The following is a 72,089-nucleotide window of genomic DNA, read 5'->3' as shown; positions in this document are numbered from 1 at the left end:
CTATTTTGAAATCCCTGCAGATATTATTATGATAACCTCAGTTTTAATGTGGGTTTATCCAAAAGCAGAAATCTCCTGTGGGCATTAAGTCATCAGATATTATCTGGATCTTCTGAGACCCATAAGGACAATCCTTCCCCTTTGCCAGGCGACTGGGTTCTTGCCTGGTTCCTCCTGTATCTGATTGAGGACAAAAAAAAACGGGGGACAAACTGTCCAAACAGGAAATCACACGGGCAAGAGGGCACCTCACAAGCAGAAAGGTCAGGGGTGTGAGGCTGGGAGGCCTCCAAGAACACAGAAGATGGAAATAAATATTATGAGATGTGATAAGGGAAGAGAATGTGCAATTCCTACAGAGATCAACAGCATCTGGTCTGCACGAGACACCTGTCCTTTCCCAAGTGTATCCCGGGGTCACCTAGAAATCACAGTGCAAAGCTCACATTTCTATTTTGCATGTTTGATGGTCGGATACATGTAAGAGATTTCTGGGTATCCGATAGGTTGGCTTTTTGTTATCCAGCTCAGTGGAAAATGCAAATCTTAGCTGGTACCATAGAAAGGACTCTTATTTATGTGCATCCCGAGTACGAACAGAGCTTGGTTTAGTCACCAGAACAATTCCAAAATGTAAAAACAATTCCTGAGTTATATCCTGTATTATACTCCAGAGCTGCACTCACTATTCTGCTGGTGCATTCACTGTGTACATTACATTACTTATCCTGAGTTACATCCTGTATTATACTCCAGAGCTGCACTTACTATTCTGCTGGTGCAGTCACTGTGTACATACATTACTCGTATTAGGCTGTGTGCACACGTTGCGTTTTTTACCGCGGAAACGCTGCGTTTAGAACCGCAGCGTTTCAGTGGCAAATTGCATGCGTTCAGCTTTCCCAGCAAAGTATATGAGAAAGCCGAAAAATCAGTGCACATGCTGCGTTTCTAAACGCAGCGTTTTGGATGCCAAAAATCGGTGCGGAAAGAAAAGCAGCATGTCACTTCTTTTGTGCGGTGTGGCTGCGTTCTCTCCCCCATTGAATCAATGATGTGGGGTCAGAACGCAGCTACACCGCAGTGAGCTGCTTTTTTGTTGCGGTCCGCGGCCTTTGTCGGCACGCCAGAACGCAGGCATTTACCTGGAAGTGAGGTCAAGAGGTTTCCTGTTGACCTCACTTCCTGGCAAAGTTCAGGAAAGCCCCCGGTGTCACCAAAGTGCCCGCCCCGACCCCTGACCCCCCCCCCCTCCCGAAAATCCAACATGGCCGCGCGCACAGTAGCGCACCGGCCGCCCTGCTCCTATGATTTCTGTCGCATGTGCAATAACACATGCGACAGAAAAATGCCCCCCAGGCCCTGCCCGGTCACCCCCTATTCCCCCGGTATTCCCCCTCCCCTGTCCGGTCGCAGCGCTGATCCCCCGCGGCCCCCTCCTCCTTCACAGCAGACGCCGGTCAGTGCGGTCACATGAGCAGAGCAGCTGACAGCCAGCACTGTGTTCAGTGTGAGCTGTGCTGGCTGCTCGGCAGTCTGCAGCTGTGACCCGGGGAGAGTGGGTGCAGATTTTTGGCACCCACTCTCCTCAAATGGAGGGTCTGCCCTCCTAGAAAATGGGGGATACGTTCCCTGAACGTGCCCCCATATTCTAGAAGGTCCAGAGGCGACGTGGGACGTCCATATGGATTTCTGCGGACCCATTTTTTTCAATTTTTTTTTGATTAAATTGGAGAACAAGGGATGCTTTGGGGAGTGTTTTTTCTAATAAAAATTTTTTTGTCATTTTTTTTTGCTTTTGTCTACTGTCAATTAGTTATGTCGGGTATCTAATAGACGCCGTGACATCACTAATTGCTGGGCTTGATGCCAGGTGACATTACACATCTGGTATCAACCCCATTTATTACCCCGTTTGCCAACGCACCAGGGCGCGGGATGAGTTGGGGCGAAGCGCCAGGATTGGCGCATCTAATGGATGCGCCACTTCTGGGGCGGCTGCGGCCTGCTATTTTTAGGCTGGGAAGAGTCCAATAACCATGGCTCTTCCCACCCTGAGAATACCAGACCCCAGCTGTCAGCTTCACCTTGGCTGGTGATCTAATTTGGGGGGACCCCACGTTATTTTTTTTTTAATTCTTTATTTATAAATAAAAAAAAAAAAGCCTGGGGAGCCCTCCAAATTGATCACCAGCCAAGATGAAGCTGCCAGCTGTGGTTTGCAGGCTACAGCTGTCTGCTTTACCCTGACTGGCTATCAAAAATAGGGGGAACCCCACGCCATTTTTTTCATTTTTTTTTTTTTCTTATTGGTTAAATACTAAGCTAGGCACCCTTTAGTGCCACATGAAAGGTACTAAAGGTGCCAGCTTAGAATATGCAGGCGGGGGTGGGACGTTATATATATTTGACATCCATTCATCCATTGACGCTTTTTAGGTTGTGTGCCCACAATCAGGGTTTGCAGCGTTTTGGGCGCTGAGTGTTTTCCCTGCGTCCATAACGCTGCGTTGTGCAGTAGAAGCACAGTGGAAGATTTTTGGAGATCCCATGCCCACTGTGCTTCTTTTCTCCGCAGCATAAACTGACCGGTGGCGCAGCTTCCCGAGCCTCAGCATGTCAATTTATGCTGCGGAGACGAGAGTGTTCTCTGCAGGTAGAATAGAGCTAAAGTCCACAGCAGCCTGAACCCAAATCGTGGGCATGGGCAGCTGCGTTCTCCCGTGGACAACACTCACATCTCTGCAGGAAGGCTGACACTGGGTACTAGACGCCGTGTCGCTGGATCATGGCCACATAGCCTTAGGCCCCTTTCACACGTCAGTGATTCTGGGACGTTTGTGCTTTTTTTTAAACGTACCAGAATCACTGACATACGCAGACCCATTATAATGAATGGGTCTGCTCACACGTCAGTGATTTTTCACTGCACGTGTCTCCGTGTTGCGTACCCGCGTGTGCGTGATTGCCGCACGGAGACATGTCCATTTTTTTCTGGCATCACTGATGTTCCACGGACCACGAAGTGGTGTGGTCCGTGAAACACGTGCCAGAAAAAAACGTGCTTTTAAAATAAAAATCATTTTAACTCACCCGGCGTCCAGCGATGTCCTCTGCAGCCCGTTCTCCCTGCTGCTTCTGAGCCGACTCATTATTGTCGCGCATATTCATGATGTGCGACACAGCCGACCCGGAAGCAGCTGCTGCGGGGGTCAGCGCCGGCCGGATGCTGCACTGCGGGAGCGATCAGCACCATGGAGAGTGGGAGCGCGCACAGGTGAGTTAATCTCTAAGTGCAATCACGGGCCACGGAGAACGGAGCCCGGATTGCACTTAGACAACCCATGTGTGCCGTGATCCACGGCACACGGAGGGACATGTGCGTGTTTTACACGCCAGTGAAAAACGTCAGTGTTTTTCACTGATGTGTGAAACAGGCCTAAAAGTGAGAATATTGTTGCTACAGCAACATTTTGGGTGAAGTAGCTGTGGATTCAAAATGCTTAATATACTCCTGAATAAAATCCTTGAGGGGTGCAGATTCCAAAATGGGGTCACTTGTGGGGGTTTTCTGACGTATAGGTACCCAAGGGGCCCTGCTAATGTGACATGGTGCGCGAAGTTTATTTCAACTTTTCCAAAATTGAAATGGTGCTCCTTCCATTCCAAGCCCTCCCATTTATCCAAACAGAATGTGGAGAAGGAAATGACATCAGAGGTTTTTTTTTCCAAAGGTCTGTGTTCAACCAACTTTATTAACACTGACAAGTCTTAAAAAACGCACCTAAAAAAACGCATGAAAAACGCATGAAAACCGCATGAAAACCGCATGAAAAACACATGCGTTTTCGATGCCTTTTTCTCAAAAAGCATTGTTTACAATTCTCCCCTCTACCAGAGGGTGCGTTTTTTTCCGCGCTGAAAAAAAAGCAACGTGTGCACATAGCCTTATACTCTAGAGCTGCACTCTCTATTCTGCTGGAGCAGTCACTGTTTACATACATTATATTACTTATCCTGTACTGATAGTTAGTCCCATCCTGTATTACACTCCAGAGCTGCACTTACTATTCTGCTGGTGCAGTCACACTGTACATACATTACATTACTGATTCTGTACTGAGCCTGAGTTACATCCTGTATTATACTCCAGAGCTGCACTCACTATTCTGGTGGTGGAGTCACTGTGCACATACATTACATTACTTATCCTATACTGAGCCTCAGTTATATCTCATATTATACTCCAGAGCTGTACTCGCTGTTCTGCTGGTGGAGTCACTGTGTACATACATTACATTACTGACCCTGTACTGATCCTGAGTTACATCCTGTATTATACTCCAGAGCTGCACTCATTATTCTGCTGGTGGAGTGACTGAGTACATACATTACATTAATTATCTTATAATAATAATAATAATAATAATAATTGTATACATTTATATAGTGCTATTAATTCCACAGCGCTTTACATACATTGGCAGCACGGTCCCCATTGGGGATCACAATCTAGAGTCCCTATCTGTATGTCTTTGGAGTGTGGGAGGAAACCGGAGTGCCCGGAGGAAACCCACGCAAACACGGGGAGAACATACAAACTTCTTGCAGATGGTGGGATTTGAACCCAGGACCCCAGCGCTGCAAGACTGCAGTGCTAACCACTGAGCCACCACAAGACTGCAGTGCTAACCACTGAGCCACCGTGCTGATCCTTAGTTGCATTCTGTGTTATACTCCAGAGCTGCATTCACAATCCTGCTGAATGTTTTTGGAAAGTGTTGGGCATGCTTGAAGACAAATTATATTTAATACATTAATTTACTCAGCAATGTCATGTCATATAAATTTGTTTTCTAGCAATCATTACTGGAATAGGAAAGTATGGGGGTGCGGAAATCTTCTGAATTCTTACGAAACAACATATAATGATGTGTGGAAATGAATCTTGACTTTCTGCCATTGAAACAATCCTAACAAAAGCAAGGCACACCCAACAAGATAAACATGTCCAGATACAGCTGAAAAGTCACCGGTTCAAATCCAAGAGTTTCCTAGAAACTCCTGAACACCGAGTCTGAAAACAGACACAATTTGTGGGACCTCCGGACTCTGACAGATTTCCTGTTTTGAAAAATCAACTTATTCCAGGTTCCTGATGTAATATTTATATGAAAAGTTATGTGGAATTCAGGATTCCTCATGATCCACCCAAAAATATACCGCACAGCCGACTGACTCCCCTCCTAGGACTCGTAAATAGCGACTCTACTGATTGCCGCGGTTGTACCAGGCACAGATATGGGTAATGACATGGAACTATCAATGATTAGAGAGTTGTGTCTTAGCACCGGTTTTGTGTTTGCGGCTAGTTCATTTGCTTTTGACAAAATTAACTGATGAGTTATTTATTAATCTCCACAAACTGATGTTTCTGTCTACACATACAGTGATAGATATCACCAACTGCATGATGGGCCAGATCTGCAATTAAAGTGGAAAAACAGATACAACTCAAATAAATAAAAAATCTAGAAAAAAAGTAAGAATTATAATGATCAGGGATGAAATCATTACCTCATTAGCTTATATCAAATTCATATACACAAAGGGTAAAAGTTAAAAACTTGGACAAAGTCGTGGGCCAACCTAGGAGCGGGCCCCACATATCCCTTCATACAGAATAACGGGCCCCACATATCCCCCCATACAGAATAATGGGCAAAACATACTCCTCCAGACAGAATAAGGGGCCCCACATACTCCTCCATACAAAATAATGGGCCCCAGATAGTCCTCCATGTAGAATAATGGCCCCCCATAGGCATTAATACAGAATAATGGGCCCCACATAGTCCTCCATAAAGAATACTGGGCCCCACATAGCCCTCCATACAGAATAATGTGCCCCACATAGCCCTCCATACAGAATAATGGGAGCCACATAGTCCTCCATACAGAATGAGCCCCACATAGTCCTCCATACAGAATAATGGGCCCCACATAGCCCTCCATACAGAATAATGGGCCCCACATAGCCCTCCATACAGAATAATGGGCCCCACATAGCCCTCCATACAGAATAATGGGCCCCACATAGCCCTCCATACAGAATAATGGGCCCCACATAGCCCTCCATACAGAATAATGGGCCCCACATAGCCCTCCATACAGAATAATGGGCCCCACATAGCCCTCCATACAGAATAATGGGCCCCACATAGCCCTCCATACAGAATAATGGGCCCCACATAGCCCTCCATACAGAATAATGGGCCCCACATAGCCCTCCATACAGAATAATGGGCCCCACATAGCCCTCCATACAGAATAATGTGCCCCACATAGCCCTCCATACAGAATAATGTGCCCCACATAGCCCTCCATACAGAATAATGGGCCCCACATAGCCCTCCATACAGAATAATGTGCCCCACATAGCCCTCTATACAGAATAATGGGCGCTTGGCATAGCGGGCCAAATAAAATCAGCCCATGGGCCAGATGTGACATATGTGGCTTACATGCTCCTGACTATACAACCCCTGGGAACTCCTAGTAAGGCCCGATTCACACGTCAGTGAAAAACACAGACGTTTTTCACTGACGTGTAAAACACGCACATGTCCCTGCGTGTGCCGTGAATCTCGGCACACGTGGGTTGTCTAAGTGCAATCCAGGCTCCGTTCTCCGTGGCCCGTGATTGCACTTAGAGATTCACTCACCTGCGCCCGCTCCCGCTGTCCATGGTGCTGATCGCTCCCGCGACGCAGCATCCGGCCGGCGGTGACCCCCGCAGCAGCTGCTTCCGGGTCGGCTGTGTCGCACATAATGAATATGCGCGACAGTAATGAGCCGGCTCAGAAGCAGCAGGCTGCACGGGCTGCAGAGGACATCGCTGGACGCCGGGTGAGTAAAAATGTTTTTTATTTTAAAAGCACGTTTTTTTCTGGCACGTGTTTCACGGACCACACCACTGCGTGGTCCGTGGAACATCAGTGATGCCAGAAAAAAATGGACATGTCTCCGTGCAGCAATCACGCACACGCGGGTACGCTGCACGGAGACACGTGCAGTGAAAAATCACTGACGTGTGAGCAGACCCATTCATTATAATGGGTCTGCGTATGTCAGTGATTCTGGTACGTTTAAAAAAAAAGCACAAACGTCCCAGAATCACTGACGTGTGAAAGGGGCCTAAAGGGGAATACTAAGCAATTTCCCAGTTTCCTAAATCAGGCCTGACACACAATCTAAATAGTCTTTAATTTAAATGTCCGTCTTTGTGTAATTGAAGAATTTGCTGAGATCCTGTTACATTTCTACTCCGAACATGAAAACAGGCGGGGGAGAGGATTTCCAGGAAAAATATCAATAATGCATTGTCCATTCATATCTCCGAGTAGAACAGATGCAGCCGGCTGGCAGCGGGGAGCACTGGGCAATACTCGATGACGCGCTGAGCCGTTATAATCCTGAACCTCTCATTATATATGGACCCTTTTTACTGGATAAGATATAATTAGGCTGAATTCCTAATATTCTAAATAATAATCGTCTTGTCGCATTCTCGCCAAGTTTTCTTGGGTGGGTCTGTCATTCTATGAGTCATGGAGCCATTCACAACAATGAATGGGTTAAGATGTGCCCCCCCCCCCCCCCCCCCCCCCCCCATCCCGAGCAGAATGCTATACATTGAAGCCTAGATTATAATCTCTGGAGGTGTTAATCACTCATAGAAAGACATTAACCAGTAGGCTTTCTAGAAAATATACAAGTATTACAGAGAATGAGATGAGGTCAAACGTGTGGGAGGAGACAATTAATTCCTGCAACATCATAAACTTAAAGAACACCAATCACCAGGATTTTCCTATAGAACCTAAAATCAATGATATACTGGCGCTATCAGGCTGATTCTATACTTAGTTGTCAGCTAGGATGTTTAGAAGGCTAATGGATGTTTAGAAATCCCTTGAAATCCCATTTGCAAGTATGATAGCACAGCTGAAAACAGTTCTGCTGATTAGAGAAGCTATGAAACTGACCAACTGAAACAAAAGCAAGTAAAGATTGTAAAATGAGCAGCTTTTTGAATGACAGCAGCTGCCGATCAGCTGATAGCTGGGGTGGGTATTCATAGTGATTCCTGCCCCCCTGCCTGTTCATCCTCCCCCTGTTATTTATGCTAATTCTATTATAGAATCGTTTTACTAAGTGACTAGAAGGACCTGTGCTGATGTCATACCCATGTGACGAGAAGGGGTGGGGCCTGAGCCAACAGAAAAATAATGTTGCTTCCTGGTATCGGCTATGTTGGCTGAGGCCCCACCCCTTCTGGGCACATGGGTATGACATCAGCACAGGTCCTTCTAGTCAGATAGTAAAACAATTCTATAATAGAATTAGCATAAATGACAGGGGGAGGACGGACAGGCAGGGGAGCGGGAATCACTATGAATATCCACCCCAGCTATAAGCTGATCGGCAGCTGCTGCAACTCAAAAAGCTGCTCATTTTACAAACTTTACTTGCCTGTGTTTCAAAACCTATAAATCCTAGCTTACAACTAAAGGTATGTATAGAATCAGCATGATAGTGCCAGTATAGCACTGGCTTTCGGTTATATAGGAAAATCCTTGTGATTGGTGAGCTTTAGTCTGTCCCGATCTCATCTGGTTTTAGTGCAAGATTATGTAAATTTTAAAGAACGTGTGTGATAGTTTCTCTTTGTTTCTTCTTTTACAAAAATGTTCTCATTTCTGGTAACTGTATCACACAGCCATAGACATAAATGGTACATTTCTGATTGGCCACTAGGGGGAGATTTGTATGGCATAGTACTGGAGCTCCCTCTAGTGGAGGCTACAATCAGCCAGAATTTTATCAGTTATGTTTATGCAGGGGATTTGGAGTTCTGTAGGAGAATAATAGGACAGGTGTATTAGGAAATGAATCAATGCAGAATATTGATTTTTAGAGGTTGACACAAGATAGTTGCAGTCGTTACCGATATTAAAGGGGTTTTCCTTAATCAAACCCTTATGATATATCCACAGGACACTGCTGGGACCCACATCTCTATTAAGAATGGGATCCTGCTACATGTTGTCTGGAATTGAGTGGCTACTGGGGATGGGGGGGACATGAGACTGTGAAATATTTAGTCTTCACAAGCATTCCCTTGGCTTTTTCTTCTGCCGAGGTATTATAAGACATGGGGGATGTTACATTAAAAAAATAATTCTGAAGCGCCACAGTTCATGTTGAGCATTATTTTAGAACGTGAAAATCCCCTTCTTCTTAACAACATTCTGAAGATATCAATAGGGAAGGATTTCCCAGCTGTTAGGGGCAGCCGGAGTGACTCCACAAGCTACCTGCTATATATGTGCTGTTTCACCCCACGTCAAAACTATGATGTAGGGTTGTTTATACTATACACTGTGTATATAGGAAGATGGAAAATGTAGAGACCTCAGAATGACATCACTACGGGTCAGCTCAAGGAGCACCATGATGAAAATAGCCTTGTATGATATTCACCGCTCGCAAAGTGTGAAATCCAAATATCTCCAATCCCTATTGGGCATTATGCCTGGACGGGAGTGAAGGAAGGTGAGTAATATAGGTCACGAGCCCAGAGTAGTTGTCAGAGTGTTTTCCAGCTCATGAATCTGATTATTAGAGCTTTTAAAAGTCCATATGCACTATCATCAGCTAGGCCCTAAAAGAGTATGTTCACATGATGCATTTTTCCCCATGTTTTCCACGGCATCCACTCCAAAATATAATATCAATCTGCCCTGTTTATTGTGATTTTGTTGTGGATTTTTTTTTAATGTAGGGTTGCTTAAGGTTTGTTTTAAAGTCCACAATGCCCTTGTGATTTTTAATGCGTTTTTTTCCAGCCATCAATAGAACCCAATGAAAAAGGAAATGCCTTAAACCAGGGGTCGGGAACCTGTTTGGCTGAGAGAGGCATGAACAACACATATTTTAAAATCTAATTCCGTGAGAGCCATAGTCACCAGGGGGGAGCAGCGGTGGTGGAGCGGCTCAGAAGGTCCCAGGAAGCAGGGTAGGCGATGCTGCGGGCACGGAGGAGGGGGTGTTCCGGTTCAGGAGGGTCAACGATGCTGTGGGCATGGAGGAAGGGGTGTTGCGGCTCAAGAGGGTCAATGTGCGGAGGGTCGGCGATACTGCTGCGGGCTCGTGGGGTGTCACGGCGGCGAGCGCCATTGATCTGCCGGCGTTCTGCTTTGAATCTCCCACAGTTGACAAGATTGACTTCAACAAAATGGCCGCATCACATGTGCAGATCGACGTGATGGACTTCAAGAAAGTGGCCGTGGAGTCGTATCTACGCACGCGGCCATTTTCTTGAAGTTGGTTCTCACAAACTGCAGGAGATTCAAAGCAGAAAACAGATTAATGGCGCCCGCTGCCGCGACACCCCACAAGTCCACAGTATCGCCAACCCTGCACCACCACTGCTCTTCCAGTAAGCCATATGCGGTTTGTAAGACGCATCCCAATTTTTCCCCCAGTTTTGGGGGGAAAAAATGCATCTCACAAACCGGAACATTTGTCTGCGAGCCAGATGTGGCCATCAAAAGAGCCACATCTGACTCGGAAGCCATAGGTTCCTGACCCCTGCCTGAGGCCCGTTTCACACGTCAGTGAAAAACACTGATGTTTTTCACTGGCGTGTAAAACACGCACATGTCCCTGCGTGTGCCGTGAATCACGGCACACGTGGGTTGTCTAAGTGCAATCCGGGCTCCGTTCTCCGTGGCCCGTGATTGCACTTAGTAATCAACTCACCTGTGCGTGCTCCCGCTCTCCATGGTGCTGATCGCTCCCGCGGTGCAGCATCCGGCCGGCGCTGACCCCCGCAGCAGCTGCTTCCGGGTCGGCTGTGTCGCGCATCATGAATATGCGCGACAGTAATGAGCCGGCTCAGAAGCAGCAAGCTGCACGGGCTGCAGAGGACATCGCTGGACGCTGGGTGAGTTAAAATGTTTTTTATTTTAAAAGGACGTTTTTTTCTGGCACGTGTTTCACGGACCACACCACTGCGTGGTCCGTGGGACATCAGTGATGCCAGAAAAAAATGGACATGTCTCCGTGCGGCAATCACGCACACGCGGGTACGCCGCACGGAGACACGTGCAGTGAAAAATCACTGACGTGTGAGCAGACCCATTCATTAGAATGGGTCTGCGTATGTCAGTGATTCTGGTACGTTTAAAAAAAAGCACAAACGTCCCAGAATCACTGACGTGTAAAAGGGGCCTTAAACTGTACGGAAATCTCATCAACGTTGCTTGAGTGGCTAAAAGTATTGGATTTTATACACACACACAAAAATACTACAACACAAGGTCTACTCGCCCCCGTCGCACATGCGATATCTTGTGATAGCTGCTGTAGCGAACATTATTGCTACAGCAGCTTCACAAGCACGTACCTGCCCTGCGACGTCGCTCTGGCCGGCGACCCACCTCCTTCCTAAGGGAGCGGGTCGCGCGGCGTCACACGGCAGGCGGCTAATAGAAGCGGAGGGGCGGAGATGAGCGGGACGTAAACATCCCGCCCACCTCCTTCCTTCTGCATTGCCGGTGGAGGCAGGTAAGGAGATGTTCCTCGTTCCTGCGGTGTCACACACAGCGATGTGTGCTGCCGCAGGAACGAGGAACAACATCGTATCTCCTATTGGTGCGACATTATGAAAATGACCGATGCTACACAGATCACCGATTTACGACGCTTTTGCGATCGTTTATCGGTGCATCTAGGCTTTACACATTGCAACGTCGTTACCGGCGCCGGATGTACGTCACTTTCGATTTGACCCCAACGATATCGCAGTAGCGATGTCGCAGCGTGCAAAGTACCCCTAAGGGTCTGATATATTGAGAAAATTCCATAACAATATGCAGACACTGTACCAAATCTTGATGATTGTGCTGTGAAAATGCAGCATGGGTGAGTATGGGCTGCATCAGTAAAGGTGGTGTCACACATAGCGACGACGACAACGACGTCGCTGCTAAGTCACAATTTTCTGTGACGTAGCAGCGACGTCCAGTCGCTGTCGCTGTGTGTGACATCCAGCCCCTGCTGTGAGGTCGCCGGTTGTTGCTGAATGTCCTGCTTCATTTTTTGGACGTTGCTCTTCCGCTGTGAAGCACACATCGCTGTGTGTGGGTAAGGAATTGGCTAAAAGATAGGAAACAAAGAGTAGTCATAAATGGTACATTCTCTAAATGGGCTATAGTCAGCAGTGGGGTGCCGCAGGGATCTGTGCTAGGACCAATTCTTTTTAATCTCTTTATTAATGACCTTGTGGATGGGATTGATAGTAAAGTGTCAGTCTTTGCTGATGACACCAAACTATGTAGGATATTAAAAACTGACCTTGATAGTATAATATTACAAAAAGATCTGGATAAGATGTCAGAATGGGCAGATACTTGGCAAACGAGATTTAATGTTGATAAATGTAAAGTAATGCACCTGGGACGGAGTAATCCTATAACTGCATATACATTAAATGGAAGTAAACTCGGGACTACAGAACAGGAGAAGGACTTGGGTATTCTCATTACAAATAAGCTGAGCAGCAGCGCTCAATGTCAAGCAGCAGCTGCAAAAGCAAACAAGATTCTAGGGTGTATAAAAAGAGAGATTAGATCCCGTGATCCCAACGTATTGTTGCCCCTCTATAAATCACTTGTAAGGCCACATCTGGAATATGGGATCCAGTTTTGGACTCCACATTTTAAAAAGGACATTCAGAAGTTAGAGTCAGTACATAGGTGGGTAACTAGACTACTACAAGGAATGGAAGGCCTCGCATATGATGACAGGTTGAAAAAGTTAGATATGTTTAGCTTAGAAAAAAGACGTCTCAGAGGAGATCTCATTTATATGTATAAATATGTGTGTGGTCAATATAAAGGACTGGCACATGACTTATTTCTTCCGAAGACAATACTAAGGACCAGGGGGCACTCACTGCGAGTGGAAGAAAAGCGATTCCGGCAGCTAAATAGGAAAGGGTTCTTTACAGTTAGAGCAGTCAGACTGTGGAATACCGACCACAAGAGGTAGTAATGGCAGATACTATGACAGCTTTCAAAAAAGGGCTGGATGATTCCCTCAGTACACACAACATTGTTGGTTATAAATGACTTAGTGACCAAATGTAGAACTGGTGGAGGAAGGGTGAACTAGATGGACCTAGGTCTTTTTTCAACCTTAGTAACTATGTAACAACGACGTCGCTGCTAAGTCACAATTTTCTGTGACGTAGCAGTGACGTCCAGTCGCTGTCGCTGTGTGTGACATCCAGCCCCTGCTGTGAGGTCGCCGGTTGTTGCTGAATGTCCTGCTTCATTTTTTGGACGTTGCTCTTCCGCTGTGAAGCACACATCGCTGTGTGTGACAGCGAGAGAGCGACGAACTGAAGCGAGCAGGGAGCAGGAGCCGGCGTCTGGCAGCCTGCGGTAAGCTGTAACCACGGTAAACATCGGGTAACCAAAAAGCCCTTTCCTTGGTTACCCGATATTTACCTTAGTTACTAGCGTCTGCCGCTCTGACGCTGCCAGTGCCGGCTCCCTGCTCCCTGCATATGTAGCTGGAGTACACATCGGGTAATTAACCCGATGTGTACTTTGGCTAGGAGTGCAGGGAACAGGGAGCCAGCACTGGCAGCGTCAGAGCGGCGGACACTAGTAACTAAGGTAAATATCGGGTAACCAAGAGAAGTACTTTCCTTGGTTACCCGATATTTACCTTAGTTACGCTTCCACTCGTCGCTGCTGGCTGGGGGCTGGTAACTGGTCGCTGGTGAGATCTGCCTGTTTGACAGCTCACCAGCGACCATGTAACGACGCAGCAGCGATCCTGATAAGGTCAGATCGCTGGTCGTGATCGCTGCTGCGTCGCTATATGTGACACCACCTTAAGGCTTTGTTCAAATGTCCTATAGTCATTCGTTATCATGGATCCATTAGCAATCCATGTGAAAAAAGTTGTGCAAACACAACTTATTTGTCAGTTGTTAAAGAACAAATGTCGGCAGGATCCATTTTAACCTGTGGAGTCTATAGACAACGGATCTAGTAACGGATTGTTATTTATCGTCCATTTGTAACGGATCTTTTAAGAAAACAATGGATCCGTTACAAATGCAAGTACAATGGATGAATAAATAACAATCCGATAACAGATCCGTTGTCCATAGACTCTCATGTGAAAAAAGGGGATCCAGCAGAAATCTGTTTCCCAATGGATCCGTTCTAACAGATGACTACAGGACAAGTGAACTTAACCTTATAGGGCATGGTGGATTTAAAATCTACAACCCTGATCAGATCTTGCTGCAGATTTTCTTTTTGCAGGGTATGGGTGAGGTTTTGTAAAATCTCATCCACAATACTAATATGGAAAATCCTGATAGAGGAGCCAGTGCAGATCCAATCCATGTGGACGTTGCCAAAAAGTCTGCTATGTCGGGCATCCTAGGCGTTGTACCCTTCAGGAGCTCTTAGGATCCTAATGTTAAAAATTAGGGATGATTGAATACTTCGATTATTCGGCTTCGCGAATATTTTTCGAATACCTCACCACTATTCGATGCGCAATGTAGAGGCTACTTTACATGCTGCGATATCGGTCCCGATATCGCTAGCGTGGGTACCCGCCCCCATCTGTTGTGCGACACGGGCAAATCGCTGCCCGTGCCGCACAACATCGCGCAGACCCGTCACACATACTTACCTGCCCGGCGACGTCGCTGTGACCGGCGAACTGCCTCCTTTCTAAGGGGGCGGTCCGTGCGGCGTCACAGCGACGTCACTGAGCGGCCGCCCAATAGAAGCGGAGGGGCGGAGGTGAGTGACATCCCGCCCACCTCCTTCCTTCCTCATAGCGGCCGGGAGGCAGGTAAGGAGAGGTTCCTCGTTACTGCAGCGTCACACATAGCGATGTGTGCTGCCGCAGGAGCGACGAACTACATCGTTACTGCTGCAGTAACGATAATCGAGAATGGACCCCCATGTCACTGATGAGCGATTTTGCACGTTTTTGCAACGATGCAAAATCGCTCATCGGTGTCACACGCAGCAACATCGCTAATGCGGCCGGATGTGCGTCACAAATTCCGTGACCCCAACGACTCCGCATTAGCGATGTCGCAGCGTGTAAAGCCCCCTTAAGTCTATGGGAAACCGAATAGTTCCGAATACTTGTTATTCGTGTTTCCCATAGACTTACATTGTGCATCGAATATTCGCGAATAGTCGAATAGCGGCGAGGTATTCGGATATTATTAGCGAAGCTGGATAATCGAAGTATTCGATCATTCCTATTAAAAATCTTTATAAAGACCATTACCTACTGCAAAATACATCCTTTATAATGCTGGTCATCATCTTGACAAATGGAAAAGGGGTCTGTGGCAAATGATTGATCAGTTTTGTTGGTTGTCGCCGCTCCAGACAGGTGCAATCCAGGGTTCTAAATTCCAGTTCAGTTACCAGAGGGGAACACAATGCCCCCATGACACACGTTCATTAAAACTGGACACAATCCCAGTTCCTGGTAGAATCACATAAAGAAAAACAGTCGTTACTACACAATCCTTTATTATTCTAGGAGCCAAAGTCAATAGTTGTTGCTATGGAGCATTAATAAGACACTTGCCACGAGTTTTCCTCACGTGGCTCGGGGTGGGTGGCAGGCTTTAATTTACAACAACAATTGGGAGGATTCTCGATTGACGTTGGAAAATCATGCCCGATGCTGAAGGCAGAATATTCCCATGCTCTTGTGGAGGTGAAGTGCCCACGTGTGAATGGCAGCAATGAAAATCTTTATACAACTGAGGATGAGTCAAAATAACACATGCCAGGCAGTAATTGGCATCTAATCACGGCACATGCAGAGGTGAATGGCTGCATGATGTATGAGCAAAATAAAGTGTCCATTCCTCCCACATTAAGCCGCCCTCTTACAGTTATCAGGTTAATTGTTATCCCCCGAATTACTTTATCAAACTATTAACACAACACATTGTGTCACCCGGATCCACTGCAGCCCGATGACTTGTCCGTGCCGTCACTGATTAGTCACTTTGTCCTCATACATCTGCAAAGAAAATGTAAGAGACATTGTAAAATCTGAACGTGTCATCCCAGCTTCCCAGATAATTATTGAATGTGCTTTCTCTTGCTGGGAATTATATATATCATTTTTTTAGGGTTGTGGTCAAATACAGAGGTTGGTGAGCAGCTGTAAGTAAATATTAAAGAAAGGAGAATTATACCAGAACTGATTAAAAGTCTCTCTCTCATTTAATCCACTTCTAGTTTTTGAGTTTTTGCTTCAAAATTATATAAAACTGCATCAAAGTACCGTAGTCTGTGTAAGAGCTCTCCTAAAATCGTGAAGCCGAATTGCATCCTGTATTATACTTCAGAGCTGCACTCACTATTCTGCTGGTGCAGTCACTGTGTACATACATTACATTACTTATCCTGTACTGATCCTGAGTTACCTCCTGTATTATACCCCAGAGCTGCACTCACTGTTCTTCTGGTGCAGTCACTGTGTACATACATTACACTACTGATCCTGTACTGATTCTGAGTTACCTCCTGTATTATACCCCAGAGCTGCACTCACTGTTCTTCTGGTGGAGTCACTGTGTATATACATTACATTACTTATCCTGTACTGATTCTGAGTTACCTCCTGTATTATACCCCAGAGCTGCACTCACTATTCTGCTGGTGCAGTAAATGTGTACATATATTACATTTATTATCTTGTACTGATTCTGAGTTACCTCCGGTATTATACTTCAGAGCTGCACTTACTATTCTGCTGGTGCAGTCACTGTGTACATACATTACATTACTTATCCTGTACTGATTCTGAGTTACCTCCTATATTATACCCCAGAGCTGCACTCACTATTCTGCTGGTGCAGTAAATGTGTACATATATTACATTTATTATCCTGTACTGATTCTGATTTACCTCCGGTATTATACTTCAGAGCTGCACTCACTATTCTGCTGGTGCAGTCACTGTGTACATACATTACTTATCCAGTACTGATCCTGACTTACATCCTGTATTATTCTCCAGAGCTGCACTCACTATTCTGCTGGTGGAGTCACTATGTACATATATTACATTTCTTATCCTGTATTGATGCTGAGTTACATCCTGTATTATACTCCAGCGCTGCAATCATTCTGCTGGTGCAGTCACTGTGTACATACATTACATTACTTACCATCTGGTGATCCTCAGTTACAGTCTGTATTATACCCCAGAGCTGCACTCACTATTCTGCTGGTGGAGTGACTGTGTACATACATTACATTAATTATATTACTGATCCTGAGTTACATCCTATATTATACTCCAGAGTTGCACTCACTATTCTGCTGGTGCAGTCACTGTGTACATTTATTAAATTACAGATCCCGAGTTACCTCTTGTATTATACCTCAGAGCAGAACTCACTATTCTGCTGGTAAAGTCTCTGTGAACATTTTAGTACTGACAAACAGGGCTGCTCATTAAGGAGATAGGAGTCTTGTAAATCTGGTGGAAGTTGTAACAGTAACTAGATGATGCCTAATATTACAAGATTCCCTTCAGTCTCTGGTCTTGCGGTCCTCTTCTGGTGGGGTGAGTTACATCACGTAGCTGAAGAATAACCTGGGTATTAGCTGAAGAGCCAACCTGACCTTCTTCCATTGTGAACTCGGTGCTTGGATAATCTTCCTCGTTGACTCCATCAGACTCACCGAGATTAGAGTTGACGTTAAAGTCTTCTCACCTGTCTGAAAATAGCGCGGTCTTTAACTTTCCATTGGAGATTTGCCCCGTGTCATATGAGTTCATTCACCTTCCTGGGCACATATCTCTATGATAGGATTTCATTAAATAGAAAAACACTTTTGATTCTACTGCTATTTCTGGACGAGAGATGATGGTCTGAAAGTGAATAATCCGGCTTGTAACCAATGCGATATGCAGCACTAATTAATACATAATCTATATTGCTATATCATTACAAATATTGTGCAACATCTTCTAGCACAAAATCTTTACCTTTCCTGATTGTTGACCAATCATTCGATCTACTATGATATCAACGCATAAATAAATATGAAAGCAATGAAGGCACTCACCGGTCTTTGCTGTGCAGTGGAATACATTTAATCACGGATGGAAGTTACATGCTGTGGCAAGCGGGGAGGGGGTAGAATGGGACAACATGTCAGACGACGGCCGTTTCGCACTCTTTCGGGTCTAACCCGTCGAAGCACTGTGAAAGAGTGCGAAACGGTCGTCGTCTGACGTGCTGTCCCGTTCTACACCCTCCCCGCTTGCCACAGCATGTAACTTCCATCCGTGATTAAATGTATTCCACTGCACAGCAAAGACCGGTGAGTGCCTCCATTGCTTTCATATTTATTTCTCGAATTACTCTGGACTTTTGAATGAGCACCACGTAGCTGTTGCAGGGATTTTTTTCTGTCATGCCTTTCTGTCAATTGCAGCAAAGAACGCTATTATAACGCTGTTTGTGAACATTGGCTATTGCCAAAAATATTCCACGGGCTGAGCAGTGCCCTGTTTTTTCCTTCTCAACTCTTTGGCTATGATATCAACGCATATTTAGTTATCTTAAAGGGGACCTATGACAAAGTCAAAAGTGTCCAGTTTTTGCTGTTATTTTATTCTTGTTGCTTTTGTTTCTTTTAGTATTCAATTTTTTATTTTTTTTTTATATTCCACCATACAGATCCAGAGATACATATCACAAAAGTGAGTACACCCTTCACATTTTTGTAAAAAATGTATTATGTGTTTTCATGGGACAACACTGAAGATCTGACCCTGTGATACAATGTACAGTGTCAGTGTGCAGCTTGTATAACAGTGTAAATTTGGTGTCCTCTAAATAACTCAACACACAGCCATTAGTGTCTAAACCACTGGATTGCCAACACCCTGACACTGAGCTGCAGCACGGTGGCCAAGACCATACAGCAGTTTAGCAAGACAGGTTCCAGTCAGAACAGGTCTTATCATGGTTGACCAAAGAAGATGAGTACTCGTGATCAGCATCATATTCAGAGGTCGTCTTTTCAAAATAGACGTATGAGTGCTGCCAATATTACTTCAGAGGTTACAGGGGTGGGGTCCGAATCATGAAAAATACTATGGAGACACAACACCAGCTTAGGGAGATATAATATCCATTCTTCCTGTCAATGCTCAGATCTTACGCCACACACTGCATCACATTGGTCTGCAAGGCTGTCTTCCCAGAAGGAAGATGATGCACAAGAAATCTGCAAACAGGTTGCTTAACACAAGCAGACTAAGGACATGGATTATTGGGAACATGTCCCGTGGTCTGATGAGACCAAGACAAACTTATTTGGTTCAGATTATGTCAAGCGTGTGTGGAGGCAATCAGGTGAATAGTACAAAGACAAGTGTGTCCTGCCTACAATCAGGCATGGTGGTGGAAGTGGCATGGTTTGCGGCCAGCTGTGGTGAGCTACAGTTCACTGAGGGAACCAGGAATGCGAACATGTACTGTGACATACTGAAGAAGAACATGATCCTCTCCCTTTAGAAATCGGGCACCAGGGCAGAATTCCAACATAACAACCCCAAACACACCTTCAGGATGACTACTCCCTTGTTAAAGAAACTGCGTTTAAAGGTGCTGGACTGGTCAAGCATCTCCAGACCTAAATCCTATTGCGCATATGTGGGACCTGCTCAAAAAGTGGAGAAGCGCAAGGTCTCTAACATCCAGCAGCTCTGTGATGTTGTCATGGAGGATAACAGAGGATCCTGTGAAGCTCTAGTGAACTCCATAGCCAAGAGAGTTAAGGCAGCGCTTGAAAATAATGGTGGCCACAGAAAATATTGACACTTTGGGCACAATTTGGCCATTTTCACTTAGGGGTGTGCTCAATTTTTAACCAGCGGTTTAAACATTAATGGCCGTGTGTACAGTTATTTAAAGAGCACCAAATTGACACTGTTGTACAAGCTGCACACTGACTACATTTTACTGTATCAAAGTGTCATATCATCAGTGTTGTCCCATGAAAAGATATAAAATATGTATAAACATGTGAGGGGTATGTTCACTTTTGTGATATACTGTATGGGTCTTTTTATAGTTCTAATTTTTATGGCCTGTACATGGGAGAGTGGCTCACAGGATCCTCGGGGGCGTGTCTTTAGTCTGCTCTGCCTTATTACTATTTGAGTCACGCCTCCTTTGTACAAGTCATAGCACTAAATAAAAAAGGTCCATATCCCTGGAACCGTATGGCGGATGGTTAAAAAAAAACAAAAAAAAACCAATAACAAAAAACTGAATATTTGGGATCAGTAGGAATAAAGTGAGACCAAATACTGGACTCTTCTAACCTAGAGACAAGTTCTCTTTAAGACATTATGTATTGGCTGATTTTAGGGGCCCTCAGTTTGTTTTCTACACTTTTTATGTGCATACAGGTCCTTTTGATGTAAGCTTGGGGGATGGGATATCAATGAAATCAAGGTAACCTGTGGAATCTTTAGTTTAAAGGCGTTGTTTTATAAAATATTAAATCCTCGAAAATTACACATTTTGTACTCAGGTATCTGTAAGCGCATGGTAGAATAATGTGGTTATTTTTGTCTACACACGTCAATATACAAAATATTTCAGTCTGTATATAGGTATAAGCCTTAGGCCTCATTCAGACAAATGTATTAAATGTATGTCCATTTGAAACAAATTGCAGCTCATGCACTATTGTCTTTTGTATTTCAAATGAGATTTGCCTATTGAAGTCTATGGGTGTGTAAAAAAAAACAAAACACCCCCAGATCTGATACAGATCATCTCTATAAAATTCAATGGTTTTGAATACATTGCAGTTATCAAAGGAAATTGGATTCTAGGTTATAAATTTTATGTATAAAAACGGATGCCATATGGATGTAAAAAAAGGACAAATGGATGAAACATGGATGGAATATGGATGAATGTCATTCTTTTTTTTCTGGCGGCAAATGTGACAATTTTTCATTCACTCGTCTGATCCCGGCCTTGGGGTAAGAATACCAAGAGTAAGAATCTAAAAGGACAAATGTAAATTCCGTTATACATCCAGAGGCCAGAACTGCAAAGACGAAAAATGTAATTGTAAAAGTGTACGGTTCACTTTCTATTGATCGCTCGTTTGGTCGCTGATTGGATGCAGGGCTCGCGTGATGTCAGAACCCCACGTGAGCTCTGGCACCGCTGGAAGTGCGCCGTTACGAAAGGAGAGTATAGGCTTTATTATTTTACTTGGTGGAAACATTTGGAATCAGAAGGGGTTGTCCTAGTAGTGGATAACTCCTTTAAACCAGAGTTATATCACACAAAATAGTTATAGTAAACCTGTCGGGTGCAATATGCACCCAGAATCACAAGCAGTTTTGGATGCATATTGCTAATCTCTGCCTAAGGCCTCGGTTCTACTTGCGTTTTGCACAAACGAGTGCAATCCAATAAAATTTGGGGCAGTGTCCATCTGTGATTGATTTCTCATTCCATAGCGGCATGTGAAATAAATCGCAGCATGGTAGCGAGTCTCAGCTCACTCACCCCCATACAAGTCTATGGGAGCATGTGAAACATCGCACTGCACTCGCATGTAATTCGAGTGCACTGTGATATACGACTACAAATACAAAGAGACAGGCAGCGGAAGATGGGGAGAAAGTGTTCCATCTCTCTCCGCAGCTGTGATCCAATCACAACTGTGATGGCATCACAGTCGCATGACCTTCGACTGACACTCACAGCAGAGGGTCATTAGCATATCGGTTCCGATGCTCTCACATCAGAAGCTATACGCAAGTGGAACCCTAACTGTCCCTGTATCTAGTAGCATACATAAAGAGATCTTTAGAAAATGTATTTCTAAAGATCCTTTATGATATGCTAATGAGCGAGGGGACTAGTCACAAGGGCGTTAGTTGCCTTGGCTAGTCAGCCCTCTTAGCAAGTAAGCACACCCTTGTGGGCGTGCTAATATGCTAATGAATGCGCAGTGTCAGAGGCATGGTCAGGCTCACCTTTGCCGCCACTGCTAGTTTTCAGCAATCAGAACATCCCCGGACTTCCGGTCATGCTCACTACACCAGTTTGAATCTGAGACGCGTACACCCGGCTTCATAGTGCGCATGACTCGAAGTCCGAGACTTCTGATCATGCGCACTGAGCCAAAATCCAGTGTGCCGCCCCGCGGCCCCGTTACCTTCAGGTCGTCTCGGGGTCTTCAGGGACGGCACGTCCTGGGTCCTTCTTGTCACAGGTAGGTTGCCTTCTATAGGATTCGTGACGCCACTCTCAGTATTGCGGTCAGGGCGACCGCCACTGCAGATTAGGGGACGCCTGGGGCCGATGGTGGGACAGTTAGATGTGGTGGCCTCCCGAGAGTGAGGCTATCCCCAGGGCCCAGTGAAGGTGTGTAATACCACAGGTCGCAGAAGAACTCACACGCACAACCAGAATGTCTTTCAGGGTTTTTACTCACTTCAGATGGCAGGGTGAGTAACCCGGACGATGCTGTGATACGCCAAGTGGAAACCAGGCTCCTTCACGCTGACTTGTGAAGGTGGCTACTGACTCACCTTCCTAGCCCTTGTGTTTTTGTGGTGACCCAGACTTGTAGTCCTACGGGTGACTGTTCTCCTCCGTCAGTAACCACTGCACCTGCGGTGTCTGACTAGTGACAGCCTCCAGGTCTCCTCCTTGCGACTGCTCTGCCTGAGCTTCACTTCAGACTGGCTCACTACTTCCTCCCCTCTGTCCCTGCCTACGCAGCCTAGCAACCAGGCTTTCTACCACACCCCTTGAGTGGAGATGGAGGCCACACCCCCTCCTGGATTCCCCTGGGGTCCTTCCAAAGGTCAATGTGGGAGACCTGGTTACTATGTGCCTGTGTAACCACACCCCGGTCAGCCTTCTGGATTACCTGTGTTGTACTGCCCCCAGCATGGGTGCAGTACTCACTGGTGCCTGACCAGGTCAGGGGTGCCACATTCCCCCTTAGTTATCAACAGCACGTCCTCGGGCTGCAAGACAAACATTTTAAAATGCATAAAACAGTAAAACATTTAAAAGCGTCATAAAACACTGTAAAACCACACCAGATACCATACATCACCACCCTCCACCCACAAGTCCATTACCCACCCAAAACCCTCTCAGGAGGCAGGTCACCGGTCCTTTTAGCAACCAGGTCTCTGCCAACAGCTTCCCCAGACCTTTCCGTCGAGCCGCACCTTCGGCCACTTCTGGCAGGATGTAGAGGCGGCTTTTTTGGTCTGGTGGTTAACAGGGTATACCCTGCCTTGTGGAGCCGCGCCTTCGGCCTCTTCTGGCAGGAATATAGAGGCGGCATCCACAGTTGATACAGACAGGGTACCCTCTTTGTGGTGGAGAGCCAGGCCCCATAAACATGCGTGGTCACAGGCAAGTCAGGCCCATAAACAGGCAGGCTCTGGTGGAGGTACCATTCAAGGTAACTACATACACTGCGAGAGTTTGTGGCTATAGCCAGTTCATAGCCTTATGGTTCGTATTTTTCAAAAGTGCACAAAACCAGGTGCAAAAAGCATTTTTATCAACAGGGTTCTCACACTAGTTCATGTGGGCACATTCTTGAACTTTCTCTTTAAACGTTGCAAACATTTCAAAACTTTAACTCTGCGGTACTTTTCTTTACTTTAGGCCTCTGCCACATTTACGTGACAAAACTTAACGTTTTTGTCACGTATGTGTTAAAGGGGTGGTTTTGTCCCCGTGTGCCGTGTTTATGGCACGTACGTGTTCTCCGTGTGTTATACGTAATAACACACGGAGAACGGAAAGCCCCGCTTTACCTGCATCATCCGGCGCTGTCTGTGGTGCTGAATGACAGCGTCCGGCCAAAGCCACACTCCGCTGACGCTACTTCCCGCCCCCAGTGAAGAAGAAGCGTTGTTCAAATTCACTGGAGGACGGATGCAGGGGACAGCCGCGGCAGAGACTGCAGATATGGTGGAGGTATGTGTTTTTATTATTTTTACACTGACACATGTCTTTCTCTGGCGCGTGTCACACGGGCCCGCATCCACACTACATCCGTGTGGTACGGGTGCGGGCCATGTGACACCCGTGCTGCTGGAGCAACATGGACATGTCAGCGTTTTTAAAAAAACGGACAAACGTAAGTACGGAACGGACACACGTTCCGTTCCTGAATACTTACGTGTGTCCAAAACTAATACAATACATAGGACCACGTGGGCCCGTGTCTCCGGTACGTGAAAAAACAGGGACACACGTACCGGAGGCACGTGAGTGTGGCAGAGGCCTTACATAAACTCTTTACCAGGGCTTTGGCCTGTAGGGCTTTGGCACTGGGCAATCTCTGTGTCTTTGTCGTCATCTGTTGTACTTGCTGTGTCTAGCTCGTGCTCTTTGTATTTATCTTCTTCTGTTTCTGTTCTTTCCTCTGTTTCTCTAACTTGTTCTGTTTCTGTTGACCTTGGGGTAGGCTGGGTGGAGACAGCTGGGCTGCTATAGGCATTTCTGGGGCATGGTGTGACGTCTAGCGCAAACCAGCCACGTTCTTCCTGATGCTTTGTGAACTCCACCAGGTCTCTCATATGCAAATTTCTGCCAGGGTGTCGTCTGGGCAAATGGGCTCTCACATCCCTCCTGCTGACAATGATTTCTTCTCTGACACCAGGTGCAACGATGAAGCCATATCCTAACTTGAGACTAAATTCTTCGACCACTCCACGGCAAAGGGGTCCTCTTTCCTGATGGCGAGTTTTTCTTAGGAACTGTTTGTCTTCTAAGTCCCAGGCTGCAACGGCTTCCTTATGCCGATCTGGGGACTCCTGCATTGCGGTCTGTTTTGCGGTCTGTTTTGCTCTGCTTGTGGGACTTTTTGTAACTGCAGGCTCCCAGGCTATGTACATTCGCGGTATGGTGATGGCCAGCGCTTTGTCTTCAGCGGGGGACGTCGGGCTCTCCTCATCCCAGCTGGAGTATGGTAGCATTTCTGGCTCTGGTCCCCCCTCAATCACGCATGGTGCCGCATCCTCCTCCGATGGGGTCGACTCCTCAGCCTCCTGGCCTCCCCTCCCCCTTAGTTCTCCTGAGCACTCCTCGGGTGGCAACGCTGGGGAAAGGCTTCCCTCCTCGGGACAGGGCGGTGGGTCTTCAGCCGCGGGAGTCACTGGGGCCACTCTGGATGAGCGCTTGGGGAGTAGGTAGCGGTCCACCATCTCCTTAGGGAACCGCACCTCCAGATCTGCCTTGAATTTAAGAAACTCGGGGTCTTCTCCCAGCGGGGACGCAGGACACGGTTCCTTGGACTGTGGCTGGGGTGCAGTGACTGCTTTGGCCTTGCAGGCCGGGGTAGATGGCCTTGCGGCCTGGTCTTGGCGGGCCGAGCCTGGTGTGGCTGCGGCCTGGTCTTGGCGGGCCGAGCCTGGTGTGGCTGCGGCCTGGTCTTGGCGGGCCGGGCTGGGCGTCGCTGCTGCGGCCTGTTCTTGGCGGGCCGGGCTGGGAGTCATTCCACCCGGCGTCTCTGCAGGGACCGCGGGTTTCGCAGCGTGGGCCTTGGCAGGCATCGCCTCCGGGGCCGCAGCAGGGATCTTTGTGGGCGTGGCAGCGTGGCGCGCCACGGGCATCGCAGAGGCCTCACATTGGGGGCAGCGCCGGCGTGGTCGGTACTCTCACGAGGGCAGGGGCAACACTGAACTCACTCATTGGCAGCATCATCGGTGTCTGGGTGGTCGCCGCCCGGTGTGGCACTTGTCGCGCGGTCCACCTCTCATAGGTCCGAACCGCTGTAGCCATCTTCCGAAGCTCGGTGCTTCCTTCCCTGAGCTGCTGCACGATCCTGGCCTCCAGGCGGTCGCAGAACTGGGCAAGCTCCCAGTCCCACCAGGCAGCGGAGCCTGGCTCTGGGTCTCTGTATGCAGACGCCATCCACTCTGCTCTCTCTGCACGACCTTCCAGCTTCGCCTCCTGCAGCTCTGTGTCTTCCCCCGTCTCTGGACAACTTCGCCTCCATCACTTGCGAGGTCAAGACGCTGCAGGGGTTCTCTGGGTAGCCACACCTCTTCGTGGGCGGCTACTTCTTCTAGCGCGGGCTTCTGTTGTTCTTTGGCGTGCTTTTCATGGTGGCAATATGGCGGCGCTTCAAACTTTTTAAGCGGACCGCCAAGGCACATGGTCACCTGTCTTAACAGGTCTAGTCCTTATCCTGTTCGTGACGCCAGAGTTATGCCGCCCCGCGGCCCCGTTACCTTCAGGTCGTCTCAGGGTCTTCAGGGACGGCGCGTCCTGGGTCCTTCTTGTCACAGGTAGGTTGACTTCTATAGGATTCGTGACGCCACTCTCGGTTTTGCGGTCAGGGCGACTGCCACTGCAGATTAGGGGACGCTTGGGGCTGATGGTGGGTGCAGTTAGATGTGGTGGCCTCCCGAGAGTGAGGCTAGCCCCAGGGCCCGGTGAAGGTGTGTAGTACCACAGGTCGCAGAAGAACTCACAAATAAGGAATAACGTTTGGAACACCATTCTAAGTCTGAACTGGGTGCAAGAACCTAAAAAACATCACTATAGGGAGAGAAGGTATGCACACCAGTGACTATGCAAGGAGAATACATGTAATAGCAGAAACTGCTGTGTGAATACTGACTTGAAAAATCCAATAGCTATATGTAAGAGTGAAAATGTGAAAAATGGAATCTGCATTATTGCCATGAACATATGAATAAAGAGAAATTTAGCTACCACCTATTGCCAAGCCACATCATACGCATATATAGCCTGGGTCTCAGCTTCCCATACACGCTAAGTTTTTTAACTGCATGAGAGGACACACACAAGCTAGGGACCCCAACGTAGAGAAATACTTTGGCGTAGTGTTGTGGCTCTGTTGCATTGATCAATTCAGTAGCTAAATTTCTCTTTATTCATATGTTCATGGCAGTAATGCAGATTCCATTTTTCACATTTTCACTCTTGCATATAGCTATTGGATTTTTCAAGTCAGTATTCACACAGCAGTTTCTGCTATTACATGTATTCCCCTTGCATAGTCACTGGTGTGCATACCTTCTCTCCCTATAATGCAGAAGAACTCACACACACAACCAGAATGTCTTTCAAGGTTTTTACTCACTTCAGATGGCAGGGTGAGTAACCCGGACGATGCTGTGATACTCCAAGTGGAAACCAGGCTCCTTCACGCTGACTTGTGAGGGTGGCTACTGACTCGCCTTCCTAGCCCTTGTGTTTTTGTGGTGACCCAGACTTGTAGTCCCACGGGGTCACCCAGGGAAGTTGCTTCTGCCTGTTCTCCCATCTTTTTGGCCCGTATGCTTGTAGCCTGGACCAGGTCAATCCGGCTGCTTGCCTCTTGTTAACTATGGGCCCTCTCGTTGCTACGTGGCTCCGGACTCTGTGGTGTAATGGTGGAGGGTATGAAGTACCCCCACCTGCAGGTTTGGTAGGCCAACTTAATGGGACCCTGCGCTGGGGACCTGTAACCCCGTGTGGCCTGGTCCTCTCCTGGCAGTCCCCGTACTCAGCCACCCCTTTGCACTCCAGCCTTGGGTGGATTTCGGGCGGCACTACCAGGTGACCGTTCTCCTCCGTCAGTAACCACTGCACCTGCGGTGTCTGACTAGTGACAGCCTCCAGGTCTCCTCCTTGCGACTCCTCTCCCTGAGCTTCACTTCAGACTGGCTCACTACTTCCTCCCCTCTGTGCCTGCCTACGCAACTTAGCAACCAGCCTCTCTACCACACCCCTTGAGTGGAGATGGAGGCCGCGCCCCCTCCTGGATTCCCCAGGGGTCCCTTCAAAGGTCAATGTGGGAGACCTGGTTACTATGCGCCTGTGTAACCACACCCCCATCAGCCTTCTGGATTACCTGTGTTGTACTGCCCCCAGCATGGGTGCAGTACTCAGTGGTGCCTGACCAGGTCAGGGGCGCCACCCCAGCATCGGGCCCGATGGCAGCAGAAAGCAGTGAGATCGACCATGCCTCTGACGCTGCGGATTCAACAGCATGTTAGCACACCCACGGGGAACTAACACCCTTGTAACTAGCCTCTGACCTCATTAGCATATCATAAAGGATGTTTAGAAATACTTTTCCTAAAGATCTCTTTATCTGTGCTACTAGATGCAGGGACAGGCAGGGATTAGAAATATGCACCCAGAACTGCTCGTGGCTCTTCGTGCATATTGTACCTGACAGGTTCATTTTAATAAAGAACATTTGCCACATGTATACTTTACATCACCATCATTCTTTAATCTTTTTTTTAAGAAGTTAGAAGGGTTAAAAGTTTGTCAGCCATTTCTCATTTGCCAACAAAATTTACAAAACCATTTGTTTTAGGGACCACATGACATTTGAAGTGACTTTTAGTGGCCCATGGGACACCATTCTAAAAATTGCACCCCTCAAACTGCTCAAAACCACATCCAAGAACATTATAATCAGGTGCTTTACAGGAATTAAAGCAACGTGGAAGGAAAAAATAAAAATTTTACTTTTTTTCCACAAAATGTTACTTAAAGCGGGCTTTACACACAACGACATCGCTATCGAGATGTCGTTGGGGTCATGGAATTCGTGACGCACATCCGGCCTCATTAGCGACATAGTTGCGTGTGAAACGCAGGAACGACCGTTAACGATCAAAATTACTCACCTAATCGTTGATCATTGACGCGTCTTTCCTTTCCCGAATATCGTTGCAGTTGCAGGACACAGGTTGTTCGTCGTTCCTGCGGCAGCACACATCGCTATGTGTCACACCACAGGAACGAGGAACATCACCATACCTGCGTCCTCCCGCAATGAGGAAGGAAGGAGGTGGGCGGGATGTTACGGCCGCTCATCTCCGCCCCTCCGCTTCTATTGGGCGGCCGCTTAGTGACGTCGCTGTGACGCCGAACGAACCGCCCACTTAGAAAGGAGGCAGTTCGCCGGCCACAGCGACGTCGCTAGGCAGGTAAATCCGTGTGATGGGTCCTAGCGATGTTGTGCACCATGGGCAGCGATTTGCCCGTGACACACAACCGATGGGGGCGGGTGTTTTCACCAGCGACATTGCTAGCGATGTCGCTGTGTGTAAAGAACCCTTTAGCCCCAAATTTTGCATTTTCACAAAATAGACTGTACAATTTGTTGTACAGTTTCTCCTGAGCTATAGCTTGTCTATTTTTCTGCTGATGGAGCTATTTGGTGGCATTTTTTTTGCGGGACAAGATGACCATTTCCAGCCATACCATTTTTATTTACATTTGTCTTTTTGATTTGTATTCCACTTTTGGCAGTTTCATGAAAAAGCATCATTTTTTGCAATTTGTTTACGTTTAAATAGTTAAATCGTGTGAAAGTTATATAGTTTGGGTTGTTCCGGATGTCACAATACCAAATATTGTATTTTTACTTTTGTTGGTTTAGTTTTAGATAAATATATGTATTTTTAGGTATAATGTTTTTGGGGTTTTTTTTTTTCTTTCTTTTGTGATTGTCTTTTTTCTTACAATTTTTTAAAACTTTTTTAAACTCTTTTACTTAGTGCCTCTATGGGACTTTAGTCTTCATTACTCTGATCACCGATATAACGTATTGCCATGCATCAATATAGCAATGCATTATACCAGTCAATGCTGCACTGACAGAAGCCTCTTAGACTATGCTCTATGCATGGTCTAACAGGCATGCTGTAGCTGGCTGTACCGGAGGCAATGATCGGGGCCTTGCAATGACATTGCTATGGCTCCGATCAGATGGGTGAGAGAGCTCCCTGTCTCTCCCAGCATCCTAAATGTTGCGATCAATATCAATCGTGACATTTAAGGGAATAAACAAGTAGGGGCGGTGCATGCACTGCTCCTGGCTGTGAGAGCTGGGACTCGGCTGTCATGTAAGCTGAGCTCCCACTGGCAATTGCTCAGGAACAGCTCCTATGCGCCATATGATCACCATGATGTACCGATACTTCAGAAGTCAGGAACTCCTTCCCAACCTTGACTTATTGATACACCATAGGTTTTGAAGAGGTTAAAGGAAATCTGTCACCAGGTTTTGTTGCCCTATCTGAGAGCAGAATAATGTAGAGGTACACCCTGATTCCAGTGATGTGTCTCTTATTTTACTGGTTGCTGCAATTTTTATTACAAACTGTTTTACAGTATTATGCTGAGCTGTATATAATCTCATCCACACCACCGATTGACCACTTTCTGTGTGCACTGTGTATAGGCACAAAGTGAAACATCCTTGGAATAAGGCTCTCTGTATCTTCATTATGCTTTCCTCCAATTAGATTGCAAAAACCTGATGACAGATTCCCTTTAAAACAATCTGCCCTAATAAAGGGGGCTTTACACGCAGCGACATTGCTAGCGATGTCGCTCGTGAAAGCACCCGTCCCCATCGTTTGTACGTCACGGGCAAATTGCTGCCCGTGGTGCAATATCGCTAGTCCCCGTCACATGTACTTACCTTCCTAGCGACGTCACTGTGGCCGGCGAACCGCCTCTTTTCTAAGGGGGCGGTTCGTGCGGCGTCACAGCGACGTCACATGGCAGACTTCCAATTGAAGCGGAAGGGCGAAGAGCAGCCGCAGGAAAGTGACGCCCAACTCGTCGCCAGAGAACGCAGGTACGGTGTTGTTCGTCGTTCCTGGGGTGTCACACGTAGCGCTGTGTGCTGCCTCAGGACCGACGAACAACCTGCGTGCTGCACCAGCAACGATATTTGGGATTTGAACAACGTGTCAACGATCAGTGATTAGGTGAGTATTTGTGATCGTTAGTGGTCGTTCGTACGTGTCACATGCAACGACGTTGCTTAACTCTCTTAGTACTAGGTGTACTAGAGCTTGCATTTCGGCTTACATCATGGAGGATAACCACCTCTGTGATACATATCTCCCATCGACTACGGGTCTGTCAGACTCGGGAATGGAGGGGTCCAGGTTACAATAACTTTAGAGGCAGAAGATGTGAATTTCTTTTGACCAGAAGCAATCATTTTCCAGATGATTTCTTTAAGAGACAAATTTAAGTCGCCGCCATAATTGCGCTTGAGTATTCACCACTATTGCCTACAGCACATTTTAGATTATTTTAGTGTTTTTTTTTCTTTATACAAACTCCATAATTATGCGTGAAATACCAAATTCCTGTGAGTTATGTAGTGAGTATATAAATCATGCTCTGGGAACAGAGGTTAAGATAATAAAGTGAAATTCTTAGAAAAAACAAATTGTCTCTCCAGTAAAGGAGACAAACTCTAGCACAGCGCCACCTATTGGAAGTAGCGATCCTAAAAGTCACAAGTGGATTTTCAACAATCCTTTACAATATGACTCAGGATATATAAGCCAGATCAGAATCCCAATTTGCAGACACGGTGTTTCGGGGTGCTTGCCCCTCGTCAGTGCAAAGTATGGGGGTGTCTGATCTGGCTCATGAGAAAGCTATGTGGAACATTAATGCTCCTTGCTTGTCATATGACGGTCAGTGAACGCAGGTTATGCCACTTTAAATAGTGACAATATACAGGATATTCTAGTTCTATATACTGTAGAGCCCAGAGGTTGGGCTGGTAAACCTTTACATTCTTGACCTAAAAAGGTTAATATGTATAATGGCCAATGCACACACGCCGCAAATTCACAAAGAATATACGGAGAAATCCTACTGGATTTGTTGTATTATTGTGCTGAGTTTTATCTTTTAACAGTCTATATAAAATTCACTGTGTTTGTCCTCATTATGACTGTTATTTTTGTCTTCACTGGAAACCATCAACAAGCAGGGTATCAATGTTTGACAGATTTTCTATATTAGAGATATATATTCTCAGCAGGCCTGTGTCACACGGTTTGGCAATAAATTCGCCGACTGCCATGGCATCATCGGACGGTGTTCACACTGCAGAGTCTGACAGTCCTCACTATGCCTCATTTGGTGCTTCTGAGTTACACAGACTGGCTCAGGCATCAACCAGCTGTGTTTGCATTAGTGATCAGGCTTGCAAAAGTTAATTTCTGCTAGCCTGCTGATTACATCTAGGATCACATGTTGTGGGAGACCTATCACAGCCACTCCCTGCCTTTTTAAGATGGAGGTGCCTGTCTTCCCATGCCGACTATAGCTTTAGCTACACCAGTCCGTGTGTTCTTGTATCCCAGTCCTGCTGGTGATTGTATTGCTTTGTGTGTGGAGTTGTTGTGGCGTTCTCTCGTCATCTCGTTGTTTCCTTCCTGCTCTTATTTTCCTGTTCAGAGCCAGTGTCACCACCCAATGCACCTGGGCAAGTGCAGGGGCCCTGGAAAAACAGAGGGACACACTCGCTGTCGTGGACACCATCAGTGCTGTTTGCCTGACAATGTCCCCAGCTGTTTATGATGTATAGGGCTAAGTAAACTGTCTCCCTCATACCCCGTGCACTCTTTCCTCTTGTGCGCTGTCTCTCCGCACTATGTGCAGCGTCCTGACTGCTTCTGGTTTATGAATAGTAATACGATGAGAGCAGAGGTGAGCATTGATTTCCTACATTGTTGGGACACCGCTTAGCAGAAGCAGTAAGGACGCTGTGATCATCAAACACTGCAGGGGGGAGAAGAGAGAGCACGGAGGAGAGACCGCACAGGGGGAGAAGAGAAATCACGGGGGAGAGAGAGAGAGAACAGGGAGTGAAGAAAGTGCACAGGGGAGAGACCACAAACTGTGAGAAGACATAGCACAGGGGAGAGACCACACAGGGGGTGAACAGAGAGAGCACAGAGGAGAAATCGCACAGGGGGAGACAGAGAGAGAGCACAAGGGAGAGACTGCACAGGGGGAGAAGAGAGAGCATGAGGGAGCACAGGGGGAGAAGAGAGAGTGCATAGGAGAGACTGTACAGGGGGGAGAAGAGAGAACACATTGGAGAGACCGCACAGGGGGAGAAGAGAGAGCGCACGGGAGAGACTGTACAGGGGGACAAGAGAGCGAACAGGGGGAAGAGACCACACAAGAGCGAGAGAGCACAGAAGAAACATCACACGGGGGAGAGAGAGCACAGGGGAGAGAGCACATAAAGGGAGAAGAGAGAGCACACGGGGTGAGAGACAGCGCACAAGGGGAATTTTATTTACGGGGATTGTATTATTTATATTATATATCTATACATACAGCCCGCAAGCTCTAGATTCTAATCATGAATATTGGTATGTGTTAAAGGGGCCACTGGTACTCTTTTGCCCAGGGCCTACAAAAAGCTGGAGCCGGCCATGTTACACCTTATCAATTGTTGTCTAATACCTCTATGTGAGCGTGCAGTGTGATCAAGTTTTGGTTTCCCCTGTTTGTCCTTATCTGTGGACTCCGTCACTCCTGTCATCGCCCTCCCCTGGGGTGAGGGAGAGGGCCTATTAGATCAGGGCTTTGGCTGTACAGGAGCAGGGCATGGAAGGCGGCCCAGACATCGTCACCATCAGACATATCTCTGCAATCTGGGACAGCTAGGACCCCCCTAACCTTAGGATCCCCAGTCCCCGGTTATCCCACCACAGCCCGTGATACCCTGAAACCTTGTTTCGTTTAACTTGTTAAAGAAATGCTTCAGCATAAAAGTAATTGATATTAATGAGCTGGAAAGTATTAAGGAGCAGGTATACTCAATATGGCCATAATCCTAACAGCTCAGCGCCCTTGAGCACTGAAGGTACTAAATATAGATATATGATGAAAGTAATAAATATAATAGCGGCTTGATGACGGCTTCTGGATAGATAGAGAATATTAATCGTTCTCTTAATTTTACCCTCAGTGTAAGACGTAAACTCACATGAAGGAACTTTCGGTCTAAGTGCTTCCCGTCTTAAAAATGGGCAGCGAACAACCAGCACATGTATCGATATTAATCAATGTGTTCCCAAGAAAAAATCAATAGTAGCATTAATTATGTTTTGCTCAAAGTACAAAACAAGTATAACAAAACATGGCTAATCTAAACTAATTTAACATATGGTGACAAAAGTGTGTATTTTTATAGTACTGTAGCGCTATTTATGTGTGCCGTTGGTGGCATTAGTAATGTGTATAGTATAGCAGCACAATCTACATGAACTACACTGAACAAAAATATAAACGCAGCATTTTTGTTGTTGTTTTGCTCCAATTTTTTATGAGCTGAACTCAAAGCTCTAAGACTTTTTCTTTGTACACAAAAGGCCTTTTTGTCTCACATAGTGTTCATAAATTTGTCTAAATCTGTGTTAGTAAGTATTTATCCTTTGTCGAGATAATCCATCCACCTCACAGGTGTGGCATATCAAGATGTTGATTAGACATGATTATTGTACAGGTGTGACTTATGCTGGCCAGCATGATTATTGCACAGGTGTGACTTATGCTGGCCAGCATGATTATTGTACAGGTGTGACTTATGCTGGCCAGCATGATTATTGCACAGGTGTGACTTATGCTGGCCAGCATGATTATTGTACAGGTGTGACTTATGCTGGCCAGCATGATTATTGCACAGGTGTGACTTATGCTGGCCAGCATGATTATTGCACAGGTGTGACTTATGCTGGCCAGCATCATTATTGCACAGGTGTGCCTTAGGCTGTCCACAATAAAAGGCCATTCTAAAATGTGCAGCTCTATAGTATTTGGTGGCCCAGCAGGGGTGTTAAGAAAACAAGTCAGCATCTGGTGTAACCACTATTTGTCTCCTTGCAGTGTCACATATATGCATCACATAGAGTTGATCAGGTTGGTGATTGTGGCCTGTGGACTGTTGGTCCGCTCCTCTTCAATGGCTGCGAACTTGCTGGATGTAGGTAGGAACGTGAACACGGCATTGAATCCGCAGATCCAGAGCATCCCAAACATGATCAATGGGTGACCTGTCCGGTGAGTATGCCGCCATGCAAGAACTGGGATGTTTTCAGCTCCAGGAATTGTGTACAGATCCTTGCACCATGGGGCCGTGCATTATCAGCTGCAACATGAGGTGATGGCTGTGGATGAGGCGCAACAATGGCCTCAATATCTCGTCACCATATCTCTGTGCATTCAAAATGGCATCAATAAAATACACCTGTGTTCACGTCCATAACATATATCTGTCCATACCATAACCCACCGCCACCATGGGCCACTCCACTCACAACGCTGACATTAGCAAACTGCTCACCCACATGGCGCCATACACACAGTTACCATCTGCCCTGTACTGTGAAAACTGGGATTACTCTGTGAAGAGAAACCTCTCCAACCTGCCAGACGCCATCGAATGTGAAAATGTGCCCACTCAGGTCGGTTATGCTGACGCTCTGCAGTCCGGTGGAGACCCCCGATGAGGATGACGAGCAGCAGAGGAGCACCGTTTTGCACCAATTTTTGCATCCACTGTCCGGGTGGCTGGTCTCAGACGATCTTGGAGATGAAGATGCTGGATGTGGAGGTCCTCGGCTGGTATACACGTGGACTGCGGGTGTGAGGCCGGTTGGATGTGCTGACAAATGCTCTGAAATGCCTTTGGAGGCAGCTTATGGTAGAGAAATGAACATTCAGTTCACGGTCACCAGCTCTGGTGGACATTCCTGCAGTCAGCAGCCAATTACAAGCTCCCTCAAATTCTGTGGCATTGTGCTGTGTGATCCAACTGCACATTTTAGCATGGCCTTTTATTGCGTCCAGCCTAAGGCGCACCTGTGCAATAATCATGCTGGCCAGCCTAAGGCGCACCTGTGCGATAATCAACCTGTCTAATCAGCATTTTGATATGCCACACCTAAGAGGTGGCAAATGAGAAGTGACCACTAACACAGATTTACACAAATTTGTGAATATTTGAGCTACAAAGGTCTTTTCTGTACATAGAAAAATATTCGATTTTTGAGTTAAGTTCTTGAAAAATGGGAGCAAAAACAAAAGTGTTGCGTTTAAATTTTTGATCAGTGTATATGATGACAGATAAAGGATCTGACTGTGTCTACAACTGTATGTGAATCAGTTTGTATAAATCAGTGTGTAATTTACAGTAATGCAGTATTATTTATGTCAGTTTGGTGGCATTAATGTGTAAAGTACAGCAGCATAAAGTATGTGTTCTATATGGCAATGAATGTAGGCCCTGATTGTGCGTATGAAATGCTTGCACATCTGTTTATATTGCAACAACGCAGTGTTATTTATGTGTATTTTTTTCCTGCATTATTTATCTGTACAGTAGATCAGTATAAAATATGTGCTCTATATGCAGACAGTTATAAGCATTGGGCTTGTGCATCTGTTTATATTACAGCATGGATTTGTTTTCTATGTATTGTTTGGTAGAATTAGTAATGTGTATAGTACGGCTATATGCACACGCTGCATTTTTTACTGCGTTCTTGTCGCGTTTTTTGCTGCAGTTTTGTTGTCAGCAAGTTCTGACATTTGACTCTCTCTCCTCATAGAGCATGACTGCCCGCTGTGAGTGCAGACAAAGCGGCGCAATCAGAATGAATGTGGGTGAACCCGTGACATCACTGCCGCGACACATGCTGTACTGTGGGGCCTGCAGCTGCGACATCAGTGGGTCACCCGAGTTCATTCTGATCCCGCGGCTTTGTCTGCACTCACAGCGGGCAGTCATGCTCTATGATACTCGCTGTGACAAGACAGGGATATAGCAGAGCTGAATCGCCGAGGGATCTCGTGTGGATTACTTCGGACTTGCAGGAGTGTTTGGGGGTTAATATAGTGGTGAAAAAGTGTGCTTTTTGTATTTTATTCCAAATAAAAAGCTTTTCAGGGTGTTTGTGTTTATGTACTTTCCCTTACAGATTAGTGATGGGGGCGGGGTCTCGTAGACCACTGCCATCACTAATCTAGGACTTAGTGGCAGCTATGGGCTGCTGCCATTAACTCCTTATTACCCCGATTGTCACCACACCAGGGCAACGGGAATTTGATTAATTTCAACCCCCAGTTGTCTGTTGTATCTTGGCTGGTTTTAGAAAAATAGGGGGGATCCCACGTCATTTTTTTTTAAAACAAAATCAAATAATTAAAAAAAAAAGTGGGATCCCCGCTATTTTTCATAACCAGTTAAGGTACAACAGACAGCTGAGAGTTGCAGCCAACAGCTGCTGCTGTTCTGGTGCTGGATGTGAAAAATGGGGGGGACGTACGTAATTTTTTTACCCCAAAAAATTAAAAAAAATAGCGGGCCAAGCTAGCTATCTCTATATCAAGCTATTCTGTTATTTCTTTCTATCTATTCTTTCTGATTATCTATTCTATATGTTTATTTCTTCTATCTATATTTTCTATCTATCCATCTATTCTAGCTATCTATCAATTATCCTATGATATTTTGTTTCTCCTTTATAAATCGCATTAACAAAAATGCGGCAAAATCGTGGCAAAAAAAGCATAATCACAGGCCCTGTGCGCACGCTGCAGATTTACCGCGGATTTTGCTGCGGATTTGCTGCAGAAAATGTGTCTAATATTGCTGCAGTTATTCCCCAGCAAATTCTATGGGTTTTAAAAAATGCTTTGCACACACTGCGTTTTTTTATACCCGCGGATTTACCTGCGGATTTTCCGCTGCGGAAATAATGAGCATGTCACTTCTTTTCTGTAGGTACCTGTAGTTTAAGCCATAAATAATGGTAAGAATCCGCAGGGACCAACCTGAACAAAATCCGCGGTAAATCTGCGGCAAAACCGTTGCAAATCGCAGCAAAAATGCGGGTGCGATTTTTACCGTGGGTGCAGGATTCTTTCAGAGGCTTTGGATTTTTCTTAAGAAAAAAGCGCTTTTGCCGCGATTTGCCGCAGTTTGCAGCGGATTTAACATGGATTTTCCACAAATTGGTCCCTGCAGTTTTTACCGTTATCTAGGGCAAAAACCGCAGGTACCTGCGGAAAAGAAGTGACATGCTCATTAATTCTGCAGCGGATAATCTGCGGGTAAATCCGCGGGTATGACAAAACGCAGTGTGCACAGCATTTTTTCAAACCGATAGAATTTGCTGGGGAGTGACTGCAGCAATATTAGACACATTTTCTGTAGCAATTCCGCGGCGTATCAGCAGAAAAATCCGCGGTAAATCCGCAGCGCGCGCACATAGCCTGAGATGGTATTATTTATTCACTTTATAATGAGGGGACTCACTGTGTCATGTGTGCATTGTTTATATCACTTTGTATTCCTACACACATAACCTTTTGACATTCTGAAATTCTTAGAAACCTTTTGTCAGGATATTTCTACAGACAGTACATAAATCTTATGTCCTTTCTTTTTGTGACTGGGTGCAAAAACTTCTACTTAACGCTCAAGAAATTACAGACACTTTCCCAGATCATAGACTTCATGGTAAGAGCAGCTTATATTTCCCCAGCCCTATGACATATCCTGGCACTGTTTTCTTGTCTGGTCTTTGGTTGTTTACTTGACTTTGGAATGTGAAAAGTCCTAATTTACTTGCGCCGTATTTAGGTGGGGATGTCGCGATTGCCGAAACGGTTCCAGAAATGTCTTGCTTTAGCGCCATGTGTGTCCACTAAAATATCCAGACAGTAATCGGATGACAGCTGCAATGGGTGACCCGTCATTCCATTAATTAGCACCTATTACTGAAACAAGCCTCTGTGTACTTTACAGGCGGCACAAATAACGGCTTTTTCTACGTGGATGACGCCTCATTTGCTGGAATTATGTGAATTAATCTCTTCTTACGCTGAATCTCTACAGTGCACAGGTCATCATTAGTCATGATAACATTATGTAAAAATCAAAGAGCCCTTGTCACAGCACTTTTGGATTTCTTAGGAAATTGTGTACATATGTCTACCTTATATTGACTCATTTTTCTGCTATGAGGCCAAATAAAAGTATTCTGGGCCCCGGTTAAATTACTAACCACCAAAGGGCTAGCAATTATCTATTGTCATTTTTTTTTATGTACCTGGCACTTTCAGGACATGGCCCCCTTTGATAGGTATTAGTTGGATCATCTGGGGTAGTGCATTCCAGAAATCTGGAGCAACACGAGAGAAGTATTGGAAACGGAGATGCAAGGTTTTGATTATAAATTTATCCTGAGGAAGGGGCCAGATATCTCCGAAACATGTAGATTAATAAACCTGTTGATTTTTTAAATCCGTCTCATCGTTTTTGGTCACAAGGACAGCGCAGAGGAACCACAAATCTTCTTCATATATTCTGACTCGGTGTCTCTACACACGTGGATCTGCAGCAGCCCTTATGCCTACATAGTTGTTGTGTCTCACACAACCACCCCAGGTGAGGAACTCATCTATCCCCCTCACCCCTGTTTATATCAGGTATCACCCTATTGCGCTTTTCATTTTTCACCTCCAGTTTGATTCCTCTTCAAGGTTTAGATTATGGAGCATGTTAGTCTTAGACCAGTTGCAGAATGGAGAGCACGGGTAGCGTAATAGACAAATATGAGGGATGAGATGTAGAGTAGACGGTGTAGAACTATGGAGAGCTTTGCGGGTGAGTTTGTATTGTATTTTGTAGCGGATGGTTAACCAGTGCAATGACTGGCACAGGGTGGAGGCATCGGTGAAGCAGCTGGGCTAATATATGAACCTAGCTGCAGCATTCAGGACGGATTAGAGAGAAGAAAGATTGCTTAGAGGGAGACCGATCGGTAGAGAGTTGCAGTAGTCCAGACAGGAATGTATAAGAACAACATTAAGAGTTTTTGCAGTTTGAAAGGAAAGAAACATGACTGATATATATCGGGAATAAAGGAAAGTTCTGTGTTAATTATAACCCTAAGACAGCGAGCATGCTGCTTGGGATTTATGGTTGAAGAAACCAAAGCAATTGAAATATCAGGTTTAGGTAGGTTAGGAGATGAAGGAAACATGATAAGTTCAGTTTTGGAGAGATTAAGTTTCGGATAGAGTGAGGACATAGTGTTAGAGACAGCGGACAGCCAATCACTAGTATTTTGTATTCAGGAGGGATTGATGTCAGAAGAAGATGTGTGTAATATAGGTGTCATCAGCACAGAGATGATCCTGGAAACCATTAGTAATTTTCTGCCATGGGGTAAGCAGCTCCTGGGGGTGCAGTGCCCCTGCTCTACCCAATAGTAGCTCCCTTTTTATTTTAGTGGCATTGACTGCACTTGTATACACACCCAAATTGTAAGTTTTGCCATTCATTGAGAATTTAGGTGTTACGCCGTTAACTCTCCCAGCCGGTGAAGTGTCGGCGCTCTCCTTGACTCACATCCACTGTTCCCACTGTCCCTGCTCATCCCCAAAGTCCCCGGGGCTCTCTTGCCCTACCGGCACCCCGCCTCCCTGCGTGTCAGGGGCGCCACCGTGTCCCGACCCTACCTGCTCCCCGCTGCCTGCTTCTTCCTCTGGCTCCCGAGGCCCGCGCATGCACAGTAGGGCTCTTGGGAGCATGCTTAGGGCACGGCCTCGCTGCTCTGCCTTTCCTTAAAAGGCCAGGGCGACCTTACATGGAAGAGGTTCCTGGTCCCCACCAATAGGCCCAATGTACTGTATATAAGGCACATTCCCCCATTGGGAGGTGCCTGTTGAATGTGTCCCAGTCAGTGGCATAGCAAAGGGGGGGCGGAGAGGGCGGTTCACCCCAGGCGGCACGTATCAGGGGGGCGGCATTTTGGAGGTAAAAAATAAAAAATAGAAAAACATAGAAAAAATAATAATTGTTGATTAACCTCATAACAACCCATGACATACTTGGTACGTCATGGTGACCTGGTACTTAACAACCCATGACGTACCCAGTACGTCATGGCAAAATTGCGGCCCCGGAGCATCGGTGGCTTCGATCGGTGTGCAAAAAGCTTAGATTCGGGGAGGAGGGGACCTCTGCCTGACCTCATGAGGGGTGGTGTCTCCCCCCCAGACATACAGAGGCTGTGATTGGCTGATGAACGCCGCTCAGCCAATCACAGCCACTGTGATATTTCAGCCATTGAAAATGGCAGAAACATTGAAATCCAGCCATGATCAGTGCAGCTATAGCACTGATCACTGGCTGGAGCTAGGTAAACATTGTTTCACCCGCCCCCAGCTCTGATTGGAGAGATCGGCCTTGTGACCAATCTCTCCAATCACCTTGGATCTGGGGCCGGTGACTACTCCCCTCAGCTTCACTTCATCCGTGAAAGCTGAGGAGAGTGATCCCTTCAAGTGCCATTTGGTAAGTGCCCCGATCCACCGCTTCCTCTGCCAATGCTCCCTTTCAGCTGTGCCGCAGCAGCAGTAGTCACCGACCCCGATCCACCGTCACTACTGCCTCCGATCTGCCACCGCCCTCCTCCATTTGCTTCCGCCCTCCATCCGCCACCTCTCTCCCTATCAGCCGCTGCCCCCCTGCATCCACCACCGCTCTCCCCATCAGCTGCTGCCCCCCTGCATCCGCCACCGCTCTCCCCATCAGCCGCTGCCCCCCTGCATCCACCACCGCTCTCCCCATCAGCTGCTGCCCCCCTGCATCCACCACCGCTCTTCCCATCAGCTACTGCCCTCCTGCATCCACCACCACTCTCCCCATCCGCTGCTGCCCCCCTGCATCCGCCACCGCTCTCCCCATCAGCCGCTGCCCCCTTTCATACGCCACCATTCTCCCCATCAGCCGCTGCCCCCCTTCATACGCCACCGCTCTCCCCATCAGCCACTGCCCCCCTCCATCCGTCACCCAATACCCAAGATACCAAAGTTATATATATTCTGGATTATCGATGATCTACGGAGGGTGCGGCAAATTTGACGACCGCCCCGGATGGCAAAAGCAGTTGCTACGCTACTGGTCCCAGTAGCTTAGTCTGCCCGTACTAGTGCTACTCCGCACTGTATCTTGGTGTCTTACCCTGTCTCTGTTCTCGTCCAGTAGTGGACATGTTCCTGTCTTGTCCATCAGGTTATCTCCAGATCCTGCAAGTACCTTCCGTCTGCCAGTTACCACCAGTACCTGCCAGCTTCGGACCACTCCAGCATCTGTCCCTGTGGCGCCAGCTATAGAGGTATTGGAATCTCCCAGGGCTGCCTCCAGGTGGGCACTTACCAGCGCGTGTACTTGCTGCTACCTCCGACGGTAGTAGTGAAAACTCGATGGTCGCTCCGGTCCACTCCTCAAGGTCAGTGAACAGTACCTCGGTCCAGTGGATCCACTTCCATCTCACCCGGCAACCTAGCCGTGACATTAGAGAAATAAGCAAAACTAAGCTTGAGCTTAGAAGTTTGGATAACATTTCTGTAAAATACCAACAATTACCCATATTTTGAGGGTAATTTTGGACTAGGAGGACATGCTGGGACTTTTGGTCAGTATCGGGAGAATTCACAGTGAGTATCAATTGTATTTGCTACTTGAATATATTGGGACTGTGGTTACCATAGCAACACATATAATCACCGGCTGGCAATGCTCTGGATGTTCCTTTACACTTGGTAATTGCAGTACGCCGGCAGCCGCTCCCATTGAAAAGCCTATTATAGCGACTGCCAGACAAGATGTTCTGATTCAATGTCAGGTTCATGAGCAGAAAAAGAATAAATGCAAGAAAATAAAAGAAGAGTAGGAACCATACATCTATCTATATATCTAGATCTACCTCCGAGCCGGCAATTTACTGCAATGCATCTGGTATCGGCACTAAGTCACTGGGAAAACTGGATCAGCCTCTGTGTGGGCTATACGTAGTGTTGATGTGCTGCCAAATGGAGCTCCAGAAGGAGAATACCTCTGTGATACGGCATACAACATGACATGTTTTTTTTTCCGCTGTTTCCATAAGAATGAATGATAATTAAACAATGCATCTGTTTGCAACCTTCCAAGATCATCGATACGTGCAATAAGAAGAGGGCAGGCAGCTGCCCGACAGCTCCGGCAGCAACTAACCTCCGCCTAAGAGCATCGGACATGTTGAAATCCAATTCCTTAATCCTAATCTCTACTGACATCCCAAGTTGACGTAAAGTCAGGGTACGCCCATAAACCATCACATGGTCGTTTGGTCCCACCAAAATTGTGGGATTTTGCAGACATTCTTCTATTGCATATGGGCACTATACCTCCCTTACCGGCGTCCCCACAGTGTCCAGGTCCCCCCCTTCCCCCGAGTGGAGACGACAGCACTCTCACCTTCCAGGCTGCTCAGTGGTGGCTGCTTCGTCCCCAGTCCCTGCTGCCGCCTCCCTGGAACTGCGCACACTGCACAGGCTTCCTGGGAGTGTTCTTAGGTAGCACATGCGCACCTTTTATTAAACGACCAATATGCACTAACCTAAAAGTACCTCTCAGCCTCTGGCTGAGATTCATCATATATTGAAGGCACCTTCCCATTAAGGGAGGTGCCTGGGCAACATGGTCTATACCTTGCTAGTTCTCAGGTCTCTAAGTGCTGCTGCTGCTGGAGTTTTGTGTATCATATCCTATCAGTCAAACCTGCTATACCAGATGCTGCTGCTGTTATGTGCTGTGTTCCACATTGCTAATGCCGTTCTGTGTTCCAGTACCTAACGTATCCGCTGCTGCTGCTGCATCGTATCTTGTCAGCCAAGTCTGCTCTACTGACTGCTGCATCAAAACTTGTCGGCCAAGTCTGCTATTCTGACTGCTGCTGCATCGAAACTTGCTGGCCAAGTCTGCTATACCAGCCGCTGCTGCATTGTACCCTACCAGTCAAGCCTGGTATACCTGATGCTGCTGCAACGTTACATATCTGTTGAGCCTTCCCGGCTACAACTACCATATCAGTGAGTGTCCCACCCTTGGGACCAGCTGTCGCAGCACCAGTCTTCATGAATGGCACCTGGTTACTACCTGCAACGCAACACCTTCACCTTTAGAGGCTCTGGTGAAAACCTGGTGAGAAACCATAGTCAAGCCCATATAGGGTTTTTATGTACTGTGGCCAAGTGGGTCCACTCCCTGCTTGCACCCGCAAACTTTACAAGCACCTTAACAGGAAATCTACAGTATGTAACTCCTTGGCCCCTCTACCAATCACTTCCTATGTCCAGAAAATCTCTAGGAAAATTTCCATGCAGGCCTATGATGTAGATAAATGGCTCCTCTTATATGGGCAGAACTTTACAGATATCTCCTGAAGATTTAGTTTATGGGATCTTGTATGGTTATGTGCGATGTCATGCCTCTGAGATTTGGTTTGTGTAAAAAAAAAAAAAAAAAAAAAAAAAAAACAACGTTGCAATGAATTCAGAAATCCATACTGCAAGTCCTGACCAAAGAAGCAAATCTATTGAGTGTGAGATATACTTTATTATTTGCATTAGATTGCAATGTAAATGATATGTCGATTTTAGATTTAGTTACCCTTTAAATGTTTGAGCATAACATAGCCTCTCATTGTTTGATGCAGCTGCACTGCTTGTTTACCATGACTGATTGCTTAGTAGACTACACCATGTGGGAAGCAATGAATATATTAATATTTATTTGGCCGCTTTGTGCACCCTCTTCACAGCTGTCGATGGCATTGTCATTAGATGAGATGGCAGAGTACCTGTGGCGGCATATGGAGAGGATGTGCGGCACTGATAGGAGCGTGCATTGAAGAGCTATTTTGTCTATGATGGTCCTTCATACACATGTGCCGCCTCACGTGGGAGAACAAACCTGTCACCGTAATATCACACATCAGGCTCATTGTCTGATCTGTATTTGTGCATTCAGAACTTGTTAACCTTTTCCTTTTTAGGGTAGATGATTACAAAATAAAAGGAATCACATGGATGACAGAGTCGTGCCGGCGCCATGTGGTTCCGGATAAGAGCGCCCAACTGTGATCGGTCACGAAACAATCAAAGGTTTTATAAAAGAGGTAAATATAATTTTACCTTTTCTAGGCCGAGGACTCATGAGTATGGAAGGTCGGGAGGGATAGCCAACTACCTAGAAAAGATTTGACCAATAGCGATCTCGTGTGTGGCCATCTTCATTCTCAATGGTGGTCTCTTCTCACACAGACCTTATTCACCCCTAAGCCTTTTTTCTGTAGGAACAAGCTATCTCTGGTTTCCATTTCACCTTCAGGGCCTTTCTTATCGGGCCCCATTGGCGTGGTACTCGTAAGGTCGCTTTACACGCTACGACAACGCTAAAGCGATGTCGTTGGGGTCACGGAATTTGTGACGCACATCCGGCCGCGTTAGCGATGTCGTTGCGTGTGACACCTATGAGCGATTTTGAATCGTCGCAAAAACGTTCAAAATCGCTAATCGGTGACATCCCCCCCTATTCCCAATTATCGTTGCTGCTACAGCTACGATGTTGTTCGTCGTTCCTGCGCCAGCACACATCGCTATGTGTGACACCGCAGGAACGACAACCATCTCTTTACCTGCGGCCGCCGGCAATGAGGAAGGAAGGAGGTGGGCGGGATGTTACGTCCCGCTCATCCCCGCCCCTCCGCTTCTATTGGGCGGCCGCTTCGTGACGTTGCTGTGACGCCAAACGAACCGCCCCCTTAGAAAGGAGGCGGTTCGCCAGTCACAGCGAGGTCGCTAGGCAGGTAATTAGTGTGATGGGACTGCGCGATTTTGTGCGCCACGGGCAGCGATTTGCCCGTGACGCACAAACGATGGGGGCGGGTACGCACGATAGCGATCTTGCTAGCAAGATCGCAGCGTGTAAAGCGGCCTTAACACTTCTTTGGGACTTCTTTCCCTGCACGCCTTCAGGCTTGTGGACACTTTGTAGAGTCTACGCTCCGTCCTGGGGCATCATACCACTTGGCAAGTGTTCCCGCTCGCAGGCTACTCAAGCTGTAAAAAACCTTTAAGACAATCATGTCTGACTATTATATTGACCCTGGGTGGTGGGAAACAAGGTATTTTTTACCCTCTGATTCTTGGGGTGAGCATCTTAATTAGCTTCATCATGTGTAACCCATTACAGAAATTCATCTTAGCAGCGATCAAATCACCCCTATAGAGTGACACCAGACAATCATACAGTACACAGTAATCGGTAAGGGCAAAATGGGCTTGTTTAATACTCTTAAGGAGGAACAGTTTTCAATTCTCTTACACTTTGTGCATGAGGAGACAAATCTTCTAAGATACAATACGTCCTCAATATGTCATCCTCTGCAATATGACATAAACCTTTTCCTTTTGGATGCCATATTAAACAGCAATTATAAGATTAGAGTCCCATCGAAGATCAGTAAGGCGCATAGACTTTTATACATGCTGTATTATGGCTCCCCAAGGAAGCCCTACGCGAAACGCACGTCGGGGCCTGTCATCACATCCTCTCGTCTCCCACTAACCGGGACTATTATGGGTGAGTTTGTTGATATCACACAGCACTTCTGGGGTTGTGCTCAAGTAGGGTCCAAAACCGTCTCAAGTAGATGTAGAAACTTGGCACTCAAGATAAATGTAAATAGTGGTCTTTTATTGAGAGGAACTTGTAGGACCAGCACAAGCACTAACGTTTCGGCATTGCCACATAGACAGTGGTGGACACCGCGTCATACCTGACTACGCCAGTTGCTAAAGCTTCTATGGACCCTCTGCACGCACACTGATGAAGGTGTTTGACCAAAATGTCTGTGCTTGTGCTGGTCCTACAAGTTCCTCTCAATAAAAGACCACTATTCACATTTATCTTGAGTGCCAAGTTTCTACATCTATTATGGGTGAGTGACATGGTGCGTTTTGTTGGGCGCCATCCATTTTTGTTCACATTCATATTGCGCACTGGGCACTATATTGGGGAATTGGAGCTTGGTATTGCAGTCTCACCATCCCTGTATGGATTGAGTTATATGGATAAGTTACTAATCCTATGGTATGTTAACTCAAGCCCTTAAGTTGACATTTTGCTTATTAACCATATGAGTACCTGTTTACATTTATTACATATGGATTACGGTGTCATGCTGGCCCTGGTCTTACTGTGGTTATGGGTTAGATGAGGGTGATGTTGATTCTGCTGCATTGCACTGTAGCTCCTCTGACTTTATATTTTTGTCTATTTAAATCTGTATAAAATAAAGTTTGTATTTTTATAAAGAAAAATTCTTTGAACTTTGAATCCTTTGGACCTATCACTCCAATTTTCTCTATGGGATTTACAGTCATATGAAAAGGTTTGGGCACCCCTATTACTGTTAAACTTTTTTCTTTATAACAATTTTGGTTTTTGCAGCAGCTATTTCAGTTTCATATATCTAATAACTGATGGACTGAGTAATATTTCTGGATTGAAATGAAGTTTATTGTACTAACAGAAAATGTGCAATCCGCATTTAAACAAAATTTGACCGGTGCATAAGTATGGGCACCTCAACATAAAAGTGACATTAATATTTTGTAGATCCTCCTTTTTTGCAAAAATCACAGCCTCTAGTCGCTTCCTGTAGCTTTTAATGAGTTCCTGGATGAAGGTATCTTTGACCATTCTTGTTTACAAAACAATTCCAGTTCAGTTAAGTTTGATGGTCGCCGAGCATGGACAGCACGCTTCAAATCACCCCACAGATGTTCAATGATATTCAGGTCTGGGGACTGGGATGGCCATTCCAGAACATTGTAATTGTTCCTCTGCATGAATGCCTGAGTAGATTTGGAGCGGTGTTTTGGATCATTGTCTTGCTGAAATATCCATCCCCTGCGTAACTTCAACTTCATCACTGATTCTTGCACATTATTGTCAAGAATCTGCTGATACTGAGTTGAATCCATGCGACCCTCAACTTTAACAAGATTCCCGGTGCCGGCATTGGCCACACAGCCCCAAAGCATGATGGAACCTCTACCAAATTGTACTGTGGGTAGCAAGTGCTTTTCTTGGAATGCCGTGTTTTTTTGCCTCCATGCATAACGCCTTTTTGTATGACCAAACAACTCAATCTTTGTTTCATCAGTCCACAGGACCTTCCTCCAAAATGTAACTGGCTTGTCCAAATGTGCTTTGCATACCTCAGGCGACTCTGTTTGTGGCGTGTTTGCAGAAACAGCTTCTTTCGCATCACTCTCCCCCATACAGCTTCTCCTTGTGCAACGTGTGCTGTATTGTTGACCGATGCACATTGACACCATCTGCAGCAAGATGATGCTGCAGGTCTTTGGAGGTGGTCTGTGGATTGTCCTTGACTGTTCTCACCATTCTTCTTCTCTGCCTTTCTGATATTTTTCTTGGCCTGCCACTTCTGGGCTTAACAAGAACTGTACCTGTGTTCTTCCATTTCCTTACTATGTTCCTCACAGTGGAAACTGACAGTTTAAATCTCTGAGACAACTTTTTGTACCCTTCCCCTGAACAACTATGCTGAATAATCTTTGTTTTCAGATCATTTGAGAGTTGTTTTGAGGAGCCCATGATGCCACTCTTCATAGGAGATTCAAATAGGAGAACAACTTGCAAGTGGCCACCTTAAATACCTTTTCTCATGATTGGATACACCTGCCTATGAAGTTCAAAGCTCAAGGAGGTTCCAAAACCAATTTAGTGGTTTAGTAAGTCAATAAAAAGTAGTTAGGAGTGTTCAAATCAAGAAATTGATCAGGGTGCCCATACTTTTGCACCGGTCAAATTTTGTTTAAATGCGGATTGCACATTTTCTGTAAGTACAATAAACCTCATTTCAATCCAGAAATATTACTCAGTCCATTAGTTATTAGATATATGAAACAGAAATAGCTGTTGCAAAAACCCAAATTGTTATAAAGAAAAAAGGTAAACATTAATAGGGGTGTCCAAACTTTTTCATATGACTGTATATTATGGCTCTGTAGTGCCCGAAGCTTCACATAATAAGGCTGTGCACATGAGCCCTAAAGATATGTTGTGAATTTATGGTTCACATGGAATGATAATTTCATACTTGCCAACTCTCTCCTGAAAGAGGGGAAACCTTCTCAGCTCCCCAAAAAAGATGCATATTTTATGGGTGTAGCTGAAACCAATGCTTGAACATTTGGAGAGGGAGGCAGGGAGCAGGGCGTCAAGTGGGTGGGAAATGGGAGTGAACTCAAAATCGCGAGTGATTACGAGCAAAGATTTTCATCTTCACTCATTGTACATTGTTTATTTGCTATATTTGTTTAAGCAGCAGGACTTCTCATTGCCTGGACTACAATGTCACACACACGGCAGTCCGGCTCGCCCTCTCTGGTGATTGACACCACACTACAATCTTTATTAAGAGCCTGGTGTGGGCGGGGACAGCTCTCTTTGCTCTGCTAGATCGCTAAATAGAAAAATTCTGATTGTGTCAGAACGACTGCAGCCAATAATCTAAGTGATACAAAGTTAGATTCAGGATCTCTTTGCCTACAACATGCTGCTTTCAGATAAGGTAGCAAAAACCTGCTGACAGTTTCCCTTTAAATTGATTTAAGTTCTTTCTGTTGGGTTCACATTAAAGAGGTTGTCTCATCTTGTTGGGAAAAATTGCAAACTGCTTGTAAAAATCAGCAATTGTGCAATATTCTTATTAAAAAGAGGGCGTTTTAGTTATATAAAATACAACTCGTTGCCTATGATACCTACCACCTTTGCAGTCTCCTAAAGCAAGGAGCTTGCATTTGCAAGTTTTTTTGCCTTAAAATTTTGGCAGCGCTCCCCTGAAGTGGGCTGTATTTCTAGATCCAGGCTGGTTCAGGCACCGTTAGCTCTTTGGCTTGCAGCATGGGAGAGCACACAATTTTGGCCAGCAGAGAGGCCATTCTGGTGGTCAGAACCATAAATCATCAGGAGCGCAATGCGCAATGAGCAAACCCAAGGTTTGGTGTTCGGTGTTCATACCAAACACAGACTTTACAAAAAAAAAAAGAAATTGGGTTCGGAGTTCGAGTGCTTTACATATGAACACTACTCATGTGAGCATCGTTGCGCTCTGGTACGCTTGGTGCACAACCCAATGTAAGCCACTTGCAGTGTTTGCACTGATGGTAACAACAGCGTGAACGGATGTAGTGTGTACAAACAAAAAATGGAAAAACCCCATCCACTTGCCCCTGGAAGTGATCTGTATATGTCTGGTTTCATGTGGTCAAAGATCTGAGCTGCCTAATTATTGACTTCCAATGGGGTTCAGGTCAAGTCTGGGTCTCAACCCGAACTTTATCTAAAGTCCAGCTCAACCCGCCGTACCGAACTTACACTGGTCTGGTCATATCTACTCCTGAGCAAACAGGAAGCCGGGAGGCAGAGGAGCGGTTCGTTCCTGAAGGTAAAAAAATGAGAAAACCTTTTTAATGTTCTCTAATAGGTTATAGGGATACCTAGGTCTTCATGTACACAATATGGGGTACTTTGCACACTACGACATCGCAAGCCAATTGTAGCGATGCCGAGTGCGATAGTCCCCACCCCCGTTGCACATGCGATCTCTTGTGATAGCTATCGTAGCGAATATTATCGCTACAGTAGCGTCACATGCACTCACCTGCCCTGCGACGTCGCTCTGGCCAGCAAACCGCCTCTTTCCTAAGGGGGCAGGTCGTGCGGCATCACAGCGACGTCACACGGCAGGCGGCCAATAGAAGCAGAGGGACAGAGATGAGCGGAACGTAAACATCCCGCTCACCTCCTTCCTTCCTCATTGTAGCCGGGACGCAGGTAAGGAGATGTTCCTCGCTCCTGCGGCTTCATACAAAGCGATGTGTGCTGCTGCAGGAACGAGGAACAACATCGTACCTGTCGCTGCAGCGAAATTATGGAAATGCCCAACACTACACCGATCATACAATTTTGACACTTTTGCGCTCGTTAATCGTAGTAAAAATGATTCACATAGCCTGATATCGACAACGACGCCGGATGTGCGTCACTTTCGATTTGACCCCACCCGTAGTGGTAGTAGTGTGCAAAGTACCCCTAAGAGGCTGCACCTCGGCAGATGGAGACCTGCATGGCTCTGTGATCTGGAAGCCCTAGGATGCTCGGTCAGATGTTGCATATACATAACATTGCTCCTAGACCAGAATACCTGTTTACAAAGGGTATCTAATGGAACATACCCCCATCCTCTTCTTCAGATCATAACTAAGACCACTGCGGTTGTTAAAATGTTAGCACATGTTCCCCTTCCTGGGTGGAGTGTTTTTTTTTTTACAGTTGACCGTATGGAATGATTGTCATTAAATAAAACCACAATTTTGAAAAAATCATCAAATCCGTGGTGCATCGCCGGAGAAAACATTTTTGCTTGTTTTATCCCATGCTCTTCAATGAGTACCCTAGTATGGCTATGGACAAATCGTAACCTGCGTTCCGTTCCATATTACGCATTAAAAACATCTATATATATAATTGCCTTATTCTGTCTGTCTGTCTGTCTGTCTTGCTCCAAAATTGTGTCCTTACGGTGACACAAAGCTGATTGGCCGCTGGGCTCGCCATGGCCCCGCCTACCCGCACGGATTGGCCGCTCGCCCAGGCTGCGCCCCCACACGGATTGGCTGGCCGCTCGCCCAGGCTCCGCCCCCCCCCACAGATTGGCCTCTCGCCCCCGCACCCTGCAGGCATTGGCAACTCGGCCACGCCCCGCCCCCCTCACGCAATGCACGCTAGCTCTGGCCCCGCCCCCCCCCACGCATTCCTCGATCTGTCTTGCTCCAAAATTGTGTCCTTACGGTGACACAAGGCTGATTGGCCGCTGGGCTCGCCATGGCCCCGCCTCCCCGCACGGATTGGCCGCTCGCCCAGGCTGCGCCCCCACACGGATTGGCCGGCCGCTCGCCCAGGCTCCACCCCCCCCACAGATTGGCCTCTCGCCCCCGCACCCTGCAGGCATTGGCAACTCGGCCACGCCCCGCCCCCCTCACGCAATGCACGCTAGCTCTGTCCCCGCCCCCCCCACGCATTCCCCGATCTGTCTTGCTCCAAAATTGTGTCCTTACGGTGACACAAGGCTGATTGGCCGCTGGGCTCGCCATGGCCCCGCCTCCCCGCACGGATTGGCCGCTCGCCCAGGCTGCGCCCCCACACGGATTGGCCGGCCGCTCGCCCAGGCTCCGCCCCCCCCCACAGATTGGCCCCTCGCCCCCGCACCCTGCAGGCATTGGCAACTCGGCCACGCCCCGCCCTCCTCACGCAATGCACGTTAGCTCTGGCCCCGCCCCCCCCACGTATTCCCCGAACCGACACGGTCACGGAGCCACAACTCCCAGGTGAGTACTGTACCCCCGGGAGCCCACATCAGCGTACGCCGCCAAACCAGCCGACACATACCCTCGCATTGCTGGGGCTGGCCGGCGTATGCTGGTGTGGGCTCCCGTGCGAGCGGGGGACGAGATACGCTGGTAACCATGGTAGCATAGTTACCAGCGCATCAAGGTCCTGCAGCGGCGGAACATACACACACGCACACACATAACAGCACACACACACACATACACACACATCAGATCACACTCACTCTCAAACACACCTCACACACACATCACATCACATCCACACATCAAGGTCCTGCAGCGGCGGAATATACACACACGCACACACATAACAGCACACACACACACATACACATCAGATCACACTCACTCTCACACACACCTCATACACACATCACATCGCATCCACATACTCACAACATCCTGGGATATCGCTTGCTTCTCGGTGGCGATACTGTGCTGTGAGCTTCCAGGACCTGCCGGAGGATCACATGGCCAGAAGCATGTGGTATCTCCGGATGTTGTGAGTGTGAGCGCGTATGTGCAATATCGTCAATGTGTGTGTGCGTGAGTGTATGCGATCGAGTGTGTGTGAGTGTATGCGATCGGGTGTGTGTGTGTGTGTGTGAGTGTATGCGATCGGGTGTGTATGAGTGTATGCGATCAGGTGTGTGTGTGAGTGTATGCGATCGGATCTGTGAGTGTCGGCAGAGGAGCACGGCGTGCTGGAGGAGGCTGGGAGGAGAGAGGCTGATCCTGGGGAAAGCTGGGATGGGGAGGCTGAGAGAAGAGAGGCTGAGGCTGGGGTAGGCTGGGAGGGGAGAGGCTGATGCTGGGGACCGAAAAGGCTGATGCTGGGAGGAGAGAGGCTGATGCTGGGGGAGGCTGAGGCTGGGGTAGGCTGGGAGGAGAGAGGCTGATGCTGGGAGGAGAGAGGCTGATGCTGGGAGGAGAGAGGCTGATGCTGGGGGAGGCTGAGGCTGGGGTAGGCTGGGAGGAGAGAGGCTGATGCTGGGAAGAGAGAGGCTGATGCTGGGAGGAGAGAGGCTGATGCTGGGGGAGGCTGAGGCTGGGGGAGGCTGAGGCTGGGGTAGGCTGGGAGGAGAGAGGCTGATGCTGGGGACAGAAAAGGCTGATGCTGGGAGGAGAGAGGCTGATGCTGGGAGGAGAGAGGCTGATGCTGGGGGAGGCTGAGGCTGGGGTAGGCTGGGAGGAAAGAGGCTGATGCTGGGAGGAGAGAGGCTGATGCTGGGAGGAGAGAGGCTGATGCTAGGGACAGAAAAGGCTGATGCTGGGAGGACAGAGGCTGATGCTGGGATGAGAGAGGCTGATGCTGGGATGAGAGAGGCTGATGCTGGGGACAGAGAAGCTGATGCTGGGGACAGAGAGGCTGATGCTGGGGACAGAGAGGCTGATGCTGGGGACAGAGAGGCTGATGCTGAAAGGAGAGAGGCTGATGCTGCGGGTAGAGAGGCTGATGCTGGGAGGAGAGAGGCTGATGCTGCGGGTAGAGAGGCTGATGCTGGTGCAGCATGGGGGATGGAGCACGATGGGGGGTGCGCAGCATGGGGGATGGAGCACGTTTGGGAGTGCGCAGCATGGCGGATGGAGCAAGTTTGGGAGTGCGCAGCATGGCGGATGGAGCACGTTTGGGAGTGCGCAGCATGGCGGATGGAGCACGTTTGGGAGTGCGCAGCATGGCGGATGGAGCACATTTGGGAGTGCGCAGCATGGCGGATGGAGCACGTTTGGGAGTGCGCAGCATGGCGGATGGAGCACGTTTGGGAGTGCGCAGCATGGTGGATGGAGCACGTTTGGGAGTGCGCAGCATGGCGGATGGAGCACGTTTGGGAGTGCGCAGCATGGCGGATGGAGTACGTTTGGGAGTGCGCAGCATGGCGGATGGAGCACGTTTGGGAGTGCGCAGCATGGCGGATGGAGCACGTTTGGGAGTGCGTAGCATGGGGGATGCAGCACGATGGGGAGTGCGGAGTATGGCGGATGGAGCACGTTTGGGAGTGCGCAGCATGGCGGATGGACCATGTTTGGGAGTGCGCAGCAAGGCGGATGGAGCACGTTTGGGAGTGCGTAGCATGGCGGATGGAGCACGTTTGGGAGTGCGCAGCATGGGAGATGGAGCACGATGGGGGGGTGCGCAGCATAGGGGATGGAGCACGATGGGGAGTGCGCTGCATGGGGGATGGAGCACGATGGGGAGTGCGGAGTATGGCGGATGGAGCACGTTTGGGAGTGCGCAGCATGGCGGATGGAGCACGTTTGGGAGTGCGCAGCATGGTGGATGGAGCACGTTTGGGAGTGCGCAGCATGGCGGATGGAGCACGTTTGGGAGTGTGCAGCATGGGAGATGGAGCACGATGGGGGGTGGGCAGTATAGGGGATGGAGCACGATGGGGAGTGCGCTGCATGGGGGATGGAGCACGATGGGGAGTGCGCTGCATGGGGGATGGAGCACGATGGGAAGTGCACACCTCCCCCCATCACACACACACGCGCGCGCACTGCACAACACACCACACACACACTGGGAACCACAAACAACTGCCCTACACAGACACCCACACACACAGACAACGCTGCACACACACAACACCCAACACACAAACACCGCGGCACACACAAATATACGCACATACTGCACAACACACACATTGCACAAAACATACCTCCCCCCAAAACACACCACACCCACACAAACCGCGCAACACACACACACACAACGCGACAGACACACAGCGCTCCACAAACAACGCAACACACGCAACACACATACAACACCGCTCTCACCCCCCGCCACACCCAGACAACACCCAGAACATGTACAGCGCCCTACACAAACACTTGGTAACTACACACAACAACACCTATATATATATATATATATATATATATGTATATAACTAACAAAAATCATACATGAACTACACAATACGTAAATTCTAGAATACCCGATGCGTAGAATCGGGCCACCTTCTAGTAACTTTATAACTGTGCAACTAGGCAGATTTTGAGAGCCGAGTGATCAGCAATATGGAAAGAGTGTTCCTTTGAAAAGCTTTTCAGAAGAGGCCGAATGACCGAGTGGTTGTTTTTGTTGATGTCAATGCCCGACTATATCATGTTAATATCGGACGTCTTCCCTTTTGTAATGCTAAGCTTGCCGTCTTATGCTGAATCACATTTAACCCAGTGACTGCTGGTCATGCCAAGGTTGGGTTCTGTAGTGTGTGGGCGACTCAAGGAATGTGGTAAGGGCTCGGTCTCATTTCTCTATTTCTCATACTGCAGCTGTTCCATCATACAAAAGCTTGTCTTGTGTTTCAAGGCTGGGCGGAGTGGTGTATGTGTGTATATATATATATATATATATATATATATATATATATATATATATATTACACACAGTGGGTACGGAACGTATTCAGACCCCTTTAAATTTTTTGTTTTATTTCAGCCATTTGGTAAATTCAAAAAAGTTAATTTTTGTCTCATTAGTGTACACTCTGCACCCCATCCCCCATCTTGACAGAAAAAAACAAAAATGTAGAGATTTTTGCAAATTTATTAAACAAGAAAAACTGAAATATCACATGGTCATAAGTATTCAGCCCCTTTGCTCAGTATTGAGTAGAAGCACCTTTTGAGCTAGTACAGCCATGATTCTTCTTGGAAATGATGCAACAAGTTTTTCCCACCTGGATTTGGGGATCCTCGGCCATTCTTCCTTGCAGATCCTCTCCAGTTCCGTCAGGTTGGATGGTGAACGTTGGTGGACGCCATTTTCAGGTCTCTTCAGAGATGCTCAATTTGGTTTAGGTCAGGGCTTGGTTGGGCCGGTCAAGAATGGTCACAGAGTTGTTCTGAAGCCACGCCTTTGTTATTTTAGCTGTGTGCTTCTTGTTGGAAGGTGAACCTTCGGCCAAGTCTGAGGTCCAGAGCACTCTAGAAGAGGTTTTCTTCCAGGATATATCTCTGTACTTGGCCACATTCATCTTTCTTTCAATTGCAACCAGTCGTCCTGTCCCTGCAGCTGAAAAACACCCCCATAGCATAATGCTGCTCCACCATGTTTCACTGTTGGGATTGTATTGGGCAGGTGATGAGCAGTGCCTGGTTTTCTCCACACATACCGCTTAGAATTATCACAAAAAAAGTTTTATCTTCATCTCATCAGACCAGAGAATCTTATTTATCATAGTCTGGGAGTCCTTCATGTGTTTTTTTGCAAACTCTATGTCGGCTTTCATATGTCTTGCACTAAGGGGTACTTTGCACGTTGCGACATCGCTAGCATTGGCTAGCGATGCCGAGCGCGATAGTACCCGCCCCCCGTCGCACATGCGATATCTTGTGATAGCTGCCGTAGCGAATATTATCGCTATGGCAGCTTGACAACGCACTTACCTGCCCTGCGACGTCGCTATGGCCGGCGACCCGCCTCCTTCCTAAGGGGGCGGGTCGTGTGGTGTCATAGCGACGCAGAAATGAGGAACATCGTATCTCCTATTGGTGCGACATTATGAAAATGACCGACGCTACACAGATCACCGATTTTCGACGTTTTTGCGATCGTTTATCGGCGCATCTAGGCTTTCAACGTTGCGACATCGTTACCGGCGCCGGATGTGCGTCACTTTCGATTTGACCCCAACGCAGTAGCGATGTCGCAGCCTGCAAAGTACCCCTAAGGAGAGGCTTCCGTCGGACCATTCTGCCATGAAGGCCCGACTGGTGGAGGGCTGCAGTGATAGTTGACTTTGTGGAACTTTGTCCCAATTCCCTACTGCATCTCTGGAGCTCAGCCACAGTGATCTTGGGGTTCTTCTTTACCTCTCTAACCAAGGCTCTTCTCCCACAATTGCTCAGTTTGGCTGGACGGTCAGGTCTAGGAAGAGTTCTGGTGATCCCAAACATCTTCCATTTAAGGATTATGGAGGCCACTGTGCTCTTAGAAACCTTGAGTACTGCAGAAATTCTTTTGTAACTTTGGTAAGATCTGTGCCTTGCCACAATTCTGTCTCTGAGCTCCTTGGGCAGTTCCTTTGACCTCATGATTCTCATTTGGTCTGACATGCACGGTGAGCTGTGAGGTCTTATATAGACAGGTGTGCGCCTTTCCAAATCAAGTCCTATCAGTTTAATTAAACACATCTGGCCTCCAATGAAGGAGTAGAACCATCTCAAGGAGGATCACAAGGAAATGGACAGCATGTGACTTAAATATGAGTGTCTGAGCAAAGGGTCTGAATACTTATGACCATGTGACATTTCAGTGACCCTAAGCACACAGCTAAAATAACAGAGGAGTGGCTTCAGAACAACTCTGTGACATTCTTGACTGGCCCAGCCAAGCCCTGACCTAGACCCAATTGAGCATCTCTGAAGAGACCTGAAAATGGCTGTCCACCAACGCTCACCATCCAACCTGACGGAACTGGAGAAGCTCTGCAAGGAAGAATGGCAGAGGATCCACAAATCCAGGTGTGAAAAACTTGATGCATCATTCCCAAGAAGACTTATGGCTGTTCCAGCTCAAAAGTGTGCTTCTACTCAATACTGAGCAAAGGGGCTGAATACTTATGACTATGTGATATTTCAGTTTTTCTTGTTTAATAAGTTCGCAAAAATGTTTACATTTCTGATTTTTTTTCCTGTCAAGATGGGGGTGCAGAGTGTACATTAATGAGAAAAAAAATGAACTTTTTGAACTTACCAAATGGCTGCAGTGAAAAATGTAAAGGGGTCTAAAAAAAAAATCTGATCCCTTTAACCTTTTGGATTAGCATTATCACTTTTAGGAGAGCAGTGATAATATAATCCCCCTATATCTGAAGTATCAATATTAGAACTGATAGCATTGGATTATCTCTGCCTTGCAATCACTTTTTTTACAAGGATTTTATGGATAATAGTAAAGTCAAGCTTCTCTGTTTCAAGCTGTGCAAATATTTGCAGAGAACTAGGAAATATCTGAACCTAGAGATTCACAGAACTCGGAGGTCAGTGAGTTTATTAACTCTTAAAACTGTAGAAGAATCCACAGAAGCTGAAGGAACGTCAGTCATCCCCAGATGGTGAATGTTGGATTTATTGCCAGCCATGGACGCAGCGATTCTACAAATGTCAGATGTGGTTTCCTGACTGGATTGTTTTTTTCCATAAAGATAATATATATGTCACTTTCCAAATGTTCACCTCGCCCATGCAAAAAATAAAAACCTGTGTGCAGGCATAGAGGTAACTTCTGCAACTTAAATATCCCATAGCAAAGTTCCTCATGGGTGGTGTCAATGACACGTGAGTCTCGGCAATGCAAAATATGTAACTATCCCCCTCCTACCATCAACCTTTCATAGTTAGCAAGGGTAGACTCACTTGGTATATGATTTGTCCTGAGGAAGAAGCCATGAGGCTTTGAAATGCGTAGACAAAATCATTCCTTCTACATGGATGCTCTTTTCTACGGCAGCGCGGTTTATTAACCCTTTTTTCTCCAAATTTGAACTGCAGTTTCCAAATCTTAAGGTATTTAAGATCTCTTAAATAAAAATATTTTTGCATATAAATTTGATCTTCAAACATGCCCACAAGCCGGACTGCGTTTCGTTGACAATGCCAAGTAAAGACTGCACCAACAAGGGTGTTCCAACTAAAGGGGGCACAATACACAGTGTATGAAAATGTGGCCCATTATGTGCCATCCAAAGTGTGACTTATTAACTGTGCCAGCCAGAGAAAATTCTAAAAGTGTGTGCCCGATTATCCCATTAACTGTGCTATCTAGAGATTGCCTTATAAATAGTGCAAATTGGAGTGCCTTATTAACAGTGCCATCTAGAAATTGCCCTATACATAGTGCCAATTGGAGTGCCCTATTATTTGTGTTATCTTGAGAGTGAACAGTGCATGTTGAAGTGCCCCATTAAAGGGAACCTGTCACCAGTAGTGCTGAGCGGGCCCAAACTGTAAATGTCCGGATCCGTGCGGTTTCAGCACTATTCCCGGGCCTGATCCTGGCGCGGGATTCCGGCTGCACGATCCGGAACCGGCAATTAATAAAAAATGGAAAAAAAACAATAAATAAATGAGCGTTTCATACTTACCGAGACTCTGTCATGGCGGCACACTGCTTCCGGGTCACGCTTTCATTTCCTGTGCTGTCACACAGCTTTCCGTGTTTTCCCCGCCCACCGGCCGTCCTCTCAGCTGTGATTGGTTCCTGGCTGATGCGCCCCCAGCCTGTGGCAGCTCTGCCGTGCAGTCATCGCTTATCGCGGCTCAGTACTACGCTACACTCAGAGCGGGCAGCCGTGCTCTATGGCTGCTCGCTGTGACATGTAGCAGAGCTGGATGTGTCTTCGCTGGATCTCGTGTGGATTACGTCAGAGCTGCAGGGCTGTGTTGGGATAATAAATTGGTGAAGGAGGAGGCTGCTTTGTATTTTATTCTAAATAAAGGATTTCTCTATGTCTTGTTTATTTACTGCCATTTACAGGTTTGTGATGCGGGTATCTCACAGACGCCCGTGCGATCACACACCTGGGGTTTAATAGCAGCTGTGCGCTGTTATTACCCCTGCTATTACCTTGATTGCCATCACACCAGGGCAATCAAGATGAGCCGATATCGCCCCGGAATGGTCACATCTAACACATGTGGCTATACCGGACGGCTGCGGGCTGAAGATATACCAGCCCCCGGCCAGCGTAATCATGGCTGGGAATGAAAATTGGGGGGGGACCGCATGTCGTTTTTTTTTAATTATTTATTTAAATTAAAAAAAAAAAACGCATGCGGTTTATCTTAGGCAGCAGTCACAGCGAGGGACTCCCACAAGTCTGACATCGCAGCACAGCCGCACACACATCTGACAGGAGCGTGCATGTGTTTCTAGGTACATGCACGCTCATGTTCAGACAGCAGCAGGCTGTGCGGTATGATGTCATGTCAGACCCGCACGAGTCTGACAACGCATCACCCGCACACACATCTGACAGGAGCGTGCATGTGTTTCTAGGTACATGCACGCTCATGTTCAGACAATGGCAGGCTGTGCGGTATGATGTCAGACCCGCACGAGTCTGACAGCGCATCACCCGCACACACATCTGACAGGAGCGTGCATATGTTTCTAGGTACATGCACGCTCATGTTCAGACAGTGGCAGGCTGTGCTGTGTGATGTCAGACCCGCACGAGTCTGACAGGAGCGTGCATGTGTTTCTGGGTACATGCACGCTCATGTTCAGACAGCAGCACGCTGTGTCGGGTGATGTCAGACCCGCACGAGTCTGACAGCGCATCACCGGCACTGCTGCACACTTCTGACAGGAGCTTGCATGTGTGTGCAATTTTATCCCCCATCTGCATCTCCTGGCAAAAAAAGGCAGTATGAAAACCATTTCATTATCGTTTTCTGCCAGGAGATGCAAATTTGTTGCTGAAGTAATACACCAAAATCCTGCACCAAATTTGCACCTCCTGGCACAAGACCGCACAAAAACAGCGTCTAAATGTTTTGTTTCTTTTTAATTTTTGGACCAAGGGATGTAAATTGTGTGATTATTACAATTTTACACCATATTCCGGCACCCAATCTACACCTCCTGGCAAAAAAACGCGGAATAAATCGCGGAAAAATAACCGCGGCAAAAAATTGCGCCAAAACACCGCGCAATCCAGGAGGTCTAGATTGGATGCAGGAATATGGTGTAAAAATCTCAGCATCAAATTTGCATCCCTTGGCCCCCAAAAATAAAAAAATAAAAAAAATTTCTGCCACAGGTGGAAATTTGGTGCTGAAAGCTGGTACAGACGATTTCAGCATCAAATGTGCACCTCCTGGCAAAAAAACGCAGCAAAAATCGCAGAAAAATAACCGCGGCAAAAAATTGCATCAAAACACCACGTTTTTTTGCCAGGAGGTGTAGATTGGATGAAGGAATTTGGTATAAAAATTTCAGCACAAAATCTGCATCTCTTGGCAAAAAAAAATGCGATTTTTCTGCTAGAAGATGCAGGTCTGTGAACTCAGTGACCTCCACCTGAGGTCAGGTTACCTGCGATCACAGATGAAGGACCGTGGGAACTTCCAGCTGTGACCGCAAAGGACCTGAGTGAAGTCACCGCTCAATGCGCAGCTCATTCATTCTCTGGAGCTCACAGAGAGCGGTCGGTCGTGCCGCTCTCTGTGATATTCAGATGTAGCAGAGCTGAAGCGGCATGGGACTTCTGTGGATTACATCGGAGCTGCAGGGTGTTTGGGGTTAATAAAGAGGAGAAGCAGGGGGTGTTTTGTACTTTATTCCAAATAAAGGATTGTTCTCTGTCTGTGTTTATTTACTGTCACTTACAGGTTTGTGTGATGCAGGTATCTGATAGACGCCTGTACCATCACAAACCTAGGGTTTAGCAGCAGCTGTGCGCCTCTGCTAATCCTGCTATTACCCCGACTGGCACCGCATCACGCCAGTGGGAAGAGCCAGTAGCGCACACCGGTACGGTCACATCTAACAGATGCGGCTCTACCGGACAGCTGCGGGCTGATGATATACCAGCCCCCGGCCGGCGGTATCTTGGCTGGGGATGAAAATAGGGGGAACCGCACGTCGTTTTGTTTGTTTTTTTTTACTTTCACCGGAATCACACATGCGAGGAGTGCACGCGGGTCTGCAATGGCAGCACCCGACAGCCTCGCACGTGTGACTCTGGGCGCTGTATATACAGCACAGATACAGCGCGACAGCTGGGGCTGCAGGGGTGCGCTATACCTGTGCTGCCGAGTGTTTATTTTTACCACCATGAACTGACCGACAGACTGTGCTGCTTCCCCCGCCCACCGGCCGTCCTGGCACCTGTGATTGGTTGCAGTTAGCTGACACGCTGCCACTCAGGATGGGGGCGTGTCTAGCTGCAACCAACATGAGCCGGTGGGCAGGGAAAACAATGAATATTGAATTGTCGGCTCCGGAAGGTAACAGCGTGACCCGCAAGTAGTGTGCCACCATGACAGCGCCTCGGTGAGTATGCCGCACTCGCTCCTAGCCCCTCCACAAACGTTTTTAACCTCCGGATTCTGGTCCCCATTGACTTATATGGGCACCGGATTCCGGAGCGGATCAGACTTATTTTTAAGTCCATTAATGACCCGCCGGCCCCGGATTATTGGCATCCCGCTCAACTCTAGTCACCAGGTTTTTCCCTTATGAGCTGTGGCCACCACCAGTGGGCTCTTATATACAGCATTCTAGAATACTGTATATAAGAGACCAGGCTGCTCTGTATAACGTAAAAAACACTTTTATTATACTCACCTAGGAGGCGATTTGGTCCGATGGTCATTGCTGCTCTCCGGTCCAGCGCCTCCTCTACGCGGTGATCTCTGTCCTCCTTCTGAGGCCCATGTGTATGATGTGTCCTACATCATCCACACAAGCCGGCATTCAGTTCCTGCGCAGGCACACTTTGATCTGCTCTGCTCAGGGCAGATCAAAGTATTGTAGTGCACATGCACAGGCAGTCTTTAACCTTTCCTCGCACATGCGCATTACAATACTTTGATCTGCCCTAAGCAGGACAGATCAAAGTGCGCTTGCGCAGGACCGTAATGCCGGCCAGGGCTGGATAAGAGGACGGAGATCGCCACAGAAAGGAGGCGCTGGGCCGGAACGCCCCTAGGTGAGTATTATAAAAGTGTTTTTTACATTCAACACAGCGACCTGAGCTCTAATATACAGTGTTCTAGAATGTTGTACATAAGAGCACACTAGTGGTGGCCGCAGCTTATAGTCGCCAAATCTGGTGACAGGTTCCCTTTAAGTGCCATCCAAAGAGCAGTGTAAGGCTAGGGCCCCACTTTGCGTTCTCCTACTTGCAGTTTAGAACGTATGTTTTTGCCTTAATTGATTTAGCCAAAGTTGCCTTTTTCTGAAATTTAGCACTGAAAACGCATGCGTATTTCCCGCATTTTAGCTGTGTTTTCAGCGCTTTTTACATGCTTTTCCACTTGCGTTTTGAAAGATGCGTTTTGAACATCAAGACACAGCTAAATAAAGTTTAAGCAGTCAAACAGAATGAAAAAAAGGAAAAAAGTTAAACAAATCTGTAATTTAAAGTAAAATAATGGAAATATATTTATATCATTAATTTTTGCGGTAATTCGATATTTAACGAAAAATTAGCAATAAATTAATAATTTTTAAATTTTATTGGTCAGACTATGTGTGTGTGTAAAGAGACATATGAAATCATTCTTTTGATGTCCAAAAAGCATGCGTTTTTGAAGTCCAAAACGCATGTTTTCTGCACCAAAAAAGCAGGTTAAATGCAGGAATTTGGAGGATTCTTGGTTTTTGCCATTTCTCATTGACTTCAATGTTAGCAAAACTGACCGAAAATGGCAAAAACAATTGACATGTTGCTTCTTTGAACGCATGTTTTTTGCCACAAATATGCAAATTCGCAGATGCTTTTACAAACGCAAAGTGTGGTCGGAAAAATCACATTTGCGATTGATTTTAATGGGAAATGGAAACGCAAGCATTTTGGCAGGAAAAAGGTGCTTCTCAAAACGGACCAAAAAAGCACCTGAAACGCAGGTGGAAACGCAAAGTGGGGCCCTAGCCTAAGGGCGGCTTTGGGGGGTGGGGTCAAATTGAAAGTGACGCACATCCGGCATCACATGCGACGTCGTAGTGTGTAAAGCCTAGATGATACGATTAACGAGCGCAAAATCGTCGTAATCGTATCATCGGTGCAGCGTCGGCGTAATCCATAATTACGCTGATGCGACGGTCCGATGTTGTTCCTCGCTCCTGCGGCAGCACACATCGCTGTGTGTGAAGTCGCAGGAGCGAGGAACATCTCCTACCGGCGTCACCGCGGCTTCCGTAGGATATGCGGAAGGAAGGAGGTGGGCGGGATGTTTACATCCTGCTCATCTCCGCCCCTCCGCCGCTATTGGCCGCCTGCCGTGTGACGTCGCTATGACGCCGCACGACCCGCCCCCTTAGGAAGGAGGCGGGTCGCCAGCCAGAGCGACGGTCGCAGGGCAGGTGAAGCTAGCGTAGCGGTAATTTTCGCTACGCCAGATATCACACGATATCGTACCTGCGACGGGGGCGGGGACTATCGCGTGCGACATCGCAGCATCGGCTTCCGATGTTGCAACGTGCAAAGCCCGCCTTAGACAAAGTCTCCCAATCATTCGACCAGCCAAAGAATCCTCTAAATTGTGCATCCCATTAACTGTGCCAGTCCAATCAAAGAATGCCCAATAAACAGTGCATACCCCTTTACGGGGAAAAAAAAGGTCACAATCTCCTCCTTATAAATGAAACATTGACTTTGTGTGAGACATGGCTGCTTGTGAGTTCAGGAAAACTCCTCTGTGTTGGGAAACTACAGTCCCCAAAAAATGTGAAATGTAGGTTTTATATTCTAAAAAAAACTAAGAAAATTTATTAGAATTATTTCAATTGATTTCCTCCCTGGACAACCCATAATTCCCATATTACGTAGTGCAGTTTTGGTTTCTGGCTCTTTTCTCCTTTATTACCACGTCATCAAGGTGTGACTGACAGGAAACTATTTCTTGCTGCAGGTGACGTGCTGCCACATACATATTGCACAAGTAGTTTTCATTTCTCATGTTTCATTGCAAAATCTAGACCAGAAATAGAAACTTCTGTACTCAGTTATTTTCTCCATCTATAAATGTGACATCATTCTACTATTTCCAGCTACAGAAACCTGATTCACACATAATATAAAACATATAAAACCTCCCACCACTGGTAAACTTTACCAAGCTTTAATGCTCCTAATCACTGGCAGAAACAGACAGAAGACGCCCCTGTGCAAGAACAGTAAGGGTGGCTTTGCACGTTGCGACATCGCAAGCTGATGCTGCGATGTTGAACGCGATAGTCCCCGACCCCGTCGCAGGTACGATATCGTGTGATAGCTGGCGTAGCGAAAATTATCGCTACGCCAGCTTCACATGCACTCACCTGCCCTGCGACCGTCGCTCTGGCCGGCGACCCACCTCCTTCCTAAGGGGGCGGGTCATGCGGTGTCATAGCGACGTCACACGGCAGGCGGCCAATGGCGGCGGAGGTGCGGAGATGAGCAGGATGTAAACATCCCGCCCCCCTCCTTCCTTCCGCATAGCCGGCGTGAGCCGCAGGTAGGAGATGTTCCTCGCTCCTGCGACTTCACACACAGCGATGTGTGCAGCCGCAGGAGCGAGGAACAACATCGGACCGTCGCGTCAGCGTAATTATGGATTACGCCGACGCTGCACCGATGATACGATTACGACGATTTTGCGCTCGTTAATCGTATCATATAGGCATTACACACTACGATGTCGCATGCGATGCCGGAAGTGCGTCACTTTCAATTTGACCCCACCGACATCGCACCTGCGATGTCGTAGTGTGCAAAGCCCGCCTAATTAAGTCCTTTGCAGTCCAATAGCGCATTGTAATGCACAATTCCCCCTGATTTGTAGGTAGATTAGGATTAGGGGCCCCCTGACCTCTTGGGCTCCCATGCGGCTGCACAGGTTGTACCAATGATATGTCCGCCCCTGATCCTAATTAAAAGCTTGGTTTTGGACCATAAAGTAGAATAGTGCTGTGACCAATTCTTTCCAAAGTAGGAGTTCTCCATTGTATTAATGGTTATAGACCACTTTAATATAAGGCTTTTTTTGGGAGTGGGGGAGCCAGCATTAAATTACACCCCTAATATAAAGGACTAATAATGGAGCGAAGCCATATGGCTGCTGTACTGTGACATTACTGTGAATATTATCCAAGTACTGTGACATCACTATGTATATTACCCTGTACTGTGACATCACTGTGTTTATTATCCCTGTTCTGTATCTCTGTACTGTGATGGCATTATGTATATTATCCCATTTATTGTGACATCACAGTATTTATCCCTGTACTGTGAAATCACAGTGTTTATTATCCCTCTACTGTCACTCCGATGACTAGCAAGTGACTGTATAGGGACTCCTGAGCTGGCCCTCAGACTAGGTACACGAAGAGCTGACCCTCAACCTAGAGGTACTCTTGATGGTAGTGAGGTCTGGTCCCCCAGAGAGTCCCTGTCTCCTGTTCAGGCCCAGGTGTAACTCCCTCCACACACACCACCAAAGGAACGACTGGAACAGTAGTCACAACCCCACAGTGGACACATAACATAAGGGGTGCAATCCAACTAAAACACACCACTACCAAACACACAAAGGAGGACACAAATAGTACAAAGAAAAATAAATAAAGGGAGAAAGTTACAAACTACCGGGTAACTTTCACACAAACTACAACTGACAGCACAAACACAACCTTCATGCTCCAGGCCTAGCTCCAGATTGAATTCTGAATAACTGGCCCCCTCTGCTGGGAGCAGAGGGTATTTATCCGAGTTCGGAGTCGTTATTAGTGGAAACACCTGAGCAGAGACAAAAGGCTTGCTGCTGGCAGGGAAAACTGACATTGACCCCCGAGCATGCCAAAAGGAAAAAACACATTTTAATGTGTAGAGTCTCAGATGATAATAGGAATCTCTGGGCCTGAACCTGTGAAAGGGAGACCATGACATCTACTGTGATGGCACTATGTATATTATCCCATTTATTGTACTGTGACATCACTGTGTGTATTAACCCTGTACTGTGACGTCACTGTGTATATTATCCGGGTACTGTGACATCACTATTTATCATCTCTGTATTGTGACATCACTGTATCTATTATCCCTGTACTGTGACATAATTGTGTTTATTTCTGTATTGTGCTGTCACTGTGTATATTAATCCCTGTACTGTGACGTCACCATGTTTAGTATTCCTGTACTGTGACATCACTATTTGCGAAACCTGTACTGTGACATAACTATGTTGTAATTTGAAATCATTCTGTTTATCTCTGAACTGTGACATCACTGTTTATTATCCTTGTACTGTGACATCACTGTGTTCTACTGTGACATCACTGTTTATTATCTCTGTGCTGTGACATTACTGTGTTTATTATCCTTGTACTGTGACATCACTGTGTTGTACTGCATCACTGTGTTGTGCTGTGACATCACTGTTTATTATTCTTGCACTGTGACATCAGTTTATTATCTCTGAACTGTGACATCACTGTTCATTATCTCTGTTTTGCGACATAACTATGTTGTACTGTGACATCACTGTTCACTATCCCTGTTCTGCGACATATGTTGTACTGTGACATCACTGTTCATTATCCTTTTACTGTGAGATCACTGTGTTGTACTGTGACATCACTGTTTATCATCCTTGTACTGTGACATCACTGTGTTGCACTATGACATTATCTTGTCCATACATACCGTAAATGATTGTGCTCTTACTGTGTTCATGATTCCTGTAGTGTAATTTCATTGAGTTAATTATCTCATTACTGTTCTACTATATTACTGTCTATTATTTGTATGCTCTGAGATCACTACGTGCATTAGGCAAAGCCCTAAGGCACAGAGTGGTGACCAAAATAATCATTAAAAACTTTTACGTTCTAAACTTTCTGCTCAAATCAAAGTCATGTTTGCCTCTTGTTGTCCTTAGGCTATGTTCACACACTGCGTTTTTTACCCGCGTTTTTGGTGCGTTTTTGCTGCAGAAATTTCTTGAGAAATTCTTGTAACCTTTCTGCAGACATTTCCCAGCAAAACCTATGGCGAAAAAAATTAGCTGTGCGCACACTGCATTTTTTTCTTAAGAAAATTCTTTCAGTAGATTTTCTTAAGAAAAAGAATGAGCATGTCACTTCTTTTCTGCAGCTAACTGCGTTATTTGCCATAGAAAATGGCACAATAACGCAGGGAGCAACCAGCGGTAAAAACGCACCAAAAACGCACCACATCGCGGTAAAAACGCAGGTGCATTTTTTGGTGCGTGTCACTCCTTGCCCCTGATGAAGCTGCTCTAAGCGACACGCGTTGGGCCAGGTCTTCCTTATTATAAGTTAAGTAAGTATTTATCATTACAGGGATTGTGTATATTTAGATCAGTGGATCTGGATCTTGTGACTACTGGGTCAGGATTTTTTATTTTTTTTTTGCTGCCTCAAACTGGGGTCCAGTCAAGGACTTATAGGTTCTAGTATCAGTGTACTATATTATCCTCTGATGATTAGGTTATTAAGTCTGTACTGTATTGTTTGAATTCCAGTGCTTTTTGATATGAAGTAAACAGCTTGATATTCAAAAAAATCTTTTCATATAGATCCAATCCCTGTGAACCTTATGGAAAATTCATTATAAATAATTTTATAGGAAGACCAACTGGGTATTGCTTGTTGTCTTTGCTGCTTTATCACACTTTGTGCACTTTATCATGTTTGTTATTGTTGGTTTTAATATTTTGTACACAAATAAAATTGTTTTTTAACCCTTTATATACCTTGTGGAGTGAGTGCCTTTATGGGTTTTCTGGCACAATCTTGCAACATATATTTACAGTATTTGCTTGTTATAGTGTGTGGAGAACACAAGTTTTCAGCAAGGCCACAACCATGCTGCAGAAGGCCTGAACTTATATGCCCCCGTCTTATCTGCGATACCAGGCACCAGATCAGGACCTCATTTGCCATAACCTAGAAGTTCCTATCAGATAGCTGAGATGGTAGTAAACCGGCAGCTCCCTGCATACCACTGACTACATAAACATTTGCATTGCAGGAGGGATCCTGTGGGTCTAGCGAGCGCTGAGGTCACAGAGTTTGTTGACTGTTGCTAGCTGCGCTCAGCAGGAGTTATGGGAATTATGAGAGCGGGGTCAGCGAGGACGAGAGTGACAGGGGGATAGAAAAATGAAGAGATCAGGACGACCTGAGAGCTGGAGAGAATTTTTAGTGACAAATCATATTAAAGGGGTTATCCAAAAAACGCTGTTATCAATAACGCAAAAGATTAAAGTTCAATTTTAAAAAGAAAAACTTTGAAAAAACTTTTAACAGGTTATAGAAGTCCGGGTGCTGAGACACTCACGGATTTCCAAAATGCAGGTTGGTTTGGAGTAGAGATGAGTGAACCTGAGGTCCGGTGTTCGGACTTATATTAAAAAGCTGACCTCACAAAACTGAACTTCCAAGAGTCCTCTCATCTCTAGTTTAGAGGAGTCCATCTATAGGAAGATATCAGAGATACGTGAGGTGTCATGATCCAGGACCGGTATTCCCTGCTCCAGAGTTTCCCAGACCTGGCCTGGTCATGTCAGGGGTTAACGCCCATCAGCCTCATTCTGGTTTCAGGAGACACTATATCTGGTCCCTGCACCTGTATTCCAGTGCTGGTTATAGTTTTGCTCTGCAGCCAGTGACTGGCTCTGGATAGATTTCCTGTTTGATCTGACTCCTTGTTACCGTGTCCTGACCTGTACCATCCCCCATTCGTCCTTCTGTCTCAGTCCCTGACTTTCCGCTCCTGTCAGTGATTTACCCATCCAAGTTCATTCTCCTTTCTGTATTTGTCTCTCCTCACCCTCGGGTCTTGTATTCTGTTCCCTGTGCCCTTTCTGTTTTCCTCTGCATACATTATCACCCAGCATCCGACCTCGGTTCTGTTTTCTGACTTGATCTTGATCCTCCCTCTGCAGTGACTTGACTTCCCAGCTTGACCCTGACTGCTTGACTACTCTATTGCCCCCTGGTGGTTCACCTGTGAACTGATTGCTGAGGTTACTCTGCTGTACTTCAGCCTCCTTTCTGTTACAGTGTTACTTTGACTCTCCTTCACTACTCTGCTGCCTGGTGGGGAATACGCTGTACTAAGTCTTTGCAGCCCTTTGTACAGCGTGACATAAGGGTCCCAAGACTTCTCTATGACATGTCAAAAGTAGTTCCTCTTTATCAAAATACAGGCGGTGATGTCCCAGAGGTAGATGGCTGAATTGTAACATGCCCAATTTTTTTGGTCTTCCGATAGTAATGTCTGGAGGGAAGAGATGTATCCGGCAGTGCCCCCTTTCAGAACATTGTACTCTTGGTAGTTAGTCAGTAGAAGCGACCATCAAGCTATTGCACGCGTATGGTGACCTTCACAAAGATAATCCGTAAAACTACACCACATCACTCTCTTGATACTGGAAATGTGAAAAAAAGAAGCAGCACCAAGAAATAATATAAAATCAGACAAAATGGATAAAGATGCCCCAAATCTATTGTCACGCTAGGTACGGGGAAGTATGCAGTGAGCAAGGGAAGGGAGACCCTGTGTCTAGGGAAGGGGAGATGTTGACCCATGACCAAGCCTACCGCTGGGCCCTGGCTTCCCTCACTTCCCTAAATAGGTTCCGTACTTATGCGCCGAGCAGGATACTTTACCCTAGGCTGACCCTGATCTGGGCCCTAGGAAGGGAACGGATGGGATGAGCTCTTAGCCAACCCCACTAGGAGCTAAAGGACACATAGGGATAACAAACAAGGGAAAATAACAAATAACTTATCTCCAAGAGATTCAAGGAGATGGACTGCAAAATCCATCAATGATTGTCCAGATGATTGCAAGACCACTGCTTGCACTCAGGACCTGTAGGTAGTTAGAGCTATCACCAATTCAGACTAGAAGGGAATGAGGGTATTTAAGAACACAAACAGTAGTGCTGATGAAAAAAACTGAAAGGTTGAGGAACTCCGCAGGGTTCTAAAGGGAAAGGAATGCACCCCAAGCAGAGGAGATACATCAGATACCATATGCACCAAGAAGAAATAATAAAAGGTCAGGGAGCAGTTTGAGCAGTCAAATGCTGCGACCTTCTATAGCCGGACACCACAGGGCTGTCTGTCACCCGTGACACATCCAAGACATCTATCATCCAGAATGAGCCACTTTGTTAAACTTTGAACATTTCCAGACTGTAGCCTAAGTATGCACTAAATATTGGACACAATTAGTAAATTTCATTTTCTAGGTCCAAATACTAAAACATTCTTAATTTATTCTTATTCTGGGGAAGAGCTTCCTTCTGTGCTTTCTGTCTCGCCCAACTGAGAACTGCACTTTGTATGAGTTGCCAAAAGGATGGGGGAAACGGATGTGACAGCTGAGTAGAGCGCAGTTTTTTCCAGTGAGACAAGTTGAGTTGAACGTCTTTCTGTGACTTGCACTTGATTTTCACACATTGCACTCGTCCAATTTAGGCTGACTTCACATGTCCAGTAATCATCCGTTAGAAACGGATCCTGCAGAGATCCATTGGCAAAAAAGTTCTGCAAACAACTTTTTTGTCCGTCGTTAAATGATGCATTTATGCCGGATCCATTATTTTTTTTTTTAACATTGGAGTCTATGGAGAATGGAACCATTAACGGATTGCTATTTAGTCATCTGTTTTTCTTGCATTTGTAACAGATCCGTTTTTTTTCTTACAGGATCTGTTTCAAATGGAAGATAAATAACAATTCTGTAATGGATCCACTCTCCATAGACTCCAATGCTAAAGGGAACTTGTCACCACTTTTTTGGCATATAAGCTGCGGCCACCACCATCGGGCTCTTATATACAGCATTCTAACATGCTGTATATAAGAGCCCAGGCCGCTGTGAGAACATAAAAAACACTTCATAATACTTACCTAACGGTCGCTCGGTTGGCCAGATGGGCGTCTCAGGTGCCGGCGCCGCCTCTTTCGGCCATCTTCGTCCTCCTTCTCTAGCCGCGGTGCATGACACGTCCGACGGCATCCACACTCGCCAGCATTCAGGTCCTGAGC

General features: G+C 46.7%; 1 long non-coding RNA gene across 1 annotated transcript; it reads right to left on the bottom strand.

The window, feature by feature from the left end:
* Positions 1-15,669: 15,669 nt before the first annotated feature.
* On the bottom strand, positions 15,670-42,487 carry LOC142249135 (uncharacterized). Its single transcript, XR_012724994.1, has 3 exons — positions 42,429-42,487; positions 42,219-42,344; positions 15,670-16,158 (listed from the first exon to the last, which is right to left on the bottom strand). It is a non-coding gene; the product is annotated as an uncharacterized LOC142249135 (long non-coding RNA).
* Positions 42,488-72,089: the final 29,602 nt, after the last annotated feature.

The sequence above is a fragment of the Anomaloglossus baeobatrachus genome, chromosome 8 (assembly GCF_048569485.1).
Source record: "Anomaloglossus baeobatrachus isolate aAnoBae1 chromosome 8, aAnoBae1.hap1, whole genome shotgun sequence".
Classification (NCBI taxonomy): Eukaryota; Metazoa; Chordata; class Amphibia; order Anura; family Aromobatidae; genus Anomaloglossus; species Anomaloglossus baeobatrachus.
Note: the sequence above shows the minus strand (reverse complement) of the source record. Positions and strands in the feature narration are given on the sequence as shown.